The 72,089-nt window shown below is 36.6% G+C and overlaps 3 protein-coding genes across 3 annotated transcripts in view; all 3 read right to left on the bottom strand.

Moving 5' to 3' along the window:
• Positions 1 to 12,340: 12,340 nt before the first annotated feature.
• On the bottom strand, positions 12,341 to 19,763 carry LOC114669601 (extracellular calcium-sensing receptor-like). The gene is given in 5 exon segments (XM_028825783.2): positions 12,341 to 13,281; positions 16,775 to 16,898; positions 17,352 to 17,579; positions 17,659 to 18,474; positions 19,476 to 19,763. Coding segments are annotated over 5 exon segments (2,370 nt in total). The 5' UTR covers positions 19,737 to 19,763.
• A 17,719-nt stretch (positions 19,764 to 37,482) lies between these two features.
• LOC114669602 (extracellular calcium-sensing receptor-like) lies at positions 37,483 to 46,209 on the bottom strand. The gene is made up of 6 exons (XM_051923778.1): positions 45,992 to 46,209; positions 43,938 to 44,229; positions 42,218 to 43,033; positions 41,621 to 41,851; positions 39,625 to 39,748; positions 37,483 to 38,581 (listed from the first exon to the last, which is right to left on the bottom strand). Exons 1-6 carry the CDS (start codon positions 46,186 to 46,188, stop codon positions 37,680 to 37,682), a joined length of 2,562 nt encoding a protein of 853 aa, XP_051779738.1. The 5' UTR covers positions 46,189 to 46,209; the 3' UTR covers positions 37,483 to 37,679.
• Positions 46,210 to 66,558: 20,349 nt separating this feature from the next.
• LOC114669603 (extracellular calcium-sensing receptor-like) overlaps positions 66,559 to 72,089 on the bottom strand; it is a 22,069-nt gene continuing 16,538 nt past the window's right edge. Inside the window, 5 exon segments of the mRNA XM_028825785.2 lie at positions 66,559 to 67,531; positions 68,210 to 68,281; positions 68,284 to 68,332; positions 70,742 to 70,969; positions 71,220 to 72,026. Of these exon segments, the coding sequence (XP_028681618.2) occupies positions 66,624 to 67,531; positions 68,210 to 68,281; positions 68,284 to 68,332; positions 70,742 to 70,969; positions 71,220 to 72,026 (2,064 nt within the window). The 3' untranslated portion in view covers positions 66,559 to 66,623.

Raw genomic sequence — 72,089 nt, 5'->3', positions numbered from 1 at the left:
TCCCTAATTCTGTCTTTGTTTTAAGTGCTGTGCCTGTTTTTTTCCCTTATATATATAGACAGTATGCTGTGACAGGAAGCTTAATCAAATATCTTAAAAGCAATAATTCTCAAGGGCTTTAAAGTTGCTGCTCATAAATTTGTCTACCAAATTAGAATTACTTATATTCCCTCTAATATCAAGGACCCATTCACGTAATTCTGTTATTCCAGCTGCTTATTCTAATTATGTTGTGTTAAATTACCGCATCAGAGCAGTCTTCCTTTATCAAATCTCATGTGTCGCTCACTCATCCAAAAAATGCTATAGTGCTTAGATTGTAATAAACAGTATTATTCTAAATTAAAATCAGAAGACATTTCTTAAAATTAAAAACAAACCTGTTTTGGTTAGAGATAAAATTTAGAGAATGTCATGTCCATCAACAACTAGTTGTCTTTTAAACAATGATTTACAGCCACTATATGTTTTAAGTGTCTGAACAAGGATAAAGAAAAATAAAGCTGTAAAAATATACTGTATATGTATATGAAATGCAAAAATCCATTTATGATTTAAATATTACTGCAAGGTGGATTTCTAAATGGTATATTGCATTATAAAATTGGTAATGTATTTATTTTTGCCCACAACCATCGTAAAATAAAGTCATGCTTATCTGAGTTCACCAAAAATGAATCAGTCTTTATAATGTTGCAGTTAAATACAGTACATATTTTTGTTTTATGATCCTTAATTATTTTGTTTAGCTTGTTGTCCTGTATACTTTCCTGAATCACAATATTAAAAGAACACCATGTATTGTCAACAGTATTCCAAAAGCTTTATTTGAAATCAAACACAAGAGGAAAATTGATTTTGCATTCTTAAGCATAAATCATCTCTTAGTTCTCTTTGTCCACGAGTGATCATTCACACCAGACACATCTTTCTACTTGGCTATTGGATGTAATGTACTGTAATTTTGTCTTTTTATGTACTTCTTATAAGTCACAAAAGGGTGAATTTGAGTCACAAGCTTCCTTAAAAGACCACACTTAGACATTTTTCCAAAGGCCTCATCTATCAGACACATTCAGTAAAGTAACCAATAAACCATAAATGAGAAAAAGCTAACAGCTGTATCTTATGGCAAGTGTGATGGACGGCCGGCAGCTGAACCCGACCGACACATCCAGGATGCTAGATGGCGTCTTCCCTGCAGCTTAGAGGTGCCCCGGATTCCCGGAGGGTATCATGGGAGATGGAGTTCGGCTTCACAACCTTGCTGGGTACCGTGGGTGTCGCCGTGTGAAGCTGCAGGAAGACGCGGGGATTTTTGTTTCCCATATATACTCCCAAGTCATAGGGACGGAAGAACAGAAGTACTTCCAAGCTAAAGAAAAATATAATTCTCCATCTGACCCGGAAGTGCTGACAAGTCATGTGAACAGAAGAGGAGAAGCACTTCCGGGTCAAGGACTATATAAAGAACTGGTGGAGACCCAGCAAGCGAGCCAGAGTTGGGAGGTAGTGTGACAGAGATGCTGGGAGGAGAGGAGAAAAGGAATTGTATTATTGCTTATTGATTTATTGTGTATTGTGGTGGTGGTGCTTTGAAGGCACATTTATCATAGAAAAAAGAAATTCAAATATTTCCTGGTGCTTTAACCTGGTGTCTTGGATGTTTGTCTAGTGGGTTTGAGGAGCGACAGCGCTCTCTAGTGTCACACAAGCCAAATTAACATTTAGAGATATCTCAAAATGAATTTCAGATATCTTAAAATGTAATTTACTTTTTAAGATATCTGAAACTCACTTTGAGATATCTTAAAATAAGTTGCTTTACATTTTATGATATCTGCAATACATTTTGTTATATCTCAATTGCATTTCAAGATATCTCAGATGCATTTCAAGATATCTCAAATATATTTTCAGACATCTTAAATTTACCGTTCATGCATTTTAAGATATCTTAAATGCATTTCAAGATATCTCAAAATCATTTCCTGTAAAACTGCCTATTCTTTCAACAGGATCTTGAAATATACTGTATTTCAGATATCTGGAATTCAGTCTGAGATATCTAAAATGCATTTCCAGATATCTTAAAATGTATTTTGAGATATCTCCAAATGTTAATTTGGCTTGCTATAGTAATTGCATCTAGTTCTTAAAGGCAGCATGGTTTTTCACTTCAAAAGCTGTGCACTTTTCTGCTGTTTTCCACTTGTGTCTTCAAGAATATGTGTTTTTATTTTCCTTATTCAACTCACAAATTTAAAGCTAATGGTCCATGGTTTCATGCTGAAGGCCCCCCACCAGATAATGAAAGGTGAGTAAATACCAATACTTCTGGATAATGAAAGTAGAATGCAGTTTTTTATTGATCTAGTGAAGCAGACAGTAGACATCTCTAAGAAAGCTGTTATGGTTAGAATATGGAAACCAGAGAGAATGTGGTTTTTCACATCGGCAAAAGGTTTCAAAAACAGTAGTAATGAGTGAAGCAGCTAAGATTTGTTTCACAGGCAGTTTCACAAAATTGCCCCTAGAATTTGATTTTCATGCAGTTTTCACAATTGTAAAACACATAGCTCACTAAAATGAGAAAGCAGAGATATACTGTATTATTCTCTAAGGGTTATTCTTCTGCTGCTGCCTCTTTCCTCTGCCACTCATGAGGGCCACCACAATCTAGTCTTGCTCTCTCATCTGCCTCATGCACTGCCTGTCTACACATTCATTAGCGGTCAGAGGCAACATCATCTGCGCTTACTTTCCCAATGACGTAAGTCTATCGAATTGATTTTAACAGCAGAGAAGGAACCCCACAGGACTTGCTGGTTATTTCTGTCTAGCTGCACCCCCCTTTCAATGCTCTGAACCAGAATAAATTTTGGCATACTTTTACATATCAAAAAAATGACTGCAGAAGGGATGAAAATATATGGGCTAAGTTCTTTGCAAGTTTACGTTCACAGAAAGAATTTAATTTATCACTGTTTGTTCATTATTTAATATTATTCACCTTTCGTGGAGTTATCTATATAGCTACAGCTAAGCAGAATGAGTAAGGGATCCTGTAGTATCTTGCATGTACCACACTGCAGGCAATAACATTGTGTCAGCAATTTACAGTAATGTCACTGTACAAGATTGAAAATTCTTCAGGTGCAGCAGTGACAATTTTAAATGGTGTTCTACCAGAGAAAGACCTCCATTCAAACTCCAATCAAGGCTCAGTGATAATATTTTCTTAAATTATGGAATTTTAAATTGAGACCTTTAGTTACCTTTGAGCTGTTATTATTCTGAAGTGTGTGAACATGATGAACATGATTTTCAGACTTACATCCTCATAGAGAAAATCCAAAAGTAAATTTCTTTGGTAGACAATTCAAACAGTAAAGATAATGCATTTTATTAAATGATACCTTTCAACCCATTCAGCACTGTACACAAATGTTCTAAGAACAAGTCCACAACCAAATTCCGTTCTTTTCATAAATATTTTATGCATCAAAATGTTACACTCTTTTCAGCATTTTAATACATATATTACAGAAGTAAGAACATACCTTTTGGTTAATGATAAAGAAATGCAATGATGAATTGTACTTGCTTGTGCATCTAAGCAACTAAAATATATTGCAAGTAGTTGTTTTGGAAATGTTAACATTCTTTTTAATGTGGTAAAGGCTAATCTAATATTATTTTATACATTACCTTTTATTCTGTGTTGTGCATACTGGCAAATCAGTTGCACAGCAGATATGACACCAATTAGTGCTGCTGCATTTGAATCTCAAGCAGCAGTCATAGTGTCAAGCTTGCAAAGTGGGTTTTCCTACCACTTTCACAAAGATAGGCATACTGTATTAAACTAAAGGACTTTTGGCTCACATCGTCCGCCTAGTCTTACTGGGAATGCCTTTTTTTTATAGATTAACTTCTTTCCGTTCAAGACCTTTATTATGGTTTCAATGAAAGTTATGTAGTGCAGTTGAATATGGCTTTTATTTAACATGTGTGACGAAATAAGAAACAGGTGAAACAGATCAAATGTTGGGAGAATTCCCCATATAATGATGGTGATCCAGAGAGCTCTTGAAAGACAAAAACAATGGTCAAAATTAGTAAAAACAGACATGTGACATCTCTGCCGGGGGAAGTGTGACAGTGCAGGGCCAGCTTCATGCTCCCTCTTCCAAGTTTGGGAGTCCTCGAACCCAACACCGTCAGTAATGTAACCGGATGAACTGGCAGATGGGGACAAATCAAACTGAGTAAGGAGGTGTGCTTTTATTTGTACAAAATGAAATCCAAACAGTGTCCAAAGTGCAGACCTTCAAAATTATCCTTTGTAACAGCAGGGGGCGCTAGAGCTCCCTTGAACCCTCAGGTACCACGCCAAACACCAGGTAAAAGTATAACTTTTCTTATTTTTATTATAAATACGTGTACAAAGCACCCTCCACTCCACACTACTCATACAATTCTCTAATTAATCAACACAATAATCTCAATCCTCCTCTCCCAGACACTTAGCCACCCTTCCTCCCAGCTCAGCTCACTCGTCTGGGATTTCCCACAATCCTTTATAATCCCTGACCCAGAAGTGGTTCCAATCCTACAGTCCATGATTCATTATCACTTCCAGGTCAGATTAAAAAGTCCTTTTCTTCAACCCGGAAGCACGTCGTTCCTTCTGGTCATGTGATCATGATGTACTTCCAGGTTATAGGGCACGTATAAGTCCTTGAGCCTCCCTGTAACGTCCTCTGGTGGGCCCCACGGTGTCCAGCAGGGTTGGGAATGAAAACTCCATTGTCCATAATTCCCTGCTGGTCTTCGGGGCACTCCCATGCTACAGGGGAGGGCTCCATCTAGCTGCCTGGAGGTATTGGCCGGGATGAACAGCCGGCCATCTCCCACACCTTAAATGAATAATCCATTAAAACAGGGTGATAAAAGTGGAGGTTAAAAATTCAAGAAATAATTCCTTTAAAACGAGGTTAAAAATAACAGGCTAGAAGCAGTCTCTTTTAAAAACTCTATGCCTTCACTTTTTCATCTGGCAGCTCCTCTGCTTATCCCTCTCAGGTCTGGCAGAAGAGAAGTTGCCCCTTTGTCTTAAAAACTGTTCCGGTAGCCTTCCATCCCCTGGCTACGTACAGCCGTAATGCCAGACTGAGACTTAGGATTCCCAATGACCAGGGCACTCACATTGGGACTTGGGACTCTCCCTCCCAAGCCTCCACGACTCCCACTGCCTTTCACTGTGAGCTGTCCTCAATCCTGGTCACTCATGCTCCTCTGAATAACTCAGCAGGCGTGACGCAATCCATCCACCCCCGAGTGTCGGCCAAATACCCTGCCAGGGCTCTCTTCTCAGCTACCTCCCATTACTCCAGTGAGCCTGCTCTTTCTCTCTCTCTCTCTCTCTCTCTCGCTTGCTTGCTTGCTCCTGCACAGGCTCTCCAGTTCTCCAGTCTTCTTATCTCTCTTTTTTTCCTCCCTCCATACTCGCACTCCTTCTTTTTATAATTGGGACATGGCACAGGTGTGGTGATTAGAAGCTCCCGGCATCAATTACAGATACGGGCGACCACGCACCTGTGTACTTCAGTGTGGAAAAGCCCACACTAACCACGCCTCCTCCTTAGCTGCGAGTGCACCAATTATTTATTTAAAATGGCAAACAGCCATGGACCTCACTTTACCATAGGAAGCTGCAGAACCCTATAGCGGATTTCCATCACACTGAGAGTGATTCCAAGTTAGACTGATGAACCACCTGGAGCACTCCCAGGAGCTGAATAAAAGTCGGGAGGAGGTGGACAAAGCTTGCCAGGAGGATTGGAGTTGGAAGGAGGGATTGAGTGAGAGAGTAAAGAAGAGAAGAAAAGGACTGTGCTTTGTACTTTGGTGCTGTGTTTACATGGTGTTGCTGTTGAGGAAATGAGACAAAAGCATTTCCTTAGAGAAATAAAGTGTCTCTGCCTGTCTGTGTCGGGTTAGGTTGGCTGTATGAACCCTGGTGGTTCACTATATATATATTATATATATATATATTAATATATTAATATAATATATTAATATTATATTAATAAATATATTAATTATATATATATATATATATATATATATATATATATATATATATATATATATATATATATATATATATATATATATATATATATATATAGTGAGATTTTTGAGACCCTGACAACAACTGCGCTGTGTGCCGAAACTCTGTTAATGCAGGTAGGGATGGCTTGTCTGCTGCTTGTGCAACAGCAAGTTCACAGGCACGCCATGTAATGTGCCTGATGGTTTATGCAAGGAACATTTTAAAACCGGCAGATGGCATGGTTGTGTGTTATTCATTAGCAGAACACCATTGGCTTTCAAGGGACACTTATCCATGGCAGCTCTCTTGAGAGGGAGAGCACAGTCCCATTCATTTCCTTATGGAACAGTATGTCTTTTAGAGGTCAGGACGTGTTGCCACTTTTAGCAATTCCTTCTAAGCCTTACATCTTTCAGGAGAAATTCAGGGAGAACCAGGTGCACATCTCTATCATCAATACGATTGCCACTATCTATGCACTTCCAGGGCAAACAGCACCACTAAAACCCATAGCGCATCTTCTCATCTACTCTGGTATTTCAACGTATATTCTCAAAATCAGTGTCACTTTCCCACATCATTGTTTTTTGTCTGCAATGCATTATTTCATCATGATACACATTATGCTAGCTAATAATGAATTAATGCTTTCAGTTAATTTATAATACATTGTATTATAACTTTACTTTGACTGGGAACAGCTGAGTCTGTGGATCACGGGACGAGAACCTACAAGCATTTCTTTGTGCCTGGCAATCTAGGACCTTGGGATGATCTGTCTCCGTGATTATATTAAATTCACTTTGCTGATCTGCTCCCGTTTCATCCTACAATACTCTACGACTGGGAACTGATCTGATATTCATACTAATCTGGCTTTTGGCTCCGGGGCGATCACGCCTGAAATTACCAAGCGTTACAGTTTGTGGCTGTGTATTGGAACCTCCAACTCCTGCTACCTCCTCATGCTATGCTTTCTGCAGCTTTACTATCGCCGCTCACCTACTCTACCACACCCGCCTGTCCTACCGGTTCCGCTGTGCTGTGCTGCTTCTCCACTGCTATTCAGATAAGTATTGCCCAGTATCATGCTAAAATACTCTCATGACAAACTCCTTCTTATTAAACAGTTTGTCCAGAGCAAATGGTCTGACTGCAACATCCTAAAGGACGCCGGTATTTTGCAGCGCCCGAAATATATACATCGCGGGTCAGGTCGCCGCCACCGCCGGGCTGCGAATGAAAAGACCACCGGCAGCATTTGCTCAGGAATACGCCGTCCTTCTCATTACCCTGGAAATAGAATTGTCAGTGTGCCAAATTTACATTATGTGGGAATAAACCCTGATTGCGGCTCTGTGCAGAAAGAAGCCTCATTATGTAATGTTGCACTGTTTAACTCGAGGTCTCTTAATGGCAAAGCATTGGTGCTGTCAGAACTCATCACTGACACCAAACTTGATATTCTGTGTTTAACGGAGACTTGGCAAAAACCGAATGAATTTGCGTCTCTCACAGAGGCGACTCCAATTGGTTTCACTTTCCACTCAGAGCCTCGCAGCTCAAGACAAGGAGGCGGGCTGGCAGTAATTATCAGAGAAGACTTAAACATTAAAAGAATCCCAATTGACTGCCCATTGTCTTTTGAGTGCCTGGCTCTTAAACTAATAACGGAATCAGGTCCTGTCTCACTCATTGTTCTCTATCGTCCCCCAAAATACAATGCATCCTTCTTATCCGATCTGATTGAACTTTTGACCCACCTAAGCTCTTACTCTCAGAGAATTATGCTTCTTGGTGATTTCAACATCCATATTGACATTACTACATCTAAACTGAGAAATGAATTCCTGTCCGTACTGGACTGTTTTGACTTGACACAACATGTTGATTTTCCAACCCATTCTGGCGGTCATATATTGGACCTGATCTGCACTTCTGGACTATCTGTTGCCAACATTTACAGCACTGATTTGGGACTCTCTGACCATAAAGCAGTATTTTTCACTGTCTCATTACCTATCCCACCTCTTACCTGTAAACGACAAATTTCTTACAGAAACCTTAAAAATATCTGTCCCTCTATCCTTTCTGGATCCATTTCTGATCTTTTACTGTCTGCACCTATTCCACCAACACTAGATAGTTTTGTTGACCACTATAACTCAGCCCTTCACTCAGCATTAGATAAAACAGCTCCTTTAAAACATAAGGAGGTTTCCTTTAAACGCTCAGCTCCTTGGTATAACTCAGAATTGCGATCTATGAAAGCAGCTGGCCGACGCCTTGAGAGAATGTCACGTAAGACTGGCCTCACCGTGCACATCCAGGCTTTCTCTGACCACCAAAGAGCTTACAGAGAAGCACTAACTTCTGCCAAGAACACCCATTATGGCAGAATAATAGAAAGTGGCCATGATAACCCAAGGGTTTTGTTCTCTGTAGTTAATAAACTACTCGAACCCGCATCTGGTCCAACTACCTCTTCCACTGAAGTCTGTGAGGAATTCCTCCACTTTTTCCGTAACAAAATTAAAGATCTAAATAATTCAACTAACATAAATATATCATCTGTTTATATCTCTCCCTGTTTTCCCACTCCATCCAGCTCCTTCTCTAAGTTCTCACCAGTCACCTCTGCGTTTGTTAATAACCTGCTTTGTAAGATGAGGCCGACTACTTGTGTACTGGACCCCATCCCCACCACACTACTTAAATCCTGCCTTCATGCCATAATCCCGACTGTTACAACAATAATAAACTCATCCCTTGACACTGGCTCCGTGCCACTCACTTTTAAAATTGCTTCTGTAACCCCAATGTTAAAAAAGTCTGGCCTTGATGCTGACAATCTTAACAATTTCCGGCCTATTTCCCACTTACCTTTCCTGTCAAAAGTTCTTGAGCGTGTTGTAGCTTCCCAACTCACCAATTACCTAACCTCTAATAATTTGATGGAACCCTTTCAGTCTGGATTCAGGGCGCGGCACAGCTGTGAAACTGCTCTGCTACGGGTAACCAATGATTTGCTTATGGCAGCAGACTCTGGACAAACTAGCATATTAATTCTGTTAGACCTCAGTGCAGCATTTGACACAGTCAGACATGACATCCTACTGTCCAGAATGGAGAACATGCTGGGTATCTCTGGCACTGCCCTCCAGTGGTTCAAGTCCTATCTGAGTGATAGGCAAGAGTTTGTTAGTCTTGGCAACAGCAGATCCAACTCCGTGCCAGTCACACAAGGAGTCCCTCAGGGCTCTGTCCTTGGTCCTCTGCTTTTCTGTATTTATATGCTTCCCCTTGGCCATATTATCCGTAGTTATGGATTGGGTTATCATTTTTATGCAGATGATACCCAGCTCTACTTCAATGTTAAAAGTGGAACTTCATCAGAGCTTTCTCAGCTCACAACCTGCCTTAGTGAAATTAAAACCTGGATGGAGCAGAACTCTTTAAAATTAAATTGCAATAAAACTGAACTCCTGCAAATTGGGACTAAAATGCAACTTAATAAAATGAGCTCCTTCCCAGTCCATCTTGGCAGTGATCTCATCAGACCTGCCTCTACTGTAAAAAATCTTGGTGTCATTTTTGATTCCTCCCTCACTTATTCCACCCACATAAATCACATTAAGAAACTTTCTTACTTTCACCTCCGTAACATATCCCGTGTTCGCTCCTTCCTCTCCTTCTCTAATGCTGAGAAACTTGTCCATGCTTTTATCACATCCCGCATCGATTATTGTAATTCCCTACTGGCAGGTGCCCCTTCTAATCTTATATCACAGCTCCAGCTTATTCAAAACTCAGCTGCAAGAGTCCTTACTCGAACCAGCAGCAGCGAGCACATCACACCCATCCTGCTCCGTCTTCACTGGCTCCCTGTGTCCTACAGAATCGAATATAAAATCCTACTAATAACCTACAAAGCTTTAAATAACCTCGCACCAAACTACATCAGTGACCTCCTCCATCACTATGTGCCTGCCCGCCCACTAAGGTCCTCTGATTCTGGTAATCTTGTTGTGCCCCTCACTAATCTACACTCCATGGGTGACAGGGCCTTCAGCTGTATAGCGCCCAGACTCTGGAATGACCTACCAAAATTAATCAGGTCAGCTGACTCCATGAATTCCTTTAAAAAACAACTCAAAACTCATCTGTTCAGGAAGGCTTTTAGCTCTATTTGACTTTATTACCTTTCTCTCAGTTTACATCTCTGTCAAGATGCCAATGTAACCTGTATGTGTGTGCTAGACCATCAATTATGTTGTCTGTTTTTTTCAGAATTTACTGTCTTAATCTTCTTTATTTATTTATCTGGTTTGTACAATGCTATATACTGTATATTCTGCCGTTCTTTATTATATTCTGTAAGTGCCTTGAGCATGGGAAAGGCGCTATATAAATAAAATGTATTATTATTATTATTATTATTATATCCTTTGTTTGACTGAAATTCAACATGAATCTAATTTGTATCCCCTTTGTTGGGAACAGAAACAAACTCAATCAAATCTAAACAAAATACATTATAGGCACACAGGTTCAAGTTTTATTCACCATTTTTCACAAGAACGCTGGAATTTTTATTCACCTTTGTTCTCTTTAATATATTAAAAAGCAGCATTATACAAAAAAGTCAACATTTATTTTAAGTAGTGCCTTTCTATAATGATCATAATCCAAAGGCACATTACAAAAACACAACTCATCTTTAATATGTAGTTTCAGAACTGGAGGGTTCACAGGTAAAGTGTGTTAACTAATGGTCAGACAGTGAGGCACAGACAGGTATTAAACCAGAAGCCTTGATGTTTACAGTTATATGCCAGTCAGACACACTGCACAAAGCTTAAAAATATATACTGTACAGTGTATAAACTGTATATAATGAATGAGCTATACATAAAAGAGTACGTATAAACTGTATATAATGAATGAGCTATACATAAAAGAGTACAACAGTACACAACAATGTGTAGGACCCTATGTACACTATAAAATATGACTTTGAGCTTTCACAGTTAAAGTTTGGCTAGCAGTCAGTCAATAAGGACGGTTTTAGGTATTAAAGACATGCATCACTGAAGGGCAAAGTCTGTTTTTAACCTGATTGTGCGTTGGTGCTGCAATAGTGTATGACAGGCTGTAGATATGAATGAGTATGTGTATTTCTATATGATGTCACAGACGATATAATACTAGCATTTGGGGTACACCTCTGCAATTGAAGGTAGGGCAAATATTATAAATGTCACAATGCTACAAAATGTTTTTACATCATAACACACACTATTACAACTGATTTTTACACTCTCTAGAGTATATAGTCGCACATTTCCTTTGGTGCATCATAAATGTCATTCATACTTTTATCAGAATAATCTCACAGTATACTGATTATGGCAATGTGATAGCAATGGAATCATATATGGATGAATAGTATCATTATCAACACATAATGAATTTAACATAAGTCAAGAATCATTATTTATCTCTTTGTTAGGCTTTTAAAAGTATTGTAAAGCTACTTGCTAAAAACAAGGAGCACTAAAGTTTGGGAAAATAATCCAAAATTTCTAAATACCTTAAATGTAGAGAAAAATCAAGCAAAATGACATATTTTATTGGCTAACTAAAAAGATTACAATATGCTAAAAAAAGTTAAAAAAAAAAAAAAAGTTAGCCAATAAAAGGTGTTATTTTGCTTGGCTTTTCTCTACATTCATAATGGCTAACACGGTACAACACCCTAGTACTAAATACCTTAAACAATTATTTATTTCAATATCTTAATAAAAAGCCCAAAAAGTAAGCTTTTTATATATCCAGTCATGTTTGATCCAGTCATTCAAATGAGGAACAGTCTGTTCTAAAACTGGCATTATATAAAATGCAATAGTTTGTTCTCATTTATTATTTATTGGCTTTGTTTACTAACCATGGGGCTAGCATTTATGCAATGAATAATAGTTTTATTTTTACAGATGTGGGTTATGTTCCAATGTAAATGTCATTATATAAAGATAAGTTATTATCTATTGTACAGTTCAGTTGATTATAAATGTTATTACTGTCATGTGTAACCAATGCCCTATAGACTAGAATGCTTTGAAAAGTACTTTGCGATAGTGTTTACTGTTAAAGGCACAATGTAAAAATCAATGACTATAAACATAATTTAATGTTAGTCATTCTGTGTAAAGGAACATATCAACTATATGAAGAAGTGAAAGATACTTGTATTCAATTTCAAGTACCTTTGGACATTAAGTATTTTTTTGTGTTCCGTTCTGGTTTTAGAAGTATAATATAACATTTGGGAGCAAAAATACAAAAAAGCAAGCTGAAACTAGAAGCTAAAATAGCAAATATTTCTACAGCTACTGTATATTTTCCAGGGGAGCTAATATAAGCAGGAATAAAAGTGATCCAAACAGCACAGAATATTAGCATACTGAATGTGATGTATTTAGCCTCATTGAAATTGTCTGGAAGTTTGCGAGCCAAAAAGGCCAAGATAAAGCACATGGCTGACAGAAATCCAATATAACCTAAAACAGCATAAAAAGCTATTGTTGATCCAAGATCACATTCCAAAATAATTTTGTCTTTATAATGTTTTGTGTTTTTGTTTGGAAAGGGAGGTGTCAAAAGCAACCAGAGAATACAGATTAAGACCTGTATGAGTGTACACATAAATACACTAAGTCTCTGTTGCATCGGTCCAAACCATTTCATAATGTTGCTGCCTGGAAGTGTGGCCCTAAAAGCCATTAACACCACTATGGTTTTACCAAGAACACAAGAAATACATAAGACAAATGTGATGCCAAAAACTGTGTGGCGCAGCATACAAGACCAGTCTGAGGGTTCACCAATGAAAGTGATAGAGCACAAGAAACACAACATTAGTGAAAACAGTAGAAGGAAACTTAGTTCTGAATTGTTTGCTTTAACGACTGGAGTTTCTCTGTATTTGAAGAAAACTACAGCTACAGCAAAAGTTGAAATTGCTCCAAGCAATGCAATTGTCATCAGTAACTTTCCCATGAGCTCTTCAAAAGACAAATACTCAATTTCTTTTAAAATGCATTCTGTTCTTTGCTCATTCGACTTATACTCAAGTGGACAACGAACACAATCAATGGAATCTGTGAAACAAAAAATAATTTTAAGGAGATTAGAGCTGTACCTGTAAATAACATCAGCCATTTTAACAAAATGGGAATGTAGAAAGCATACCTAAACAATTTCTCTTCTAAACTGTTTCTGTTATTTGCAAACAAATTTATAAAATTCATTAATCTGTCCATTTTTATACCATTTTTTACCATGTCAGGCTTGTGGAGGGCTGCGCCAAGGACAATGTCCTGACTGAATCCTGAGCAGAGTGCCAATCCATTCCATGCTAAATTTACACACACACCCTTACATACACATATGCAAGATCAATTTAAATATCCAAGTAATTTAGAACACATGTCTTTGGAAGGTGAAATAACTTTTAACAAACCTTATACCATACAGTACATTAGTCTTTATGAATCTGGAGATCCTCAGAAGTCTTCTAACTTTTCCAAAGCTCCTCAGCACTACCTATTGAGTGTTCACTCATTTATATGGTTTCTCTGATTTTTTTTATGTCCAAAGCTGCATTCATCTTAGAACTTAGTTAAATCTGAAGGCATTCTTTTTCATGGTATCAAGCACTGTCATACTCACACTTTTGTCTATCACTGTCACTTTTATTCTTATTTCTTATCCTTTGGTAAAAGTGCATTCTGATCTCTCATTTGGCTTAACTGTTTTACCAGTATTCAAAAACTACAGTAACATTTAATAAGATCTCATAGTTAGGGTTAGCTCTGAAAGGAAATGGATGAAATTCATGTAAATCATGTTGAAAATGTCAACAATTTGGAAACATTTTATAAATATTTTGAATAGTTGGTTGTATTTATTCACAGCCAAATGAGAGCATTGCAATCAGGGTCAAATATATAGGCCATGTTACTGGCACCTAATGGATATAGTAATTTGTATTTGTACAGATCTTCTTGTTTCAATGTACATTTTAAGTTTAAATTTATTTCTTGTTTATTTCCATTGTCATTTACATTTGATTCACATAATTAATGATGTGACTCAGCATTTTGTTTCCAAAAGGGACATAGACAAAAGTATAAAGCTAATAATGAAATGAATAAGTAAATAAAACGATAGCTATTTGGAGATTTTTACAATATGATGTGTTAGTTCATAACCTGGTATTTGGTAATTTTGATTGTACTTACTTGATCAGTAAGTAAACAATGCCCTTTCGTTAAAGACAAACTTACACCAATCCATCCATTGATTTTCTTAACCTGCTGTTTCTATGAAAGTGTTGCAAGAAGCCTATGAACACTGAATGCAAACCAGGAACAACCTGGATGAGATGCAAAGCAAACTCAAACACTCACAGCCTAATTAAATTAATATGAATGTGTGATACATATATTACTAGCTGCATGCTTAATGTGGTCTTCAGGACAAAAAACAACCTGAAGACTCCCTAGCAATTTTACTATATTCGTGAACTTTTAAAGGCATCAGCTAAATCTTAGGAATTACCCAGTGCAGAGGATGTGGACCCACCTGTGCTTGTTGCCCCACTGGCATTCATAAGAAGACAGCTGTATCGCTGGCATATGAGTCCTATTAATCTTTGTCTCAAGAAAATACCTCCAGATAGACAATATTTTTAGTGAAAACGTCAAGCCTTGCCCTATGTTGCTGAGTGTTACATTTGCACAATGTTGAGTCGCAGCACTTGCTTCATTTCAACATTGTGTCTCTTCATCTATGTCGTTAGCATGATGTTGTTGTTGCGTGGCAGCAGTTGTTGCACAAAGGTATTTCACAGTGAGAAGTGAGGTGGATGCAAGTGCCGAAAAAATGTAAAATTGCATGTATGCGCCATCTAGTGGCTGTGATTGACCGTGAGCTTAGTGGACTGCTCCATACACACACAGGTTTTTTATATTTATATATACAGTAATCCCTCGCTATATCGCGCTTCGCCTTTCGCGGTTTCACTCCATCGCGGATTTTATATGTAAGCATATTTAAATATATATCGCGGATTTTTCGCTGCTTCGCGGGTTTCTGCGGACAATGGGTCTTTTAATTTCTGGTACATGCTTCCTCAGTTGGTTTGCCCAGTTGATTTCATACAAGGGACGCTATTGGCAGATGGCTGAGAAGCTACCCAGCTTACTTTTCTCTTTCTCTTGCGCTGACTTTCTCTGATCCTGACGTAGGGGGATTGAGCAGGGGGGCTGTTCGCACACCTAGACGATACGGACGCTCGTCTAAAAATGCTGAAAGATTATCTTCACGTTGCTATCTTTTGTGCAGCTGCTTCCTGAAACGACATGCTGCACGGTGCTTCGCATACTTAAAAGCTCGAAGGGCACGTATTGATTTTTGTTTGTCTCTCTCTCTCTCTCCCTGCTCCTGATGGAGGGGGTGTGAGCTGCCGCCTTCAACAGCTTTGTGCCGCGGTGCTTCGCATACTTAAAAGCCAAACAGCCCTATTGATTTGTTTGCTCTTTTCTCTATCTCTGTGACAGTCACTGCTCCTGACACGCACTCCTTTGAAGAGGAAGATATGTTTGCATTCTTTTAATTGTGAGACGGAACTGTCATCTCTGTCTTGTCATGGAGCACAGTTTAAACTTTTGAAAAAGAGACAAATGTTTGTTTGCAGTGTTTGAATAACGTTCCTGTCTCTCTACAACCTCCTGTGTTTCTGCGCAAATCTGTGACCCAAGCATGACAATATAAAAATAACCATATAAACATATGGTTTCTACTTCGCGGATTTTCTTATTTCACGGGTGGCTCTGGAACGCAACCCCCGCGATGGAGGAGGGATTACTGTATATATATATTGTGACGGGTGGCCAGGGCTCATTCCTGGCTGGGACGCCCCTTTACAACACATACCAGAGGGACAAGTGTGAGAAACCCAGTATCTCACCCTGGATGCTAGATGGCAGCCTCCCTGGGTTGCAGCAGTGCCTCGGACTCCCCCAGGGCTTCATGGGGGTTGGAGTTCTGTGCACCACTGCAGGGTTCTGCATTCAGCAACCAGGTGTTGCACTGGTTTCGCCTTACCCGGAAGAGCAGCCTGAAGTCGGCAATCAAGCACCTGGAGCACTTCCGGGGACCCAATAAAAGGAAGCCAGCAACCACCACTCAGTGGCCAGAGTCAGGAGGTGGAGGACAAAGCTTGCTGAGGAGGAGTGGTGGTGAGAGAAGAAGGTGCTTGATGTACTGTACTGTGCTTGGGACTGTGTTGTGGCTGAAGGGATTACGGGGAAGATGTGCCTTCCAGCTGAGGAAAATAAATAGTTTATTTGTTTTACCTGTGCCTCCCGTGTGAATCTGTGTTGGGTCGGGCACAATATAGCGCCTTAACTTACTATATACTGTATATATATATAAGATTATTGCTTCTAAGTAAAATTTTTGATTTAAAAACTTAAATTTTCATAACCCCAATTAGTGAGAGTTTTTAATTTACAAAGAATTATGAACAAATATATAGAAGACATTTAATATTAAACATGCAGGGAAAGTGTGGAAATCAGTGCTGACCTGTGTTATTGCTGATTTCTCCATCAGCACAAGGAATACAGTCAAAGCAACAAATTGGTCTCCCTTTCTGTCCTGCTTTACGAGTTCCTGGAGAACAACTGTCACTGCACACTGATTTTGGCACCTTAGAGTAACAAAATACTGTCAGTCTGTTAGTAAATGTCATATTTTGGTGTATACATTATCCATCCATCCATTATCCAACCCGCTATATCCTAACTACAGGGTCACGGAGGTCTGCTAGAGCCAATCCCAGCCAACACAGGGCGCAAGGCGGGAAACAAACCCCGGGCAGGGCGCTAGCCCACTGCAAGGCACACACACACACACACCCACACACCAAGCACACACTAGGGACAATTTAGAATCGCCAATGCACCTAACCTGCATGTCTGTGGACTGTGGGAGGAAAGCAGAGTACCCACATGAAACCCACACAGACACGGGGAGAACATGCAAACTCCACGCAGGGAGGACCCATGAAGCGAACCCGGGTCTCCTAACTGTGAGGCAGCAGCGCTATACCCACTGCACCACCGTGCTGCTGTATACTTTATAATATGTCTAAATTGCTCACCTTAAGCTGTCCTCCTGCCCAAAGAATACTTGCATTATTCATTATGAATTGCTGTCCTGCTGGCAGAGATCCATCATAAACACCGATTGTTACAAATTTAACAATGCCTTGCTTACTCATTTGCCAGTTCACCACTTCATATCTTGCAGATGGGTCCCCATTTTCATCAAAATAAACATTTTCCCCATTTGTTGTGGTGAAATGAATTTTCTTTAGGTAATGTAGAACCTACAAAAATTAAGACAAGACCTCAGTCTCTGTATATAAACATACAGTAGTAGCAGTAGTAGGTTAGAAAGCAGCTTACCTGCCAAGGTTCAATGTTACTTTTATTAGCACATGTTTTATTGGTGAAAGGTCCACTGCTTTCCTCACATTTAAGGAGATTGTGCAATGCATGGGCTACAGCATAGATTGCTTTATATACATTGTAAGATACCCTCAGTTCATCTACATCAGTGTACTCATTTGTTACTTCTGTCAGTTTTTCCTGCCCTGTGCACGGGTTCATTGTTTTACTTTGGTTTGAAGATGACATACTGCAACCAAAGGTTTCTTCCCAAAAGTCATGCAAAGCGTTGTTTTCAGGGTAATTTGATGGATTAACATTCAATAAAAACTCCTTCAGGCCAGGTATTACTGCATTATTGGCTGCAATTCCCACAGCACCACTTAGAATCCTGTAGTTAACTTCTGTTGCTATGGGTCTAATAAATATCCACCCATCACTACCCACCCACTGCAATCCAGTAATATTTTGATGCAACAATTCATTCACTAAAACTTCCATATCCAAAAAATACATAAAAACTACAATAACTTTAGTTGTAGCACTTTTTATAATTTCAATAAGTCTAAGTATTTTTTCTCTAGAATATGTTCTGTAAAAAGCCTCTGAAAATTCAATGCAAACTCCTTCTTGTTTAGCTGCTTCTGAAAATATAGCCATCCCATTAAGACCATAATCATTGTCACTTCTTATTGTGCCAACCCAGGTCCAACCAAAATGTTTCACCAGTTGTGCCAGGGCTCTGCACTGGTAGTAATCACTTGGAAATGTTCTGAAGAAAGTTGGGAACTCTCTTTTGTCACTGAGGCAGGCACAGCTAGCATAATGACTGATCTGTTATTAAAGAGTAAAGAAAAATACATTCATGTATATATAATAATAAAGAATCCATGAAAGATAATACTGATTTCAACAATTCTGTGTTTAACTCTAATCTGTATACAGTACATTATGCATATAGAAAAGATTTCACAGATTTCTTCTTTGTTGTAATAAACAGTACAGTGGTATAGCCGAGAAAATAGTTTAACTGAGGCTTAAGTTGTAAATATACAAGGGTGTGTATGGCCCTAAACTGAATCCAGCATTTTGATTATAGCTTTACTGTATATTGGCAGTGACAAATGTGCTTTGTCTCTATCCAGGCCACTATACAACACTTGTAATGCTATTCATGGCATAAGAAACACCGACATGTCTATGTCTAATTAGAGCAGATTATCATGTCTAATTAGAGTACAGTGAAACAAACATTTTTTTGGTGTGTTTTGCATTAGCAATATGAAGGAAGGATTGCTCATTATCTTAGAAAAATGAGTTAGAATCTCAATTTCTGAGACCATTTTCTCAGAATTACTCTGAGAAAATTCTGCTCCTGCTTATAACTAAAGCGTTTATGAGCTAGAGACATGTAGTATGTGTACAAAAGGCATCCTTTTTTGCATTGACATGTCTTGTTTTCTATTTCATAGTAGTTCCAGTAGCACAAGGACACAGAACTAAATGTAGAATGGAATCTAATAAGCTTAACAGCACATTATAAACTCAGGGTTACAATCTACTCACATATACAGTATGCTAATTATTAATCATTATTGCCTACTTATGTTCGCATACCATATATATTCTACCCAAACTCAGAATTAGCCCCCACCACCACTACCACATACCAATGAAACCCTCATGTTGAATTAATGAAACACTATATATTGATTACTATAAAGATTTTTTTTGGCACGCATGTTTTCTTTAGTCCGACTCTGAAGGCAAGAAATTTACCTTCAGCACTCAGCATTTTAAACTTCTGAAGTGACGTTTTGTTTAAAAAGTCTCACCACTGGTATATGAAAAGGTCTTGTGGTTGTTGCAACTCCTATAGTCAGGGAGGACTCAGATTCACCAACGATGGCGTGCACAGTTGCTAGTTTTGCACAGGATGTGTTTTTTGGCAGTCTCTTCTCTTGTCCATTTAACAACGCCATTGTTGACTTTATTACAGAATACATGGAACTGCAGCCATCGTGAATTTTATAACCTAAGGAAATACCTGGAAGCATTTCTGTATTGTTATTTATTTCTTCAATTGCAAAAATCATAGTTTGAGCAAACTGATACTCTTTAAAATTTAATCTGAAAAAGAATTAAGAGTTAAACTACATTCAGAAAGACTGTAGTATATAAGAAACAACTGATAGACAAGATTTTTTGCTTTGATTTGAGGAATGGATGTCAGAGGACTAGTGCTAATGATTTTTATATTTTATTTTTTCTTCCATTTGCCTTATTTCATGCCATTCTCTGATTCACCTTTGCTTGGTAAAAGAAAAATGGTGTTAATTGTTTTTGTCTTTCTACTCACACACACAAAATAATGTCCTGAACAAGGTTATTATAGTTAACAAAAACTAAAATCAAAACTGAAACCATTATTAAAAAAATATTTTCGTAAACTGAAATAAAATAATTAACAAAACCGAAATGAAAAACTAAAACTAAACGAAACTATTGAAGTAGCTGTAAAGACTAACTGAAATAAAATAACACTTTACAAAAAATAATTTTAGTTTTCATTTTTGAATATTCTTGCTGTTAGTTTTTAATCCTTATAATTTTTAACTCTAAAACTGAAAGACATCTACCACGAGCTGTCCACACATATTCATCCATTAAACAGCAGCTGGTGAAGGAGGACAGGTGTTCACATTGCATTTGCAGTGACAGAGCAAGCTGAATACGCACGTAAAGTGTGTGAAATAGAAAGCTACTTGCGTGCCGCCTTTCTTTGCACTTGTTGTATATTAAGATGTAATTCAAACGCCTGAAAATGGAATGTGCTGGTCAACAAAAACTTTACCATATGGACAGAAAAATCATGAGTGAGTAACGTTTCAGTTTATTTCTCAGGTGCCTGCTTGTTGTTTACAGTAATTCACCTGCCACTTCGCACATGAAGTATAGAAAAAGTTTAGTAATCATGAAAAAAATTCAACCTTGAGATTTTGATAAATCTTGGCATATTAGACCTCCCCAAGTCCGAAAATACCATTTTTTGGAATTATGTATGTGTGAGTGTGTTTAAACACGATAACTCAAAAACTCAGCTAGATAGATGAATGAAATTTGGCATGTGGTTGTTACACCAAAATTGTAGATATGTATTAACTTTTGGGCCAAATCCATAAACTGGAAGTTTCAGCTTTACTTCTATAATAATAGTTCAATATATTATTCATTTGATTTGATTTGTTGTTGATGGTTCTTTAATGTAAATAATATAATCATTGTCTTGCGGGACATTCCCAATTTTTGAAAATAAAATGGCCATGATCAAGAGACTGACAAAGTCATCATACAAGATCAGTATATTGTTGCTGACCAACCACTTTTGCTTTAAAAACATTTAACAACAAAGCGATACAAACCTTGTAAAATTCCTGAGTTGGCAATGTCTCTACTAAACTACAGGTAGGTGGGGGAAGAGAGTCTGCCAAGTGATATAAGCTAAACATACTATTGTTTTTTTGTATTTATGCTATATCTATTAATTTATCTTTTTTAGTTAATATCCCCTTAATACCACATATTGTGAAAATAATCCAATAGCAGAATTATGTTTTAATATATCTGTCCCCATTTTTTTCAAAGTTTCTCATTCTCTCTCCCAAAATAGATAGTTGAAATCATCACATTCTTTTTGTTCTTAACATCAGCCATATTATACATATTGCATACCAGGGATTTTTCCTGCCTTGCATCCAAACCTGCTTGGGTAGGCTCCAGTTTTCTGTGATCCTTCTCTGGATAAACAGATTTAGATTATTATATATATATATATATATATATATATATATATATATATATATATATATATATATATATATATACAGTATATATATATATATTGTTCTTAATCTCAGATGTTGCCTCTGTCATTTTGTGCCTGTCTATACTCTTATTACCTGCTCTTGCTCTGCTCATTATGGGTTTAGTGTTCTTATGCATGGGCTATTCAAGTCTCACTGCCCCTAACCTTCACAATACATGCTTGTTTTTCTTTGTTTCCCTCAATACAGCTAGCTGGAGTCTACACACTGATTCATGTCTAAGAGCCATGTTCTTCCTAAGCCCCTGTGATTTTCATGATCACACCTGTCAGAACATAGTAGACTCTGTTTCTAATTTTTGATATCTTTTCACGCCTGCATGTGGCAAAATTCTGTCTATAAATTGTTTGTGCCTGAGATAGAATCAGAGATTAATATGGCTGGTAGAAAAATAACAAAGCCCAGTATTTGAGATTTTTGAATGCAATATTGAAGGCATTCATTATAAGCACATTGTCGCTGGAGCAGGATTTGTTGTGTGCTGTAGACCAGGGGTCGCCAACTCCGGTCCTGGAGGACCACAGTGGCTGCAGGTTTTCATTCTAACCCTTTTTGTAGTGAGTGCCCTGTTTGTGCTGCTAATTAACTTCTTGTGAATTCATTTTAATTGAATTGCTTTTTAAAATTTGTTCCCTTGAATTTCTTCATCGTTCCTCTGAATTCCTTCATTTCTTTCCTTTATTGGCACCCAAATAGAAATGAAATGTGAAGTGAGGGAGCCAACAGAAGACCAACTAAGTCAGGGCCTGAAACTCCAATCAATTTCACACCAACCAACTGCTTAATGGGGTGCCAATTCTTGTTGTTAATGAAACCAGTTCTTTAATTCCATGGCTTGTTGCTGCTCTTCAAGAGCAAGTTAATCAAAATTAGTTCAAAAGAAGTTAATTAAAAAGGGGTTGGAATGAAAATGTGCAGCCACGTAAAAAAAAAAACCTCACACCTTAAAATTCAGCTAAATTTCATTACAAATGGACCCATTCTGATCAATAAAACGAAAAGAAAAAAGTGCCAACAGTCAGCGTATATTTTTTCAGCACAAATGACATAGAAAGTATTTTAAAAATTATAAAATTGTGTAAAATTGTTCATATTCAGTACCTGGTTTGATTATGCTTATTTTTTCAGACAGAAACAAAACCAAATAGTAAAGTGTGTTGTGTGGTATAGCAAGCTTCCACTAACATTAAACTCATATCCAAACCCATTGTGTACAGTTCTGTCACATTGTGACCAAAACCTAAACTCCATAGTAGCTCTTTAACCATACCATAATTACTAAAACTAAAACTGAAAGTAATATATATATATATATATATATACATATATATATATATATATATATATATATATATATATATATATATATATAAATAAAATAGAAATGTCTTTGTAAAATAAAAACTAAATTAAAACTAAAAATACACAATGAAGGAAAACTAAAACTAAACTGAATTTCCAAGTAAGGTCAGAAAAAATATAGAAATAAAGACTAATATAAAAAGGCAAAACTATAATAACCTTGGTCCTGATATTGATTATTTTAGCCTTTTTTTTTCAAAAAAACAAACATGCAACAATAATCTGATGATATTTTAGCAGTAATTTTAATTTTGATCAACAAACTTTGATTTTTTTTATATATACTGGAACTATGAGCATGTCTTTCATATCTGATAAAAAGTATATTTTTATAGCACAACTAATATAGAATGCAAATGTTCAACATGCAATCATTCCAGTTTTTATTTTTTTTTAAATCTGACTTACCCTTTGCAGTTGGGTGGTTCAGGCATAGTTTGGAATGTGTACTTTGTTTGAATAAGGCCATGGAATAAAAATATAGCACCAATTGTAATATCTCCATCCTTGTAAAACAAAGGCACTTGTTCTATATCTTGAAGCTTACAGTTCAGCTCTTCTGCCCCTGTTAACACAGAAAGTGTGAAAACAGCTATGAGAAGCATTTCAAAACTGCACAAACAGTCAGAGCAAAATTAAGATGCGCATATTTATACTGTATACTGTATATAGAATACCTTGTGGGTTTAATACATGAGTAATTTCATTTTAAAAGAACTTCCTCTCAGTTCTTTAGCAAAACAGCCTTAGGAGATAAAAAAGAATGAACAAATATTCCCCAAAAAGCAAAGCATGTTTTAATTCATAATGCATTTATTATTACACATAGATGTTTTTGACTGATTCTAATATAGTAATTGCCCTATTGGTGCTGCCTAGAATTAATATTAGTATAAAATAAATTGTACTGCAATTATCATGCATAGATTTATTTCCACTCAGAATGTCTCTTTTGCTGTATACATTAAGGACTCATTTTACAATGCAGTCAGTTGTACAGAAACACAACTGAAATAAGCAAGGATGATGTAAATATTGAATATATGTAGTGAATATTCTATGTAGAAAATATTTAATTATATTAAAACTAGACAAAGAGCCCGTTTTGACAACGTAAGATAAAATGGGCACGAGTTTGTGTCAGCAGTGTATGAAGAACAAATGATAAGTAACGAAGAAGTTGTTTTGTAATGATTGTAGTCTGCTTTACTCATTACTGTACAGGCTTGTACTGTTAGTTGATGAATTTTTCAGGCCTATAGTATAATATTGAATGATGAATGTTCCAGTACAATATGGAATAGTAATAAGTATAAGCACCACAAACCTGATATTGGTGTATTGAATGAATGCGTAATTGAATCAGAATACGTAATTAGGCCTCGAACTGTAGTCAAAATCGCCTTTCAGGCCTCTAGAGCTTTAATTGAAGTCGCCTTTCTCTTTGAATTTTTGCAGCCGTAAATCCGCCGCCTGCCACGATGTTGGGGTTGGATGTCGGTCTCGTAAGGTTTTTCGGGCAGCTGCGCAGAAGGCGACTGCGCATTTGGCTTCGGACATGCGCAGAAGGCGACTGCGCATTCGGCTTTGGACGGACGTGAGTGAGTGAGTGAGTGAGGAGGCAGGCGAATTATGTATTAAGATGATTTGTAACAATGAAATAATAGACTGGTGTCTGATGTAATATGCACTGACATGTAATTTCTACGAAATTTGACAAAATTCAACAAAATATCCTATCTATCTATCTATCTATCTATCTATCTATCTATCTATCTATCTATCTATCTATCTATCTATCTATCTATCTATCTATCTATCTATCTATCTATCTATCTATTGCTGGTAATTAATTATAGCATTGCTTGAAAATACTCATAATCTATCCAGATGTATTTTCTACATTCATCATTTTTCTTCATAAAGCATTTTAACTTCAACAACTTAGTACCCACAAGAACCAAAGGATAATGACATTTCATTGACTTTCCTTTGATTTCCATTTCAAACTGATATATCCATTTTTTAATACCCAGTGCCAGTCTGTACCAAAATGATTTAACTCTCAGATTCGTAGCAGGAAAACAAATTTGACATGTACATCTTTCTGCACAGTAATTAATGGGCATTTCAAATTACCACAGAATACGATGTAAACATTTCTTGTTAACTGTTTCAAAATTTTGGGCAATCATTTTATCTATCTAAAATAAATTATTACATACATCATAGGTTGTCAATTTTCAACTGCAGAAACATCAATAATAGTGTATCAGCCTTAGTGACATTTAAACACTTGAAAGAGACATGGCAATGAATCAATAGGGGCTTCATAATTCCCTGTAATGATATTCAAATCAAAATCTTTATTGTCATTGTAGCAATGAGACATTGTACAACGAAATTTTAGGTGCAATTTTCCAGTGCAAAAAAATAAATAAATAAACACAATTACTCAAGTTAAAACTAAAATAATAAGGGAATAAAATAAGTACCAAAATAGTCTATAACAGCAGAACAATGTTTTCCATTCATACATACATTATATTGCACTTGTCCCTTATCCAATATTGACTTAGAGCTGTATTGTAAACATGAGAGAGTATTGTATTGTAAACATGAAGGTGCACTAGGTCAGATTGACCACTTAGCAGCATTCAGCATGGTGATGGTTGAAGGATAAAAACTGTTTCTCAGTCTATTTGTCTTAGTCCTTATGGATCTGAAACGTCTGCCTGAAGGCAGGCGTTCAAACAATGCATGTCCTGGGTGTGATGGGTCCTGAAGAATTTTCTTGTCGTTCCTGAGGCAACAGGAACTATGTAGTTCTTCTAGTGAGGGGAGAGGACAGCCGACTATCTGCTGGGCGACCTTAATGACCCTGTGGAGCTCTTTCTTCTGTGCTACTGTGCAGCTGGAGAACCACGCACAGAGACAGTAGACCAGGATGCTCTCTATTGTGCAGTGGTAAAAGGTCACCAGCAGTTTCTCAGGGATGTTGTTCTTCCTGAGCACCCTCAGGAAGCAGAGTCTCTTTTGGACCTTCTTCACAACCTCAGCAGTGTGTGTTCCCCAGGTCAAGTCCTCCCTAATGGTGACTCCCAAGAACCGGAAGTCTGAGACCCTCTCCACACAATCCCCATTGATGATGAGTGGCTGGATGTTGTCTGCCTTCTTCCTGAAGTCCATGATGAGCTCCTTGGTCTTGGCCATATTTAGGAGAAAGTTGTTATCCCTACACCACATTTCCAACCGCTCCACCTCATCCCTGTAGGTGGATTCATCACCCCCCCCTCCCCCCAGAGATGAGCCCTACTATCGTGGTATCGTCAGCGAACTTAACAATGGTGTTACTGTAGTGGGCAGGAATGCAAGGGTGTAGAGGGTATAGAGCAGGGTCTCAGCACACAGCCCTGTGGGGAGCCAGTGCTGAGGCTGATGGGTGTGGAGAAGTAGGGGCCCACTCTAACCCTCTGAGTGCGATACTCAGGAAGTCCTTGATCTAAAGGCAAGTGGAGTGTGGAACTCGTATGTCTGACAGTTTGGTTACCAGTCTGTGGGGTAAGATGGTATTAAAGGCAGAGCTGAAGTCTATGAAAAGCAGTCGTGCGTAGCTCCCCTGCTGCTCCAGATGGGACAGAACAGCATGGAGAACAGTGGCCACAGCGTCCTCTGTAGACCTGTTTGCTCTGTAGGCAAACTGGTGTGGATCAAGCATGGGAGGAATTAATGACATGATGTGGTTTCTGATGAGTGTCTCAAAGCACTTCATAACCACAGGGGTCAGTGCAACTGGCCTGTAGTCATTAAGACTGGTGATGGTCTGTTTCTTGGCCAGAGGCACTATGACAGAGGATTTCAGGCAGGATGGCACAGTGGACTGAGACAGAGACTGGTTGAACATCCTGGTGAAGACCCCAGCCAGTTGATCTGTACAGTCTTTCAGCGTGTGTCCTGAGATGCCATCAGGTCCAGCTGCCTTCTGTGGGTTGACAGCCCGCAGCGTGCGTCTCACCTTGTGCTCCCTCACTGTGAAGATGGGGCTGTTGTTGGTATCTGGATGGGTTTGGCTGTCTCTGGTGGATCCACTTCAAACTGGGCAAAGTAGTGGTTCAGTTCCTCAGCCAGCGATAAATCACCTCCCACAGCTCCGGGACTGGTCCTGTAGTTGGTCATGTGCTGGACACCCATCCACACTTGCCTGCCATTGTATATTCCAAAACTGATTGATGTCCCTGGTCAAATGAGCCATTGTTGTGGCATTCCAGCATTCCATATATATTTAGTTAAATGTATACTGTTGTCATATTTTGAAAAACGTTTCTTGTTATAACAGCCATGTTTTGCTACTGATTATTATTGTTAAAATCATTTTCAAAGGTTCCCTGATAATGCTGAGGGGTCCTGGTGTGAAAGGGTTGACTGTATGTCGTGCTTGCACGATTCGTACCCTGACAAACTTACCTTTGTCTAATTCTATTAGAGTTGGGCAGAAAAGATGCTTAGAAACTGGAGAAACTCAACAGAAGACTTTTATAACTGGTGTGGACGTTAGAGTCCGCTGTTGCCCCGTGAAACCCAACAGACAGATGATCTGGGGCCTCATGTATAAACGGTGCATATGCACAAAAATGTTGCATAAGAACGTTTCCACATTCAAATCACGATGCATAAAACCTAAACTTGGCGTAAAGCCACGCACATTTCCACGGTAGCTCATACCCTGTCGTATGCAAGTTCTCCGCTCGGTTTTGCAGACTGGCGACACCCAGCGTCAAAGCAGTGCTACTGTTCCTGTGTGGTTACCCTTTCTTTTTTAGATCCACATCCCTGACATACACTGAAATTAACCACATATTGTTTATTAGTTTAATGCATCTGATTGTAATTAACCTGTAACAATATAATGATCCACAGAATGGTCAAACTATTCAAAATACCATAACTGCTTTAGCGTTGTTACTCTCACTGCACCTTCTTCTTCTTCTTTCAGCTGCTTCCGTTAGGGGTTGCCACAGCGGATCATCTTTTTCCATATTACTTTCACTGCACCACTCAGAGTATTTATATCACTGTGTCTGAGTGGGGAATCACAACTATACAGCAGCTGATCGAAAAGAGAATTATCGGTATACAGCATCAAGCACACGCTGCCTCAGCCATCCACTCACTAAAGGATCTGAGCAGCCTTAAGATTTCATGGCCTTACACGAAAATTTCCCCTTTAGATGTAACTTAACGTGTGTCTGATGCATCGATTAAAGCAATTGCTGCAGTCGCTTACCTCAAACTGACTGACACGGATGGAACCTGCCATGTTGGCTTTATCATGGGAAAAGCAAAGCTCACCCCAAGTCTTGAACATACAGTGCCCAGGCTAGAGTTATGTGCTGCAGTTCTAGCAGTGGAACTAGCCGAGCTCATCTCCTCAGAGATTGACATCCACCTAGACACTACTACTTTCTACACGGACAGCAAAGTAGTACTGGGATATATTTATAATGAAACTAGGTGCTTTTATGTCTATGTTAGTAATCGAGTCCTGTGAATACGAAGATACTCTCGTCCAGAACAATGGCAATACGTACCTACGGATCAAAACCCGGAAGATATTGCTACGAGGTTTGCCACTCCAGCCCACATTCTAGACACCAGCTGGCTACCTGGGCCAAAGTTCTTAAAGCACCCTTCTCAACGAACTTTCAAAGGTAAGATCTTTCACCTTGTAAATCCTTCATTGGATACAGAAATCCACCCTCAGGTTTTTACTCTGGATACGACTGTGATAAGTGGACAACTTGGGTCCCACTGTTTTTCCAAATTCTCTAGCTGGAGATCACTAACTCATGCCATTGCTCGACTTATTCATATTGCTTGGCTCTTTCACAAGAATCCTGAAGCCATGCCCAGCAGCTGCAGAGGCTTTCACTACTGTGATGCAGTATGCTCAGTTGAAGATCTCTCACAATCTAAGAGGATCATAATATGTTCAGTTCAAGAAAAAGTGTATGCTCAAGAGTATACCAGTTTACAAAGGAAGGAGAAGCTTCCCAGGGGCAGTCCTCTTAAAACTTTAGACCCTATCATTGCGGCAGAGCTTCCATATGATGAAGAAAGAGCCCTCATTATTCCAGGGAAGCACCATATAGCAAACCTTTTGATCAGGCATTACCATGAAAAAATTCAGCATCAAGGTCGGCTATTTACAGAAGGTGCTATACGTACTGCTGGATTTTGGATAGTTGGTGGTAAGAGGTGCGTGAGCAGCTTCATTCATGGATGTGTTACGTGCCGCAAGCTTCGTGGGTCACCTCAGATACAAAAGATGCCCAACCTTCCAGCAGATCGTCTTTCCATAGAACCTCCATTTACAAATGTCGGCCTGGATGTTTTTAGTCCATGGACCGTGTCTTTGCGTCGCACAAGAAGTGGACTTGCTCAAAGTAAACGATGGGCTGTGATATTTACCTGCTTAAGTGTGAGAGCTGTACATATTGAGGTTATTGAAACTTTTGACACTTCAAGTTTTATCAATGCTCTCAGATGTTTTCTTGCCGTCAGAGGTCCAGTGAAACTTATCCGTTCTGATTGCGGAACTAATTTCATCAGTGCTTGTAAAGAGTTGAAGATTTCTAGTAACATTGACAATCACATTATTGATAAGTTCCTTCAGGAAGAGGGCTGTGTTTGGAAATTTAATCCTCCCCATGCCTCTCACATGGGAGGCTTTTGGGAAAGGATGAGTTGGATAGCAAAAAAGATCTTAAATTCTATGTTCCACCAACTTGGTCCTTTGAAGTTGACTCATGAAGTACTTACCACCTTACTGTCAGAAGTAGCCGCTATTATCAACTCTAGACCTCTTGTTCTAGTATCTACTGATCCAACTGACCCTATGATTCTTACACCAGCAACTCTTCTCACCCAGAAAGTAAATCCTCTTTCTGTCCCTGCTGACGATTTTGGGTTCAAAGACCTGCACAGACATCAGTGGCGCCAAGTACAGCACCTGGCTCAAACTTTTTGGGACAGATGGAAAAAACAATACCTCTGTTTACTCCAACCATGTGGGAAGTGGCAGTCCTCTCAACCAGACATTGAGCCTGGAAGTGTCGTGCTCCTTAAAGATGATCATCTCAGAAGAAATGAATGGCCCCTGGGAATGGTCGCATAGGTTTTTACCAGCGAAGATGGTAAAATAAAGTCCGTAAGGTGGAGATTAAAGTCTTTAAGAAAGAGGGGACAAAGTTTTTTATCCGGCCTGTCACTAAGACTATCCTCCTCCTTGCTCCTTCTGAAAGACCATTATAAATATGGTATTATTACAGACTGTTCGGTAGTGGCGTTTAATCATGCCAGACGGGGAGTGTTCTGTTACAACTTTTTAAAACTGTTCATTGTATTAAGATTTGCAGTTTAGCTCCATCTAGTGGGTACAGCTGGTATTTTCCTTCCCTTCCCTTGCTTCCTGTCATGTGAGGCAATCAGGAAGTTAATTTAAGAATCAGGAAGTCTGCTGTCATGTGCATGGAAATGCACTAGTCACAATCCTCTGTCATCTGTACTCATCTTCATGCTTGTGATGGCATCGTCCTTTCACCCTTTTAATTCCAATAAACCTGTGGATAAAGAAACGACCATCTATAGAGTTTTGGATAAGGAGAGGTGTTTATCTGCCTGTCAAAACACGTAGTCTGTGTGGTGGGCAGGACAGTCTGGTTTTCCTAATGCAATTGGAGCATTTTACTGCACTCATATTACAATAAGGACATCTAGCAAGAATGAAGATGGTTTTGTTAACTGTAAGCAGAGACAGAAAATTGATAAAATTGATGCAAATGAGACCCCAAATTAGCTTTGATGCTTTGTGATCTGGAGAAAATTGTGTGGACTTCCAGAGAACTACCACTGACCCATTGACCTCTCTCTCTTAGTAGTTTATACTTTCGTGTGCAATTTGTCCATGTACATGTAATAAATATAAAAGTTTAGAATATGGCTCCTACTTCTTAACTCTACATTGTACATCAGCATTGCTCCATTTACATCTCTCACAGCAGATTCCAGGAAGTTGGGGGGGGGCCGGGGTGGGGGGGGGATATGGTGTGTGACGGGAGACCAACTGTCTGTTTCAAAGTCGTGTTGAGACTGAAGACGTGTATTTGGTTACAACTACCTTTGCCACCTTGTGACTCTCGGAAGTCATGATGTATAAAGTCATCACCACAGTGGCGTTTAAAATGGCAGTCACAGAATTGCTACCATTCGAGTTTTTGCATTTCAAAGAATAGTTTTTGGTGATTTTAAATATTCTAAAATTGATTAAGTGAGTCAGGACCATGCATGTTTTGTCGATTTTGAGATTTGGTTAACAGTTTGGTTTTGTTGATTTGGTTCTCACTGCATTTTGGCTTGGACCTTGGCTTGGAGTCATGATTTTTATTTTAATCTCCTCATTCTTTTTTCATTTTTTCAAACATTTTTGCTATTATGGTGAAACAATTATGAATAATAACAAGATATGGATTGTTTGATTGGCCTATAAAATCACATGATCTTGCTCATGCTTTCAGAGTACCAAATGTTTTATCGTAGGAAAGGCATTTGGGGACATATCTCCTTAAAACATAAATTCCCTTATATAAAATGCACAGATTTTTTTCCTGTTGATTCAACAGTTATACGCTACACCTCTGGTGCTACTCATGTTTGCCTATTCTTACACTTATCAAACTTTAGCAATATATTTTTCATGGTTGCAATGCACTTGCACCAGAATTACAATCCACTAAATTCTGTCAATAGTTTTCACTCAGACATCATGCAGGTATTACTGTCACTGCAGCTTATTTCCAAAGAGTGTTTTCTCTTTCCCTTCCTTAGCTTTTCCCAGCCGTCGGTGATAAAAAAAAATTCAGGAATCAAGTTACCTGAACTATTATATAACATTTTAGTAATTATTTACCGTTCTGATGCTGATAGCAATTGATGAGAAGAATTCATAATGCATGATTTGGCTCAAAAACTAATCAGCACATCATCATCTCATAGTAGGCATAAGTTTCAAGTTTGGTATTATTCTGTCCAGCCATTTTAGTTCTATACTGTCCTTAAGAAACTGTGACACACAGACACACACACAAACAGACAGACACACACCCATCATCAAGATATCAATGTTTTTAGTATCAGGGGACCCTAAAACATCGAGATCTGTCGAAAACTGGAGATCGAAAATTTTGACGAATCTAAAGCTATCGCTGTTCCCCCATAGACAATAGGTTAGGTTTAGAGGTTAGGGGGAAAAAAAGTTTTTGCCTTACGGCAACGCATTGGTACACTTCTCCTAGACAATAGGTTAGGTTGGGTGAGGGCACAAAGCAAAAACAGAACAAAATGTGCAAGCAGAAAAATTGGCTTGAATTAGTTTCATCTTTAAATATTATCATCATAAAGCTAGTGCCATAAACAAAAGAAAAACATAAAAGTGGCCAACATACCAATACAACCTGTATCATCCTGCAGTTCTGAACACAGAAGAGGATCAAGAAAACATTCATTCAATATGTGCTTTGATTTCAGATGGTAATAATCTTATTGTTATTTGAAGTTTTGGGTTGACTCCCCCCTTTCTTCTGATCTTATATTTCCTCTCGTTTACCCAGATAATCATTTGAATTTATATAGTCCTCTTATCACTGAGGATCCTTGAATCTACCTTCTCTTCTTCCAGGGAAGGGCTAATGGGTCTAGTGTTATTTTTCTGTCCCCTGGATGGGCTTGTTTCATGCATCTTTTGTTAATTTTTGAGTTTTAAGTATTTATGTGAATGTTACTTATTTGTTAATTATTTGCATTGTCCTCTGTTTTTTTCTCTTAGCTTTTGTTATGTGCCTTGTGTATTGTGGGTGGTTCCCAAAGAAGCAGGATCATCTGCTCATCACTGGCAGGAACTCCCCTCAGCTCTGTAAAGGTGAGGATTTCCAACAGCTCCTGGCAGTTCATCTCAAATGACCTAGAGAGTCTGTGAATTTACTTGTGTTTTTGTGATTTTCTGGATTTTTTGATTTTCTGCTCTGTTTATTGACCATTTCTGCAGTGGGATTCTGTTGCTTTTGGAAATGCCTTTTACAGGCATTGTAAGCTTTTTGTCTCTTCAGAGCTTCACAGTGTTACATAGCCTTTTGTGAAGTAAATCTTTTATCTAATAAAGATTCTGTGTTAGCCCTCGTTTCTAGCCAGGGTTTGATGGTAAATCCTCCACTATGGATATTTTTGAAGTGCTTTTGGAATTCTTTAGTGTTTCGGGACTCTTGGTTCATATCATCTATTCTCCTTAAAAGTCATTCTAGAGCACATACGTTCTTGTCTCCAAATAAGGAGCTCATATATCTAAAACATACTTCTGACACCAGAGATAGGACATCAAAATGTGCTTCATAATCAAGTGTTGCCAGAAGGTGTGATTTTGCACGAATTGAGGGCAGAGGATATAATGAAGCGCTCTTGTGTACATCAGGTAAATACATATAAACCTTATTTCATTATTCCAAAAAATTTTAAATACTTTTGAAAACAGACAAGATATGACCATTAAACATGAAGATTGCAAATTTTACTTGAACACAAGCTAGTTGTCCTGTGACCTCAGGGGGCCAAAGGTCAGGGAAGGCCCTCATGAAAATTAATCTACAATAATTTAAGATCAATTCATTTACACTGCTAAGGTTTTTGGTCTCCCTATCTTAGTTTTTTCAGTGAGATAGTAACTTCAGCATGAAGGACAATTTATTTATTAACTATTATTCTATATTTTTTGTACTTTTGTTTTCTGATGAATTTTCCTGGTGATTGGTATTGGCATATATCAGTTGGTTCAGTCAGAATATAAAAAAGAGACAATATTGATGGCTATATCAGTGGGAGCATTTATGGATTTGAAATTTACCCAAAATAACTAATACATTTATAATAAATATTTATTTTTCCCATTTTTTCTCTTACACCATACTATACAATGTCAAATCTATAAGCTTTAAATATATATTTAATTCTTCACAAACAAAACTTCAAAATCCTGTCCAAAATAGTTTTTAAACCCATTAATAAACAGATGAACCCATTTCAACAGTTAAAATGTCCTGCTCACGTTCCAAACTAGAAAGTATTAATTTAACTAGATAAAGATTATAAACAATTAAAAATAATGCCTTGTTAACTTATTTGCAATTAAGTACTTTTCAGGAATTGGTCAAAGTAATTTCCATTTTATATTTTGAAACATTGCATTCCAAATTCAAGGAGGATTGAAATGGGGTTTACAAATACTTATATTCTCTCAATATTATTAAATTTCTTATCTCTGAATTCTGTACCATGTAAAAGGTTACTGATTGTCGCTCAGGTACACTTCACCACCACCACCATCACTTCACCACTGACACAGCACTGAATGTTTAGAGCACAGATTGAGAGTGTGTGACAATAGTAGCACAGTCCAAACCCAGTGCCACACTGTCTCTTCAGCTTTAGTGAGGACAGCCTATGTTTGAGCGAACATGTTGCTCTGATTTTTTGTGATCACTTGTGCAGAAGGAAAGCAGCTCAGTTCTTATTATTGAATGGTGTGTTATGATAGGGTTTTACTGTATGTGTTTTATTATTGAATAGAATATAGGCTATTGTATTTTCCTACAGTTGCCTTTGTTTCATGTAAAGTATGTTAAATTCAACCTATGTTATTGTGCAAATTGTGGAGTATTTGTTGTCTACTCAGCTAGCATAATAAAGTTATTATATTGTATTTTATGTCCTATAAAAACAAATAAGCACCATCATTTGGATGAATAAGATGGTTGGTTCTGGCAAAGGGATCTGTCCCTGTCAGAAGTTAGAATAAAGTCACTGCCCCTCTTGCGTTTCATAAAGTTTGACCAGAACGGCATCCAGTACTCCCATGTTAATGAGCCACAATGATGAGAGTTTCAAAGCATGGGCAGGGTATAGCTTGTGAAACAAAAAGCAGAGGATGATTGTGTGAAAAGGTGCATCAACATGGAAGTGAAGAGGACGAGGCCACAAAGGAGGCCAAAGATGTGGTTGGAAGTGGTTTGAGATGATATGAGAAAAATGTGTCTCATCCTAAAGAAAAAGATCTGTGGTGCAACTGGCTAACTTGAGTAAACTCTGAAAATGACAGCCAGCAATGATGATGATAAGAATAGGCTGGCCATTACAGTGGATCAAGCTTGGGTATTTGTTGTATTCAAACTATTTAAAGAAACTGACTTGCTGAACTTTCAGACACCTTAGAAAGAGGTCACTCCATACAGTACAAGTATGCACTCCTGTTTCAGTAAAGTGATTTAATTACCATATACGTCTTGATGCATGTTCTAAGCCTTAGTAAAGGTTTTATTTACTACATGCAACTTTTAATGTACTGCTCATGAAGTGTCACCAGAGGCTGACACTCAGTATGTTTACATGTGCTTTAATAACCCGGTTATTCACAGTAAGCTTTTTTCTAAAATGCCATGTAAACCTGTATTCTACTTAAAGAAACCAAATGTTTGGTCTCTAAGAAACAGATGTGGATTTCAGAGTGAGTAACTCAATTATTTGGCCATGCAAACCCTTAACTGGGTTACAGTTAAGAATTTTGTAGTCTGCACATGTCATTGTACTTTAGCCTGTGCTACATGCCTTAGCTTCATACCCGCTTTCAACAGCCACAAGTGGAAGTATTCAAAAGATAAATTTCCTTAGACAAATGCTCAGGTGATCACATTATTTATTCTCCTGATTGAAATAATCTGTCTCAATATTTCAGAAATTCAAATCTTGAGAGCAGTAGAGTAATGCGTAAAAAGAAATGTGTGTTAACGGTCTGATTTCTGTTTAAAGTAATAAGTAACCTAATGCAATACTTATTTTATTGAAGTAAAAATGCCTGCATTATTACATAGCAACAGCACTGAGTGTAAGGCAATAAGCAGAAATACCGGTATGCCACTCTTTTGCAGAGCTCAATCACACAGCCAAACAGAGAAGTGTGCTACGTGGAATACAGTAACAGACACCAAATTATAAAGTGGCAGTTTAGTTTTAATCCAGCTATTTTCAATAGATATGCTAAAAATATGTGATTGAGTGGTGCAGCAGCCAGTGTTCATGCCATGGATAATTGGTGGCTCAGGTCGAGGATGTAAAAAGGGGATGAATGTTATTTACTTCAGAGCACATGAAAAACTAACATATTTACATATTTATAAAAGACAACAAAATTGTTACAGGCTTCTTGCTTCTTTTTGGATTCACAGTGGCCAATGAGGATGTTTAACTCTTTTTTTGCACAGTTTAATGACGTTGACACATTTTGCCAAAGGAGAACTCTAGAAATTTACTTGCACATTAAACTTGGATTTTTAAGAAGCCAGGTTTTTGACTTTCACTTTAATGATGTGTGTGTGGATGTAAAAACACTCACTGTTCTTTTCACACTCTGTAGTTAATTGCTGTTTTTCCTGATCCTGTAGCAGATGACAATGATGTTTTTCTAAAAGCTCTTTGTACATCTTATTTATCACAGATGCAGTGAAATGCTGTTTGACCGATAATTTTCCAAGTCTATTTGCATGGTCTCAGATGTCATCTTTGTGATGCAGTATACAAAGTTTATTTCTCAAAATTAGAGCATATGTATTCAATAACATGCATTGACTGAATTTTACTTAGTTTGTAGTACTTTACTTAATTAGTTAATTGTAAAACCAAGATTTCTGACACATTTGTTCTGTTAAGTATTTAAACTACACCATAGAAATAAAAAAGCTTGATCTTTTAAGTCAGGTAAAGACCTTCAACTTCAAATGTTAAGTAAATACATAATTAAATAAAGAAATAAACAGAATTATTTACTTTCAGTTTTACTTTTTAGTACCCTCTCACATATTTGTCTAGGCAATGTATTACAGTAGGCTCTGTTTAAGAATTCAATGAGTGGGTTTATCACTTATTGTATGATATTACTCTTTATTGTTTTGTAAGAAGGTGATGCAGTGCTACAGTGGTTATAGATCCCGGATTCTGGGATTCTATCCTGCGCCTCGCCATTGTCAGTGTAGCTATACATTTTCTCCATGTCTGCGTTAGTTATCTTCTGAGTTCTTTTGTTTTCCTCATGCGTCCTTGATATGTGATTGATTAATGATTCTGGTTCAGTATGAGCGTGTGTGTGTGTTTGTGTGTTAGCGTTCCCTCTGATGAACTAGTGCTAAGTACAAGGTTAATTTCTTCTGGCTCTCCATCACCCTGAATTGTTATGTTATGTTTTGAATGGTCTACTTCAATAATGTTAACAAGGAAAGGATATTGGGTATATTTACAATATAGTTTGGTGACTGTTTAATTTGATTTATTTCTTTAAGAGGCTGGCATTGAGGCATAGGATTAATATTCTGGATTTTAAAACACTGACTTACTGATCATTTTAAGGTAAGTTGCTTGATCTTCCAGTGACCCAGATCGTATAATACTGTATATAAACTAAATTTTGTGATTGAAGCACTCTATATAATTCAGATTTGTTGTTTCATGTATATTTTTATATTTATTTATAGTTAATGTCCATTGTTCTTAGTATATCACTATACTGCCATGCAAGCATACAGTATGATGTGAAAACAGATACAGTATCCTTTTCCCTTACTTTTATTTTTGCATGCTTTCTGGTTTGGTACCTTGTATGCCAGTAATATACAAACTAGTACAGTAAATTGACAAATGCAACATTTAGATCCGTTTATCCATCAAATATCTTTTAGAATTTCTTTCTGGTCTCAATAATATATTAAAACATTTAGGTGTAAAAATGCAGAATAACAAACCAAAGCTAGAAGCTAAAATAGCAAATATTTCTACTGCCACTTCATATTTTCCAGGTGAGCTGATATAGGCAGGTATAAATGTAATCCAGACAGCGCAGAATATTAGCATGCTGAAAGTAATAAATTTGGCCTCATTAAAATTATCAGGTAGCTTACGGGCCAAAAAAGAAAGCACAAAGCACAACACAGAAAGAAACCCAATATAACCCAAAACAGAGTAGAAAGTAGCCTCTGATCCAACATTGCATTCAAAAATTATTTTGTCTTTGAAAGTTAAAAAATCTTTATTTGGGAAAGGTGGTGATTTTACTAGCCAGAGTGTACAGATCACAATCTGTACAAAAGTCATACTTAAGACACTTAGTCTTTGTTGTGTCGGGCCAAACCATTTCATAATATTATTACCAGGTAAGGTGGCTCTAAATGCCATTAACACCACAATGGTTTTTGCTAACACACAAGAGACACACAAGACAAATGCAATTCCAAATGCAGTGTGACGCAGCCTACAAGACCATTCAGAGGGCTGTCCTATAAAAATAAGAGAACTTAGGAAACATAATACCAAGGAAAACAGAAGCAGAAAACTTAATTCTGAGTTATTAGCTTTAACTATTGGTGTGTGGCGGTAAAAAAAGAACACAACTGCAATGGTCATTGCCAGAGTGGCTCCTACTAATGAAAATAGCACCAGAAATATTCCTAGAATTTCCCCAAATGATAGAAATTCCACTTCTTTTAAGATACAGACATTTTTTCCTTTGCTAGGCTTATATTCCACTGGGCACAGTATACAAAGAGTAGAATCTGTATGAAGAAAACAACAACAACAACAACATTTATTTATATAGCACATTTTCATACAAAAAGTAGCTCAAAGTGCTTTACATAATGAAGAAAAGAAAAATAACAGACAAAATAAGAAATTAAAATAAGACAACATTAGTTAACATAGAAAAGGAGTAAGGTCCGATGGCCAGGGTGGACAGAAAAAAAAAAAAAAAAAAACTCCAGAAAAAGGGAAATAAAGAATGGAGATGGATGATTTGTCAGTGGAATTCATTCATTAATCCATCGGCCTATTCTGATATACTTCTAGGTTCACTTTTAAAGCAAACAAAAAAGGACTAAAAGGGTCACAGTGACTTACTATGTGAACTATGAGAATTTTGAATGCTTTTTTCTATTATTAAGTTATTATAGTTTGAAATACTGTAGTCTTAGTATTGGTTTGTTGGCACCAATAACTTTCTAACAGCTTTTAAACTTAAAGGATATACTAGATAAATAATGGTGATCCAAATTTTCTGAACAACTACTGAATAAGAACAAGGTGCCTAGAGACACTACGACATACACAAAATTGTATTTTCTGTCAACAGAACAGTGCAAATATACATTATGAGGATATTAAGGAGAGTATTATTAGACAAAAACATGCACAAAAACCTCCATATTCAATTCAGGACTGTTTATTAATTAATTAATTAATTGCTAGTTATCTGTCAACCACTGGAGAGGGCAGTGGGCCTGTTTGCCATTCTGAACAGCTATTCACAAGCATGTCATCAGATCTCTCGATTGCTCAGTTTATCGCAGACAAATTTACAAGAAAGTTAATATGTCTCATCTGCAACAATTCCTAACATGTCTATGTTGGTGAATATTAGCTATTGATTTGATCTAAATAATGTAATTTATTGCAATTGTTTTATTAACAAAAATGTATGCACTTCTGTATTCATATGCAATTTTTGCTAAGTGTAAATACTTTTGTATTTATCTGTCCATTTAAAGTAACTATAAATACTGTACTTAGCGCTGTCAAACAAAAATTGATGCAGTTTTACCTGTTATAGTGCTGATTTCGCCATCAGCACAAGGTATGCAGTCAAAGCAACAGACAGGTCTGCCTTTCTGGACAGCTTTGCGAGTTCCTGGTGGGCAGCTCTCACTACACACTGAGGTTGGAACCTGAAATGTAAAGTGTAGCTCTGTCATTTTATATTTTCAGTGAAAATTACAAATTTTGTGCAATCTGATAAATGTTCCTCTATAATAAAATGCTTAATGGATATGAAGTTAATGAAGGGCTGTGACAGGAAAGGAAAGGAAAAAAAAAGTGGTTAAAGGTTATTTCCGTGCTGAAAAGAAAAGAAGGTAAAAGACATGAAGTTTCAGCTGCATAACCTTCATCAGGTGTGGAAGAAGCAGGTAACATTTATAGGATAATAAAGAAAGGAACAAAGCCAGGGCAAATAAAAGGAAAAGAAGTGATAGTAGGTTTGAAAAAGATGCCATTAGAGAAAATGAAAGGAGAGGTTAGAAAGTCAGTTTTTCATTAAAACCGGGAAAATATGTGATCCCAGGCTGCCTGATTTTCTTTGAAAAATATATTTGAAGCCTTATGAAAGGACACAAACAGAGATCACTATGGCTATGATTAACGGATATTAAGTGATCCACCGTAGGTTTTGCGAGGACTTTTAGCGGTTCCCTAAAATGGTTGGCTAGAGGTGTCCTTGTTTCACCTACGTACATGGTTGGACATGTCCTGCTTAATGGATTCACTGATTGCAGCCCTTCATTAATAAAGTGTCTTTGAGAAGCCAATCTGTATGTTCTTAGATAATAAATATTATATGTTGCCAAATTCTGTACAAATAAGACCATTAAGTTTACAAGAAACTTTATGTGGCTTATTATTAGAAACATAATGATGTAATACTCATTTAGATTATTTCAAGTTAGTATTTCTGAAATATAAATAATGTTGTAGAAACCCTAATCAAGATTTAAACCTTACCCAACCACTTTGGAAAAATCAGTATTTTTTTAAGCAAAGGTTATTTCTGGGAAACAAAAAGCTGAATTTTACTGGTTAACTAGTTTAGCAGGCAGTGGACTTTAATTACAAATATATTGATTCAGTTTCTTCTTGCCTGTTTGAAGTATGAGCTTAAAACTCATGTCCTAAACTTGAAAAAATGCATATGAACAATTTATGGATTTGTCCTTATAAAACAACTTAGGAGTTTGCTTACTATTGAAAATATACACCACAAGTGTTACATATTTTAAAGGGGTCACGGCGGGTGGGTCTGCTGGAGCCAACCCCAGCCAACACAGGGCACAAGGCAGGAACCAATCCCAGGCACACACAAACACACCAAGCACATACTAGGGCCAATTTAGAATCGCCAATCCACCTAACCTGCATGTCTTTGGACTGTGGGAGGAAACCGGAGCGCCCAGAGGAATCCCACGCAGACACAGGGAAAAAAACATGTAAACTCCATGTAGGGAGGACCCGGGAAGCAAACTGCAAGGCAGCAGCACTACCACTGCGCCACTATTCTGCCCTATTTTAAAGGTGGTTTATCTTATTTGCAGAAAGTATAGATGACAGGAAACCATACTTATGGGAAAATTGATTTTATGTAACTCATTTACAAACAATTTCTGACATAACATTCATTCAAACTTTTCAGAGTTTCAGCATATGCAAATTAAGGCAAACAAAGCCAATGTTAATGCATGTGTGTATTGTTATCCTAGATGAATCTCTGATAACAAACCTCTTTTAAATCTTCTCATTTACATGACACTGATAACATCTGTTCAATGGAAAGGTGATGGAATGATTGAGTGACATTTATTATAAAATATGTAATGGAACAGTTGGAGTACAGTGGCGTTTGACTTTACAGCCTTCTTACAGGTACTGTTTCTTTAGTTATTAGTTTGCACTTAATAATTACTTCATTATTGTACAAACAGTGTGTTAGTAACATTTACCATTACTATTTCCAACTTAAAAATAGTTAAAATGCACAACCACTATACCTTCATGTGAGCTCCTGCCCACACAATGCTAACATTATCCATGACAAACTGCTGCCCTTCCGGTAATGAGGCATCATATACACCAACTTTTACAAATTGTGTCGTGTTGCCATCTTTACTCAGCTGAAAGTTCACTAATTCATATCTTGCAATAGGATCTCCATTTTGGTCAAAGTAAATATTTTCTCCATTCTTAGTAGTAAAATTGACTGTTTTCAAATAATTAAGGACCTGATGGAAAGAGATACTGTGCTGAACTATGCAGATTGTGGCAAAAAAAAAAATATGTAACAGAATTCCAGTTTTGTTATGTTACCAAAGATTATGTTCATCCTTTTCACCCTTAGAACATTTTAACATAATTCCATTTTGGAAAATTATCTGTAAAGCTAATACTGTATAAAACTGCAATTCTGTATGGTGTTAGCACTAATGCTGCTGGGAAGTTGGTGCCTGTCTCATCGAATATTGGCCACATCGCAGAAACAAAACTTAGGATGCAAACCCTGGTCTCCTTATTGTGATAGAGTAGCACTACCACTGCGCCATTATGCCACCCCAGAATTGATATTTATTGCTTATTTTCTAGTAACTTACCTGCAAAGGTTCAATTTTCATTTTCATTGTACAGGTCTTATTAACAAATGACCCTTTTCCTTGTTGACACATTAACAGATTATGGAGTGAATGAACTACAGCATACACAGCTTTATAAATATTATTCGTAATTCTTAACTCAGATACATCAGTGTACTCATTAACAACTTTGCTTAAATCTTCATTGCCTGTACAATGATTAATATCCATGGATTTCTTTTGAGTATTTAAAGTGCAATTAAAAACTCCTTCCCAAAGCAAATTGTAGCCAGAATTCCCAAAGTTTTCAGTTGGGCGAACACTTAGTAGAAAGTCTTTTAAACCTGGGATAACAGCATTACTCATGGTAAATCCAATTGCTCCTCCTAAAACATAGTAACTTTCTTTAGTTGCCACTTTTACATTAGAAATCCAGCTCTCACTGCATAGCCACTGAATGCCCGTTATATTTTGTAGAAACAGTTCTTTTATAAGCAGTTCTAAATCTACAAATGTTGTGAATGCCACTACTACTTTGGAAGATGAGTGTTTTATTATGTCTACTGTTCTAAAAATTCTTTCTCTTGGATAGGTAAAATAAATGACTTCAGAATATTCAAGGCAAATGCCTTCCTGTTCAATTGCATCTATGAATGTAGCCATTCCAAAGTTGCCATAATCATTGTCGCTTCTTATTGCACCAATCCAGGTCCATCCAAAATGCTTCACTAGCTGTGCCAGTGCCCTGCTTTGATAGTAATCACTTGGTATTGTTCTGAAGAAAGTTGGAAAGTCATACTTGTTGCTTAGACATGCACAGGTAGCAAAATGGCTTATCTGTTTGAAATGAAACAGAATAAATTAGGTATACATCTATAAACATACAATATTTTAAAATACTTACTTGATAATATTTTATGGTATTGTTAATACATTTAAGTAGAAATAAGCTAATACTGCTAATGTGAAATTATATCTTACATGTTTCTTAGTTACTAAGTGATCCGTCTAAAACAAACTGAAGTAAAATCAGTAAAGGGATTAAGCAAAGAAAATGGTAAAAATAAATCACTAAATAACCTCTCTTTTATATATATATATATATTTTTTTTTTAAATCTAATTACTTTTTTGTGAAAATATTAAACTATTTAAAGGCTATTAAATAATGTCAGATTTTATATGCTTTGAAAATTATGTTTCATCAAACATTAAAGTCCCTGCAAAAAACTTTTTTCTCTCTATTACATCAAAAGAAAAAAAAGTTAATAGTTCTACTGAACTATTTTTAATTAACATATTTCTGTCTAATACAAATACATTATTTTTGCCTCCTGAAAGTATTGGCTCAAGACAGGAACTAACCCTGAATGGGGCACTTGTCTGTCACTCATGTATGCAGCCATTTTCTTAGTACCACAACATCCCAGGGCTCACTCATGAACACTAACATGCAAACAGATCCAGTTTAGAATCACCAACAATCATAACCCTGTTGGTCTGTGGACTGAGGAAGTACAACTGGAGTATCTGAAGAAACACACACATATATAACTTCATTCAAACTCCATACGGGCAAAGGTCTGCTGTCCAGGAGCTGTGAAACAGCAATGCCTACCATTATGCCTCCTTCTCCAACTAACTGCAAATTTTAACTCCAATTAATAACTACATCATCAAATTATTCTTGTCAAATTGAATAAAATAAGAATAAGATGTAAATACGGTACATCACATCTTACCATTGGTATGTGAAATGGCCTTGTTGCTGTTACAACTCCAATACTCAAAGATGATTCAGATTCCCCGATGATTGCATGAACAGTGGATGATTTAGTGCATGTCTCATTTGAGATAAAATCTCCCATTCCACTTAGTAAAGCCATTGCTGCCCTTGTAGACAAAAATATAGAGCTGCAATCATCATATATTTTATAGCCCAAAGAAATTCCAGGAAGTAGTTCTATATTACTGTTAATTTCTTCAATTGCAAAAATCATTGTCACAGCAAATTGGAATTCTCTTATATTTAGACTAAACAAAATAAACAAAATAAAGTGTTATTTTCTCCTTAACATGTTACATTTATTTATTTTTTATTCTAATGGATATGATCATATCCCTTTTCACATATACATGTATTTTCATGTATATTTCATGCCTGCTCAATGCTCTACAAAACCACAGTGATATAGAGTTTATCATAGCTGTTAAAAACATAAAGCACAAATTTAGTGAAGAGTCATGCATGACAACAAGTCACAGAATTTCACGTGATTACTAAAGGATAAATAAAAACCTTTCTTAAATCAAGCAATACGTCTATAAGGGAATTGCAAGATTTTAATGATTGGACAGTCAATTCAAAAAGCAAGGTTTTTTTTTTTGTTTTTTTTGTTTTTTTTACTTTTTTGGTGCAATTGATGTGCACAATAAACTGAGTTGTAAAACCCATATTAAGATAGGTATAAATTATGCATCAGCATAGTTCAGCATACTATATGGGTCAGCAAATGTGCATCTATATTGGACACACACTCAAGCACACACATGCTTATTTATATTCAAATGCATAAAAAATTGGAACAAAAACAGACTAGGCAAGGTCAGCTAATATCATTGTTATTGACTATAATATTTTTTTCAATAAAATGTTTTATAGTATTTCTATGAAGAGTAATCTTTAATTAATTAATTGCTAACTCAATGCACCACATTAATCGTAGCCTACACAGGCAAAAAGTCACACTGACGTCCTGTAAAATATTGCTGTTCACCAGCACATGGATAGGTAATGTAGGGCAGTGTAAAATGAAAATAATAAAAAATTCATTTATACCAGTAAATAATGTATTTCATTGTCTCGTGTTATCTAGAAAATGTACTTTTCGCACAGTTTCACTGTTTTACAGTTTTCTTTTTGTTAAATGTATTATTATTATTATTATTATTATTATTAAATTTCTACTTGATTATTTATTGGGAAAGGTACCAGGGTGATGCGGTGGTAAGGACTGCTGCTTTGCAGCTCCTGATATTTTGCAGTTTCTCTCCATGTTTGCACTGGCATTTCTCCTTCAGTTTTCATCCTACATCTTTAATATGTATATGTTATGTTAACTGGATATGTATATTAATATTTCTGTATATATTGTCCAATATTTATTTATGTCAAAATATTATGCATTACTTTGTGTTACATTACATTTTTTCATAGTATATTTGTAACTATTTTATACTATTCCCACAACAACACAATTTTCACAGTAAAAAACAATTTTGTGTGTTTAATAAAAATAAACTGAATTAATAGAAATGAACTTTATATTTTTGGGATCTTACTGTGATAAGGATCTGCATGGGCAATATGTCACAGTAAACTTTTCAAATATACTGTAGTCTTGCCAACATTGTCTAAAATTGTTTGTAGGTTGAACTAAGGAGTGCTGTAATATAGTATAAACAGTACATAAAACACCTTAAAGAGAACTTACACAACATGTTACTTTAAAAGGCAGAATTAATCAAAAAGTATGTCAATATTTGAAAGTCGTCAACAGGAAATTACCATAATACTCGAGGTGATATTTGACCAATGATTTTTTAACCAAACTTAGTGATTATATTTAAAGGGAAATTAAATACACCTCCATCCATTAAAAAAAAAAAGTCAAATAAACAGTGTTAACATATACTGTATGTACATGCATACTGTCTAAACTAAAAACCAAAGTTTTGATTGCAAAATAAGCTAAAAAGAGAACAATATCCTATTTATAAGTACTTTTTAACTTACCCTTCACATACAATTGATTCAGATAAGTTTTCATATGTTGGTGTCTTAGTTACAAAGTCTTGGAATGAAAAAATTCCACCAATAACAATATCTCCATGTTTTGAAAAAAGAGGTGGTTCTATTTGTGTAAGTAGCTTGCAGGCTGGCTCCTCAGCAATTGTTACAACAAGAAATAAAACTACACATAACACAATCATTTCGGATTTAACCTGAACAGCCTAAACTACTGAAACACTTTGTAGTAATCTGAAATCACATGTATATAAAGTACTTCAACCAGTACTTAATAATTCTCTGAGGAATGTGCCTTGGGATAAGCAGAGTTTTCTGGAGTTGCAAGTTAACAAGATGTTAATGTATTGGTTCATTTGTTTAATTAATAAATTAAAAATTAAAATATTCTCAGTGTAAACTTACAGTGTTCAAGCATGTCATGTTAAAAATCTGACTGAATATCCACAGTGTAGCCACCACCTGTAAGCTACATAAGTATCCAAAACATGAAGATATGAAGATAAAAATTGAAGCAGTAGTCAGTGTAATAAAAATAAATATTAACAAAAAGTTAGCTAGACACTGATCAGTAGTGATAGTAAAAATTATAATGTACAATTGGTAATTAATATTTACCATATTGAAAAAAAAAATCTCAAAGTGTCACTGTGAAAAATCTTATCAAATGGAATATATTACATTATTATGTGATTCACCATGCAGCATTCGTAAGCTTTAAATTGTGAGCTTAGTCCAATGGAGTAGCAAGGCTGCAAGCAAGTAATCATTGGAAGAAGGAATGTAGCAGCAATTTCAGACCATTTTCACAATTAGGCCATTTATGGAGCAACATTTCTTTGCCATTGTTTCTAATCTTCACATCTGAAATTTGACAAATCTGTGCCTTATCTTATTACAGTTTCAATTTTTGGGACATGCAAGAAAGAACACCGCATGCTCCACAGTTATTATCAGTACCTGTTAGTTCATTAGCTGTCTGATTCTGGAAGATGTCATGGTTCTCCGTTTTCAAACTTGATCACTGATAAAATGTGCAACATCTAGTTTTTATTTCAGCTACTTTCCTAGAAACAAGTTCTTGGTATATACCAAGTGATACATTTAATTGTATAAATTAGTTTTATCTATGTCATCAGAAATGTTTCAAAGGTGGCCAATAAAAATGTGTGTTTTCTTGATTGTAGTAAAGTAGTAACCCTCAAAGTTTATTTTGTACTTTCTATACAAAGTGAATAGATATTCATTCACCTGCTTTTTTAAATTAAGCATTTTAAAAATTAATGCACACACATTCAGATACCAATGAAACAATACTTCCATGGTTGTAACTTCATTTGCATATAGAGAAAAACAATTATATAAACTGCAGATTGTATTATCCTACTTTTTATTTCAAGCTGTCCATTGTTAATGCTTTTTTGGGTCAATACCAAGATGTCTCCTGTTTCTTGCTGAGGAACTTGGGAAATTTGAATAATACCTGGGGAACACTGGTAACTTATGGTCTGAACATAATATTGAAGGACTTGCCAACAAAACAGGAGGTACAGTATATGCAACTGTCTAGTCTGTGTTACCTTCCTACTGGCCTATGGCATAGGGAGCTGGTAAAATTCCAGACATTGTGACAGGGAAGATCATTAGATGGAGCTATATGTTGTTTTTTTAGCTATCAAATACCAAATGCTACTTGTGGTCAAAGTGAGTAGCTGGAAAGGTAATGGAATAGACTGAGGCAAAGAACTTGGTATCATCTTGGTATTGGGAAATATTATAAAAAAGAGAAATATTTTTAATAATAAAAATAATAATTTATTTTATTTATAGGCGCCTTTCAAGGCACACAAGGACACCTTACAGAGCACATTAATAACAACAGTTACAACATAAACTTAATAAAACATTATAGTACAATAAAACCAGAATAAATACAATAATAAAATTAAATTTAAATTTATCAGCTAAAATTATCAGACAGAATAATAAAACGTGTTTTAAGATGAGATTTAAAGGAAGGAAGAGAGTCGATATTATGAATGTCTTGTGGGAGAGAGTTCCAGAGGCGAGGGGCCACTCGACTGAAAGCTCTAAACCCCATGGTAGACAAGTGAGCAGGAGGTACAATAAGATTGATAGAGGAAGAAGATCTAAGGATACGAGAAGGAATGGAGATGTGAAGAAGATAAGAAAGATAAGGAGGTGCCAGATTATGAAGGGTCTTGTAAGTAATAAGCAGAATCTTAAAATCAATACGATATTTAATAGGGAGCCAGTGAAGCTGTTGTAGGACAGGAGAAATGTGTTCTATGGAAGGGGTTCTGGAAATAATATGAGCTGCAGGATTCTGAACCAATTGGAGTTTGTTAAGGAGTTTGTGAGGAAGACCAGAAAAGATAGAATTGCAATAATCAATATAAGATGTAACCAGAGCATGAATAAAAATAGCAGTGCTGGTAGCTGAAAGAGATGTACATAAACAGCTGATATTACGTAGAGAGAAATATGCAGACTGAGTGACATTATTAATATGTGCCACACATTTTAAGGTACTATCGAAACACCTAAGCTCTTAACCTGGGAGGAAGAAGAGATTAGAGAATTATCAACAGTCAATGAAATATTATCACATTTATCTAAAACAGATTTAGTTTCAACCAGAAGAACCTCTGCTTTATCACTATTTAATTTAAGAAAATTAGCAGACAGCCATGATTTAACTTCCTGCAGACAGTCAGAGAGGGAAGAAGGTGGAAGAGTGGAATCAGGCTTAGTAGACAGATAGAGCTGGGTGTCATCAGCATAACAATGAAAATGAATATTAAATTTCCTAAAGATATGACCAAGAGGCAGAAGATAAATAATAAATAGAAGGGGACACAAGACAAAGCACTGGGGAACACCACTAACAACTGGGCAAGCTTGTGATCTGAAATTTTTTTAACTGTACAAACTGTGTATGATCAGATAGAATTTATTTAAACCAGGCATGTGCAGTGCCAATAATACCAATCAATTTTAATTTCTCAAGAAGAATATCATGAGAGATTGTATTGAAGGCAGAGCTCAGATCAAGGAGCAGAAGTATGGTTAACAGCCCAAAGTCAGCTGGCATCAGCAAGTCATTGGTGATTTTAACCAGGGCTGTCTCTGTACTGTGAAATGGACGAAAGCCAGACTGAAATCGTTCAAACAAATGATTGTCAGTAAGGTAAGAGTGAACCTGCTCAGCAACAGTTTTTTTCAAACGTTTTTGAAAGGAAAGGTAAATTTGCGATTAGATAATAATTATTTAGGTTGTAGGGATCCGCACCATTGGAATTGGAGTTATTACAGCTGTTTTAAAAGATAAAGGAACAAGTCCAGAGATAAGGGAAGAATGTATGAAGTTAGTTATTAGAGACGAAGGAGAAGACAAACAGAATTTAACCAAGTAAGTAGGAAATGGATCCAGCTGACAGGTAGAGGACTTGGATTTTCTAATAATACCAAGTATTTCCTCCACAGTTGGGAGTTTAAAACCTGGTAAGAAAAGAAGAAGGGGATTATAACATACTCCATGTACAGAATTTCCAAAACTAGTCAGCTGCTGGTGGATATTTCCAATTTTCATATTAAAAATGGTCATAAAAGAGTTACATTGGTCAGTACAGTAAAACTGTGATGGAAGACTGTCAGGTGGCCAGAGGATTTTGTTTACAGTTGAGAATAAAGCCCTAGTATTCTCTTCAGCTGACCCAATTAGTGTTGCATTGTATGTAGTTTTTGCTGCAGACAAGGCATCCTTATAGGCACGCATGTGTTCATCATACATATTCTTATGAACATCAAAGCCCGTCTTTTTATAAAGGCGTTCCAAGTGTTGGCCCTTAGCTTTAAGTTGGCGATGTTCTGTGGTGAACCAGGGGGCAGAGTGAATAAGATAGTCCGGGTTTTCAGAGGAGCAAGACTGTCTAAAAGGCAGCATAGTCCATCGTTATAGCGGGAAACCAGTTGGTTAAATAAATTGTCACATCTGGGAAGTCTGTCGACTCCATTGGAGAAGGCAATTAAATCAATATTCTTAATATTGTGAAATGAAATGAAATAAAACATTTGATTTGGATAATATTAGGTCGATTTTTATTAGAAAAAGAACTGTAGCACTATTACTATTATTACTGTTATTAATATTAGTAATAATACTGATAATACTAATAATAATACATTTCAACGGGAGGCACTCTATTCTGCATTGGTTCAAGCTTTGTGACCACTGGTACTCTTCATTTTTTATGTGAGTTTGACTTACAGGTTAGTTATTATCTTTTTGGAATGTTCAACTTCTCCCCCAGATTTTTTTTTCTGGCTATTCCTTCTAAACTCCCTTTATGTCCTGTTATGGATCAGTGTCAGTGTGTATGTATTTGTAGCTGCCTGTCTTTACCCTATGAAAGACTGATCAATGGATGTTTGCGGACAATGGTGTGAGGACAGGTTGCAGCCTTCTAAAACTCTGAATTGATTAAATTATTTTAAACATAGGTGGCTGGACAGCTATTTACATATGATTTTAGTAGATAATTTTGTACAACAGAAATCTACAAACTAACACATTAAAATAAGCACCACAATAAATAGAGTTTCAAAAATGTTTATTAATGAATCATCCATCCATCAATCCATTATCCAACCCGCTATATCCTAACTACAGGGTCACGGGGGTCTGCTGGAGCCAATCCCAGCCAACACAGGGCACAAGGCAGGAAACAAACCCCGGGCAGGGCGCCAGCCCACCACAGTAATTAGTACTATAACATGAAAAAAGTTTTTTTTAGGTATATGTTCAACATTGTTCAACATTTCTTGTCTTGCATTTCCTGTCATCCTACATTTAGTAGATCGTTGTAGACTCAGAACACACATGAAATGCATGTGTTCCAAATAACGATATATTATTTACCCTACACAACTCCAGGCACCTCACACCCAGATAAACAAGACTTGAGCTGAGAGAGCTTTTTGTCTGAGTTGAGTTGCGGTCATAGGGGGATGGGATAGCAGGCTGCTTGCTGCTTGTGCTGATCGACACATTTACAAAACAAAAGACGCTAATGTAGAGGTGCGAAGGAGTTTAAGGTGGCCTGGGAGTACAAGTTTTTTTGTAGGCTTCAGGCTTAAGTAGCAACCTCCAGCCCCTCTTTACATTCTACTCTAATTCAATTTTTTTTAAATAAAAGATAGCTTAAAATGTATCAGTTTAAGAAGACATTTAACATTCACTAATCTTACCCCCCTCTCTCAGATCACTTTTTCTTTCAGGTAATTATGATGAAACTATCTACAGTATATTGAACATCAGTCTTTTGGCACTGTGTTACATTATCTTTTTATATTCATGAAGTGCTTTGTGCATGGAAGACGAGCTATGTAAAAAAAAATATTATTACTTGGACAGCCCCAGATTTATAAGTGTCCCAACTTTTTCTGAAAACACTCCCTTCAGTATCTTGTGGTTGGCAAGATGACCGTAACAAGACTATTAAAATAACACTGCTAATACACTGGTGCCTCAATATTTAGTGTTATGAAGGATTGTTAGTCAGTCTGTCATTTTCTTATCCGCTTAGTCCTGAACAGAGTCACAATTCAGGAACAAACCCTGGACAGGACACCAGTCCATTGCAGGTGAAGGAATGTTTCAAATAAATTTACAACCACTATGGGCATCCGGTAAGAGATGACTTAAAATGTCTATTAAAATAACACTGCTAATACACTGGTGCCTCAATATTTAGTGTTATGAAGGATTGTTAGTCAGTCTGTCATTTTCTAACCCGCTTAGTCCTGAACAGAGTCACAATTCAGGAACAAACCCTTAACAGGACACCAGCCCATCGCAGGTGAAGGAATGTTTCAAATAAATTTACAACCACTATGGGCATCCGGTAAGAGATAACTTAAAATGTCCAAAATATTTAGTAGGTCTTTTCCTGGTGTGTTCTTCAATGTAGTCTTACTAGTACTGTTGTAAAATGGAGTCTCATACATGGTGAAATGTGTGTGTTACACCTCCAAATGACCCAATGTCAATGTCAACTTTATTTATATAGCACATTTAAAACAACATTGGAATGCTGTGGCCAAAGTGCTTAACAATAATAGAATTAAAGAAAAACATACAATTAAAGAAAAACATACAATTAATATGAATAACATAAATAGAAATAAAATAAATGAACATAAATAAAATAAATAATAAATAGAAGTAATGTTACATAATCACAATGAGGAAACCATCAGTATTACTGAAGGTTACAGAATGCAAGTGAATAGAAATGAGTCTTTAATCTTGTTTCAAACAGTTCAATTGTAGACGACTCCTTTATGTGATGAGGTAAAGAGTTCCACAGGCGAGGAGCAGCAGCTGCAAAAGCCCTGTCCCCCTTAGTTTTACACTTGGTATGAGGGACAACAAGAGACAACTGACCAAAAGATCTAAGCACTCGGATGGCTGGTGTAAAACACATAATTCGGATAAGTAGGCGGGAGCAAGCCCATGTAAAGATTTAAAAACTAGCAACAAGATTTAAAAAAAAATTCGAAAACTGACAGGCAGCCAGTGTAAAGAAGCTAATATTGGAGAGACAGAGTCATACTTTCTTGCCCCAACTAGAAAGCGAGCGGCAGCATTCTGGACCAACTGTAACCTGTGTATCATGAATTTGCTAATCCCAGAATACAGTGAGTTGCAGTAATCAAGGCGAGAAAAGATAAAAGCATAAGTAGATTTCTCAAGATCCTTAGAAGATAAAAAAAGGCTTGATCTTACCTAATAGACGAAGATGGAAAAAGCAACACTTGACTACAGAATTAACTTGTTTCTCAAAAGAGAGGTTACTGTCAAAGATAACACCTAGATTGCGGACTTGAGGTCTGCAAAAGACAGAGAAAGAGCCAAGAAGTCCAAGACCAAATTGGGCTTTAGCTGATGGACCCTCTATAAGCACCTCCATTTTGTTTTGCTTCAGATCAAGAAAATTATTAGCCATCCAGGATCTTAGTTTAGAAAGAGAGTTGTGTAGTTGATTTATTGCAGAGTTGCAGATGGGAATACAAACCTGTGTATCATCAGCATAGCAGTGAAAAGAAATGTTAAATTTCCTTAAAATAACTCCAATAGGGTGAAGGTATATAGAGAATAAGATAGGACCCAAAATGGATCCCTGAGGAACACCACATTTAAGAGGAGCAGTAGACGAAAAAGAGTAATTTAAAGTCACTGAAAAGTGTCTACCAGTTAGATATGACCTGAACCAGTTAAGCGCAGCCCCTTTAAGCCCAACAAGATGTTCAAGCCACAACAGCAATATCCCGTGGTCAATAGTGTCAAAGGCAGCAGTCAAGTCCAGGAGGACAAGGACCGCAGCTCCACCTGAGTCAGTTATAATAGAGATGTCATTGAATACTTTAAGGAGGGCCGTCTCAACACCATGATAACGCCTAAAGCCAGATTGGTAGATCTCAAAAAAATTATTGGAGTTAAGGTGATCAACCAATTGATTACAAATAATTCTTTCTAATGTTTTAGCCAGAAATGGCAATTGGAAAATCGGGCGAAAATTGGCTAAAACTCCAGGATCTAATTCTGCCTTTTTTAGACAGGGACACACTGCAGCATGTTTAAAAAATGATGGCACAACCCCCGCACTAATAAAATCATTGATAACGGCTAGTAAAGATGGGCCCAAAACATCAAAGGCTTCCACTAAGAGGTGTGGTGGTACAATATCCAGAGGACTAGAAGTAGAAGAGCTTGCTGCGGGATGAGCACGGGTGAGCGTGTGACGATTAGCAGCGTTTACTCCCCAAGAGCACACCGAGGAAAAGTGATGCCACCTTGAAATGGAGAAATTAAATCCGGTGTCCAGCGCCCATGAACCAGGGATGGATTCCTGTGCAGGAGAAGATGGGCCGTAGGCAACTCGCAGGCATCGGGAAACCAAGCTCTGGGACTCCGGCTCTTCTTCCACGTCAGTGGCGGGTGCGTTTGCGTCTCCGAGAGGCATTCAGCTCACTGATACAGGTAAACACCGGCGTCCAGGTGAAGAAGTCAGCAGATGAATGAAACAAAGGTGGAGGATCACATAATATCCCAACAGCAGATGAAAATTGAGAGGAAAGCAAGCAAGAAAATATGTTAAGTAAAGAATCACGATCGTAGGACAGTGGTCGTTGGGATAACTAATACGAAAAAACAAAGATAAAACAAAGATTAGCGAGACGATCAGACGGCCAGCCACACCATTTGGCGCCATCTTCATCACTGCGATAAAACATGTCAGAACCTTCACTTGTCTACTTGAAAGAGGCTCACCCAAAATCAGGTAGCCCACCAACTATAACCTGCAGGCTTCAACCTAAGCAAACCCAACAATGGAAATCTGGCTTTTAAAAATAGGCACTAAAGTACCAAACTTAACAAAAATAATTTACAAGGGACAAACACTGTGAAATCTCTGCCTTGTGAAGACTATCACAGAACATAATCTTTATAAAATAAGGATTTAATAACAAAAATAGAAATACTGGAAAGGGGAGAAAATAAGACAAAATGTTCAAAAGAACAAAAAAAAGGTTTGTCTAAAAGAACCACAAATTCTAAAATAACTCAAATTCACAATTCAGTAAGCAGTCAAGAATATTCAGAAATCAGCAAAACATGAAATAACAATACTAATTTTCTAAGCTCCAATGTAAACTCAGTGCCCTACAATTGGATTTTCTTTCTTGTTATTGTATAAAGCCAGAAGGAAGACCCAACAGCAGTGACGTCATTGGACCCTCCTCTTGGGGTTTCACCCAGAATGAAGTTTCTAGTATTCCCTTAGGTATGCATTTTTGGCAATATTTACATTTTTATGCAATTATTTTTTTTGGTCTTGTACTTTTAATAACATATTTCTTAATTAATTTAGCCATTTCTGTAGTCCAAGCGTCCCCAGCTCCGGTCTTGGAGGGCCCCAGTGGCTGCAGGATTCTAATTCTAACCCTTTTCTTAATTAGTGACGTGTTTTTGCTGCTAATTAACTTCTTTTGAATTCATTTTATTTGACTTGGGGGGTATTTTTCGTACGTTGCTTAAATCATCCGAGATCAGGTGCCTCATCTTGGATAAGTTAATGCCGGTGAAACTCATCCAGATAAGTCGGTTTTTCAAACGCAGCCGTGTATTAGATTAGTCGAGCTGGATCTAATCATCTGAGATGAAAGCACGCGCCCGTGCTGATTGAAAAGCCCATATATATTGAGTCTAGCAAACATGATCGGCAAATCTTTGATAGGCTGTAACAAAATGACGAAAGAACGGGCGCATTTTCTTTTTTCACACACGCGGCGCAAGACCTTTTATTCGAAGGACACGAAGAATTTCAAGATTTAATATGCACAAGGGGTAACACTGCAAAAGCAGCCCAGACCAGAAAAGATGGCTGGCAAAAAGCGGCCGACAAATTAAACGCTAAGTAGTGTGCATTGTACTTACTGAATGCAGCGTTTCATTTCCTATGTATCAGATTAATTATTATTTAATATGTCATAATTCCAGATCAAACGTGAGCACAAGGAGAACATGGGAACAGGTTGAAGTGAAGTACAAGAATATACTTCAAACTGGTAAATATTGGTATATAACTATTTAAAGAATTGTTGACATACTGTAAATAATCATATATAATATAAAAAACATTAATTTTAAAGCTAATAAGAAGGCAGACAAGCAAAAAACAACTGGAGGTGCACGTGGTCCAGACCTAACCCCTGCAGAAGAGTTGGCTCTCCAGCAAAATGCCCATCAACCTGTTTCTGAGGGCATTCCAGGGGGAAGCTCCTCCTCAGAACCAGTGGCAGGATGCAGTGGTCACTTCATTTCAGGTAAAGGAAACTGTGGGTGTTTTAGCCTGTGTATTACCTACCTGCAATGGCATGGAACGCCTCTTTTATTATCTGCACAAGCAGGTGTCCAGGAAACACTATGAAAACCCGAAGGAAATATTTCAGAGAAAAACAGACTTTACGAATTGCCTGGCAGACTGCACTTTTAGTTAGATTTTCCACATCACCTACAATGTATTAAAAAAGTGCCGCTTGTAAAAAACCTCAAAGCTGTGTGGTTGTGAGAGCCCGACTTCGCCTAGTTTGACTTCAAATATAAGGTGCTAATAAATCTTTGAGGTACAATATTCCCCCTCGGCTAAAGCGGTATCTTTTGAAAAGAATTTCCTCCAGGAGCAATAAAGGATCTTGCCGATCGCGCAAACCCCTCTCCATATGAAATTCTTGTCTTATAATTTGCGCACCAATATCAATTGGTCGCTAATTCATGAACGGCAAAGCCATGACTGAATGAATTCCACGCATGGACACTGATTACGTGTGTGAGCTAATCCTTGTTTACGTAGAACAAACCTGCTCCGAGCAGGTTTGCAGATTAGGATGTGTTGCTATGACAACACTTCCAGCAAGAGTTTCGAAAAACCGACAGATCCAGGATCAGGCCAAATCGTCAACAATTACATCCAGCTAAACAACTAATCCACGTACGAAAAATACCCCCTTGGTCTTGAAGACTTAGACCCCTTAATTGTTTCTTTTTCCTTAATTAGCAGCCAAACAATAATGATAGAAAAAATGAACTGAAACATTTCCTGCAAACTTTGTCAATCATGCAATACCTGAAAATAAAGAAAGGTGAAGGTCTCAGGAATGTTGATCTGCTCAGGTCCCCAAAACATTTTAACAGTGCTCTTAGAAATGAGAAAATCAACAATTATGGAAATGTATGCTATTGCACAATGAGAGCAGCAACAAGCCATGAAATTAAAGAACAAGTTTAATTAACGACATGACTTGGTGCCTAATTAAGCAACTGGTTAGACTGAAATTGGTTAGAATTTGAGACCATGACCTAGATGGTATTCTGTTGGCTCACTCACTTCACGTTTTTTTCTATTTGGGAGCCATTTAAGGAAAGAAATGAAGCAATTCAGAGGAAAAATGAAGAAATTCAGGGAACATTTCTTAAAAACTAGTCAATTAAAATTAATGTAAAAGATTTAATTAGCAGCAAAAACAGTGCACTAATTAAGTTAGAATGAAAAACTGCAGGCTACTGGGGCCAGGACCGGAGTTGGGTACCCCTGCTTTATTTAGTCTTTTCACATTATTAAAATATCTCAAAAGTAATACTATGTTATTTATATATGCATTATTTTTATTTTTCCTTTTTAGTATTACCTAGTTGTTTCCTCATCCTCAAAAATCTGCTTTCTCTAAATTATAAATCTTTATTTTAGTGTACATTTGTTTAATTTTAAAGATAATTTGAAATTCATCCATTCTGTGATTGATGTTGCTGATAGAATCAATTTTTAAGTTTCTCTTACTCTGCCTTTATCAGTGGAAGCCAAGTTAAACGTTTCATTGAGATTCTGAAGAATGCAGTGGCAGATTTTGGGAGGTGACTAGCAGGAAAACTAGCAAAGGGGAGGAGAGAGAAGGAGATTGATGACCTGGTGGCAATGTGAAAACAGTTCTGCAAGTTTTGGAGGTAACCAGGGTAGCCTGAAATGGGATGAGTTAAGAGGAAGGATGGCAAATCTAAGGAGAGCTGAGCACATTCAGTGATCGAGGAAAAGGAAAGATAAAGAGAGCATATTTTTTCAGGATCCCATTCAGATATGTGTGTGGGCTCCACAAGGAGAAAGCTACTGGAACACTTGAAGTCACCGAAGAAGCAGCTGCATAATATGATCCATGGTAAATTCAGTGACCCTGCAAGGAAAAATCCACTGGAGCCACCAGGATACTTGCCCAAGCCTGCAGAGCCATCAACTCTGCTTAACATGTTTCTCCCCAAACTTAGTAATTTAGCAAGATCATCTGCTACAGGGCCAAATGGAACTCCATACAAGCTGTACAAAACTACTCCTGAAATCTATCACCCTCAAGTACAGGCAAAAGAATGTAAGGCTAGTGATGAAGCTGAGGGACTCCTCTGATACGGCAATGAAGAACATGAATGCCTGAGTAGGGAGCTGCAGAGGAGACAGGGCAGTGTCCAGGTTTTAGAACCAGGAGATAATGAGCAGGGTTAATACAGGGCAGGCAGGATGGGGTGGGGTGGATGGGGTGATCCATTCAGTCTATTATCAAAGGCCAGAAAGAAAAGGAAGAAGAACTTCATCATCACAGAGGTGACCAGGGAAGAGCATGAGGATTGAAGTGTGAAACCAGTAGCACAAGTTCAAGAGGAAAATTGGGCGACGTAGGATTGAATTGTGAGCCAAGAGTAAACTGAGCAGTACTTATGGAAGCTGCCACAGGCTCGGCTCAGTTTCCTTATCAGAGCTACTTTCTTAATACTACAACAGTGATTTGGCATAGAGCAAGCCTGTGACCTATGCAAGACCAGCAATGCCACCTTCTAGTATATACTGTCTGGCTGTAAAATCTCACTGGCACAAAGTCGTTTCAGATAGCAGCATGTCCAGGTGCTCAAGAAGCTGGCAAATGTGGTGAAGAAAGGACAGCCTGAAAGCAGCCATGAGATATCAGTAGCAAACCAGCAAATCTCTTTTCAGAGGGAGTGAGAGTCCATGGATAGCTGCAGCAGAAAGCCACCACCAAAACATCTGGCTACAGCAGTGGAGTGGAAGATGGAAGTGGACATGGGCAGGCAGTTCCATTACCCATTGGAAACCTGTAGCACCACACTGCAGCTACACATGATACTGTGGGCTACAACTGTAAAATATGTGCTTCTTGTTGGGCTCACAGTGAAATGGGTATAAGGGACAGAGGAGGCACATAAGAGGAAGAGAATAGAATACTCAGACCTGGTCACAGAGTGCAGGAAAGCTAGATGGTGTGTGAAGCTCTGCCTGGTTGAGGTGGAAACCAAAGGATCTGTGGGCCTATCAACAACATACCTGTTCAAGGCCTTGTGTTTACGGGGAGGCAGCCTGCAGAACGCAACCATGTTGGAAGAAGCAGAGAAGGCAAGTTTTTGTTTGTGGCTGAGGAGGAGTGACAAAGATTTCCTGAGGAAAGCTGTAGGGGCTGTCAAGGAGACATCCTTTTTCACTGCCCCACCATCAGGATATGTTCTGGGAAAAGGGGCATAACATCAGGGAATGGAGGTCCCCAACTGGTTACACTACAGCTAACCAAGCAGACACGGGTGTAGCAGGAAAACATCTTCCTGTGTGTGTATGATCATTACAAAAGATAAGGTTTACTATATACAGACATTATTCTTTGTTCCACTGTAACAGTAAATTCAGTCAAGCATTAATTTAATTTTCCCTTCTGTATTTTCAAAAGTGGTTTGTAATCTGTGTTTCCAAATGTAAAAAATATCATGGTCACCACATCCTTTTAATAGCACATAAGCCTTATTTGGTTAAATAATATGCTGATGTATAAGCTATAATAATCAGCTGCCGTACGAAGTCCAAAATCTGCCTGAGAAGTAAAAATGGCGTGTTGGGGAACACTGTTATTAAAATAAGTTGCATTGTTTAGCCATTAGAAACAATATTTTGTAAAAGCTATAAAGAGCTGCGTGTTATTAAGATTTGATGCAGGCAGGCATGCACTTACCTTGTCGTTTGACGAGTCAGTCACACATCCAGCAGGTCTGGAAGTCAGTTACTTACAGATGAACAGTGTAAATGCTGATAAAATCCATAACAGCTTGATCGCGCTCACTAAAATAAATTGTAGAAATCTTTAATGGCATAATAGCAATCCAATGTACATGCTTCGTCCGCCTGTTAAAACACAATAGGTGAGCTGTGCAGCTGTCCCTATCACTCTGCCTAAAAGATTAAAGGTTAAAGGTTTTGGCAACCCCCCACCTATGTTGTACTGTTAAAGTATTGCCGTGTGCTAAAACACACAGAATTATTGAAATCGTCTTATAAATATAGCTTAAATTACGAACCTACGTTATAAGCTAGTGTTTAAAAAAAAAACTGTAATGCAAAAGAGCTCTAATTTAAAATTGAAAACAGAATAAAATACATTAGGTTTTTAAACTTTCTAATGAGAAACAGGCCTCTGTGACCTTCCTGTAAGTACTGGCCAAACTTTTAGGTAGGTATTTATTGGATAAGTGGATTTAAAAATGAGACAGTTTCTCACATGACAAAGAAAGATAATTATCGATATGTGTAATTGGGTTAACGCAAATAGAATGTCTCCACCTTTGTTTAAAGCTTGTAAACGTGCAAAACATTTTTCCTTTCAAACCCTGATCAAGTTTAAAGGAAAAATGCTCTTTTAATAATACTAAATGAGAAGGGAGACAAGTTCTTGCGATAAGTAGAATGTGCCTAATGTGCGTGAATGGAGGTTGTGTATTTTAGGAACTATAAAGTTGAAGAGTATGGTGGCGCAGTGGTTAGCACACGTGCCTGGTGATATGAAATTAAGGTTAAAGCATGTATGTTTTCCTTGTTGAATCAAGATATTCTTTGTGACCATGTAACTTTTTCTTGGATTACTTTCTTGTTGTGGAATTGTGCTGCGTGATTTCCCGATGCGGTGGATTTTCCTTGATTGTCGCTGAACTAGAATCGCCACGGAAATATTTTCCTTCATTGTCGCTGAATCAAGTTCGCCATAGAATTTTCATGATCTGGAAACTAGCGATTCTGAAACTAAAGTAAGATGTACTCCTAATTTAATGAAAGTGATACCAGCTTGCGGCCTGAGCAGTTGTTTGATTGTAATAATAAGCATGAAGTAAAAGACACGTTTAAGTGCGTTGCAGGGTGAAACCTTATAAATAAACAAAAGCACAACCTCGAGTGAGTTTATAGCACGTATAATAGAGATCTCTGTGAAATACAATTGTAAGAGAACTTTATTATGTGAATGAAGTGCAATTGTAAAAGAGAACGTGAGCATGAGAATATGTGAAGATATTTGAAAGAATGAAGCAATTGCCAAATACTGTATGTTGAAATGACTGAAACGAGTGAAGGCTGTTTGTTTGTGAACAGTTGCTTTCTCCAGTGTGCTGAATGTTGTTTAAAGAACTTCTGCCTTAGCCAAGTAATCTGCTTGGGCATGAAGTGGAATAGAATCTAGCAAAGAAAAATAAAAGAAGATTAGTTATTCTTATTCAGAGTCTGGGGTGGCAGATGCTCCTTTATATGTCATTTGTAAGTCTGTGTTTCTGTGCTTGTCAGCTGACTAATAAAGAATGTTAAGTAAAACCCTAAACGATGGGAGATGTCTCATATAATAATATAATAACATAATTGTTATAGTAATAGGGGATCATATTCAAATTTAATTGTACTAGTAATACATGTGAATATCTGCAAATAAAAAAAGTGATCATAAGAATATTTGTAATGCAGACTGTGCTTAAGTAGTGAAGCCTGGAATGTTTTTAAAGCCTACAAGCAGATGCAGTGATAAATAAAGATGACCTATTGAACTTGTAAGTTTATCTGAGTACAGGATTTACAGCCTGTAGCATGGTCAGTTAAAGAGTTAAGAATTTTAAAATCTGAATTTCAAGAAAATATTATAAGAAATAAAGAATATGTAACTTCACAACTATAGATGTTCTTTTTCTCCAGATTCAGCAAAACCTGTGACCAACAGATGAAAAATACAAGCTATTTTTCTATACAAGCTGCAAGAAATGGCTTAACAGCAAGGTTGGGCAGAGAAATTAGAAATAATCTAATCAAAGGGTGGTGAATGTTTGATTATCAGTCATAAATTAATGAACAGCAGTTATTGGAATTATTTCCTTGCATGCTGATTAGTGCAAGTGTAACATCCTGTATAATAAAAATGTTTAAATGAAAAATACAAAAAGTTAAATGTTGCCATATTAAACTAGACTGATTTCTTTCTCTAGTCTTCATATCAAATACAGTGAAGAAGGTTACATATTTTGATGTATATCAAATGATTATTATTATCACTTCAGTAATTACAAAATGTATTAGAACTGAATACATGTATTGATTTGTCTCTATAAGTGATTAATTTTATGAAGATTTGTTATTACATCAATGTAGTAAGGTTAATGCTCAGTGATGATGCACATAGCTAAATAGAATGTTCAGTTATACATTAGAACAATTAGTCTATATAAACTGTGCTGTTGTAATATCTTAAAGACATTTAAAAGATTTGTCTTTTGATCAGATAAGCTACAATTTGTTATATGGTATAGATGTTATAAGATTTTTGTTCTATGAAAACACTCAACTTCAAATATGTCACATCTTGTTATAATTTAAGACATCTGTGATGTGTAACTGACGCAATGTGTTAATTTTGTTTAGTGTATTATCCTTCTGAAGAAACATTTTCATTAGCCTAGTTTAAATGTAATAATTTGCTGTATTTAACTAATCTCTGTTATTTATGATATGAGACTGAGAACTGCGGGTCTAGAATTGTCATTAATAGTGCTGCATTGTATTATACATATGATTTATAAAGAATTGTTTTATGTTATGTATTTGCTCTACCTTTCACCCTTCTTTATTTAGCCTAGCAAGTATTTTAGTTTTGGCCATTCAATTTAGTGGTTGCCAAGGCCTCTCCAATTCAGTGATAGTTTTATCAATGAAGAAAAAGTGGCGTACTACGAATGAAGATTTAAAGAGACTATACTGCACAAATGATTCTTGATCTGCTGCACATACCTGATAATAGCTGGTGAAGAAATGACTTGCTGTTCCAGAATGGAAGAAGTGCAGAATCAAAGAAAGATTGTAAGTCCAGCTGAGTAAATCTGATGCCATAATATGTGCAGACATTTTTTGCTGAAGAAACAAAGTTTTTATGGACTGTAACAAACAGATTATGAACATGCCACTGAAGTGAGATGACAACTGTTGAAGGCTCGCATGAATGACTGCTGTATCCAGTGCAAGCCTAGAGGGAATATGCCTCTGCTAAAAATGGACAGTCACCATGTGTGCATCTCATGAACTCTATAATGGCAATAGGACTGTTTAGTTTTATGTTCCAGTAAATGGCAAAGACTTTAGTTTCCTGAAGCAGTCACACGTTTGTTCAGAAGAATCTGCAAAGCCACCAAGCAAAAGACTTTGTCTACAAACCAGTGGGTTGGACAAGACATGTATATAGAAAGCTTAGGAATATACTTGAAAATGTTATAAGAGGGGCTCAAAGGTACGAGGATATGCATAATTTACCACTAATAATGTTAAATTGTAAACTGAAATGGAATAGAACATCCGATAGTGAAGTTGGGGAGGATACAAATAATGTACAATTATGCAATAATATTAGTTAAGGACAATTAATAATCATAGCAATAGATCTAGAATAGCATCTGAGTTATGTTACAACTATTATAACTCACAAAAGGGATTAGACACCAAAGAGTGGGGCACATATAGCAACATACTGAAGTTAGAAATGTTATGAGTGACAAAGAATAGTGCAATCCATCAAGATGATATATAGAATTATAATATAATCTGATGCTATGATAACAACTGCATGGGTTCAGTGGTATTTAGATGCAACACTGATTATGTAAGACATAACAGGAGATTTCCATCTACACCACTGGTCAGATACAAAGATCACTACTTAGTAACACCATGTTAAATGTAACTGTTTGTCCAAATGTACTATAACTTGTCATTGTTAATATTTACGCTGGTATTAAGTGAATGGTACAGGAGCTATAGTGGCACTACACCTCACATTTCCACAAATCTTGAAATGTCTACACTGTGAAGGGGGATCGAGTACCTTTTGCTTTGTGGATATGACTTTCAAGTATTGTTTTTGTCACAGATCCAGTGAAAAAGGGTGGTTTGTTATAATAAGTTGGTTATAATATTAAGTTTAATGTCACTGTCTGTGCAAATTGTTTTATAGATTCATTCACACATGCAGACCAAGTATGGCACACAGGGGCTAGGCTGCATTTAGAATCCACTAGTCTAGCAGTTTGAAGAATGAGACAACTGCAAGTAGGCATTGTGCTATTCCTGTATTTTTGGAGGTGGGATTGAGTCCTTTCCTGTCCTTGTTTGGAAACCAGAGAGAGGGCCTGCACGTGGAGAAACCAGTATATAAGGCTTGGACTGCTGCCAAGACACTTTGAAGCCTGTGGACGGAAGAATGGGTGATTGCGTCATTCGTCCCGAAAAAACCTTTCAGCGCAGCGACGGAAAATGGCAGACTATATACATCAAGTTCCTACCTTGATATTGTCATGCTATGGCTTCCTCTGTCTGTAATGCCGCGTAAAGTCGTCAGTAAAGGAAGCTAAGTTATATCTTTTCTCTTATGTGATTATTCACCGCCGTAGCACTATGGGAGGGATATCACCTTTTAATATCATATCTCTATATTTTTCGGTTACTTAAAACTCTGCAATTTCAAAAGAACATATTTCCGGAGAGCTACTGCCTCCTAAGGAAACAGGCCCTATTCTTGATGATGCCTGCACAGGCTGACTCTCTCCTTTATTCATTTTGCATCTTATATTTATTATAAAATGCCCAGTGGGACCTGGGTTGGCTTTTGTTCACAAAACCCCAGAAATGTATTTTTTGAACTGGAGATTTTTTTTCCCTTTCCCCACCTACCATCTAACCCATAGTATAATTGTTTATTTGATTATGTCTTTTTTTTTGTTTTGACTTGCTACCATTTGTAAAGCACCTTGAATTATTCTATGTATTGAAAGGTGCTATATAAATACATGTAATGGCGGTTGTTTAGACCTTTGATATGAAAATCCTCATTATCATTTTGAGGTGTTACTGGTATTACTTCCTATTATATTGACACCTTACATAGAGCTACTTTATAAAAAAAAATCAATTGTTCTGACAATTTCTCTAAATAATATGAATACAGAATAATCATTCTTAATCAATATCAGTTTATTTAGCATGCTGTCCTTTTCCTAATTAAAAAGCTATAGAGATGCCAGTTTACATGCCTGGTTACTTCCTATGTTTAACTTATAGCTTTCCACCAGATTTTAATGAAGTTCCATTGTAGTTAATTCTTACATCCCTATATGATTAAAATATCAATTGTATATTTCCTTGTTCTCATGACAATTATTCTGATTGTCCCTTTCATTCATTTCCTTCATCATTCAAATAGAGCACTTATATATTATCATAATATCAGATTTCATTTGGGTGCTGTAATGGCAGCAAGGTGAATCATTTTAACAAGTGCTATATGTAATATAGAATTTTGACAAAATTAAACCTTATGTTCATGTTTTATTTATTTCATATTTAGCTATCTGAAATGTATGGCAGTTATTAAAACAAGAGTTATCACAAACATAAAGAAAAGTAACACATTCTTTCTATTAATAATGACTTTAAAACTAAATTAATACAAATTGTTTTGTTTGTATTATTTAATTTTAAATATATTTACATATATTTTGCTTCTAAAACATACTGTATGCAATATTAGTACAGTACATAATATATAAATAACTCCTCATGATCAATACAGCAGATCAGATTCCACATCTACATGCATTACTAAACAGTGGAGTTGATGTTTATTTTATAATTTTATATCATTCAAATGGTATTATTCTGCCATTGTTACTATGTGTGAGCTGTTTTTACAAGTTAAACATTTATTAAACCAAATCCATTTATATTCTTTCAATGCCCTGTGATCTATATAAAACAAGCAAAACATATTTTTCAAATGCATATTCTCAATAAACTGTACTATATAGTAGTGACCTATGCAGATTCAGCTCCTATCTTGTGCCCAAAGCTGCCAAAAACTCCTTGCTCCAGCAGGCTAAATGGAATGAGCAAGATGAGAAAATGAATGGTTAGACAGATGAATGTATGGATTCTCTAATACATGAGTTTTTCAAACTCATGGTGATGTGTCTGCTCTAATGATGTGCCTGCACTGGCAGGCAGGGAATTTATCCTCTTAAATCTTGAATAGAGAAGGCTATATAAGTACCAATCCCAGATCTACAAAAATATTAGTTAATCCAAAAAATTCTATACACTAAGTAGTGGAATGTGCAGAGTCAAAGACAAAAAAAAATTAAACTCACGTTATGGATAGACACCAGGAAGCATTTATTTACATTTTACAGGATTTAAATTCCAGACTTGGTCATTGTTGGTGTAAGTTTGCTTATTCTCATCATGTCTCTATGGGCTTTCCTCCAGGTATTCTGGTTTTCTCCCATACCCACAGAGATGTGTAGGTTTGGTTAATTAGTGATTTTAAAATGGCTTGTGTGTGTGTGTGTCTAGTGATGGAGGGCCTATTGCCCTTCACAACTCTAAATTTGTGTAAACAGCTTCATAAATATTAACAGATGAACTAATGGTAAACCTTAGCAATAATTACTAATAGAATAGATTCTTCTTGTTTATAACATTTATCATGTGTATTTCTTATATATTATGTTATGTTATTCATACATTCAAGAGGAAGGTGCAGCAGCAAGTTTTGAAAAAGATAAATTTTATTCTTTTAGTGAGATGGCCTAAGTTACAGTAATGGTGCATTTTCTGCCAGACATGGGGATTTACCATATTTCACACTAATTTGTCAATGCCTTACCCATTAAGTGTTTCTTTGTGTTTTCTTCTGGTTTTAAAAGGATTATATAGCATTTTGGAGCAAAAATACAGAGTAGCAAACCAAAGCTTGAAGTTAAAATAGCAAAGATTTCTACTGCCACAATATACTTTCCTGGGGAACTGATGTACGCTGGGATAAAAGAGATCCAGACAGCACAAAACAAAAGCATACTAAATGTGATGAATTTTGCTTCATTAAAGTTGTCAGGTAATTTCCGAGCCAAAAATGCCAAAATAAAACACATGGCAGAGAGAAAACCAATATATCCTAAAACTGCATAAAAGGCTGTAGGTGAGCCCAAATCACATTCAAAGATAATTTTCTCTTTGTATAACACCATATTTTTGTGTGGAAATGGTGGTGAAATTATCAGCCATAATGCACAGATCAAAACCTGGATGAGGGTAAAAGCTAAAACACTTAACCGCTGTTGAGTTGGCCCAAACCATTTCATAATGTTATTTCCTGGAAGTGTTGCCCTAAAAGCCATTAGTACCACAATGGTTTTTGCCAGAATACAAGAAATACAAAGAACAAAAGTGATGCCAAAGGTTGTGTGACGAATGGTGCAGGACCATTGAGAGGGCTCACCAATGAAAGTAAGGGAGCAACTGAAGCACAGCATTAATGAAAGCAGAAGAAGAAAACTTAGTTCAGAGTTGTTAGCTTTAACAACAGGGGTTTCCTTGTAATAGAAAAAAATAGAGGCTACAAGGGCAGTGAGTGTGACACCAAATAGGGAGCATGTGACCAGAATTATACCCATGATTTCACCAAATGACAAAAATTCTATTACTTTTAATACACAATGATCTTTCTGTTCATTTGAATTGTAATCCAATGGACAGCTCAAACAATCAATGGCATCTGTAGGAGAACAAAAAATGAAAAGAAAATACATATTATGGAATAAGCAAAACCCTCCAATACTAAAAGAAAAAGAAATATTCCTACTGGTTTTGAATATTTAAAGGGCGATTCATTAGGTAAGGATACTTGTGATCAGTTTATTTTTCACTATTTTAACCCACTGCTTTTCCCATATGTTTCTATTTTATCATTTCTGGGGGAATGGGCAGGTTAGCATTTTCAACAAGGCTTTCTCCATCAATCAAAATTGGTATTGCCAAACATGTCCAGAAACGCAAGATGACCAAAGGTAATGAGGAATCAGAGTTTGATTCACGAGGAGACAGCCAGAAGGCACACAAATTACAATGCCCAGTGTCAAGGAGATATTTGAGATTTTTTAAGGCCTTGAAAGTAGAAAGAGTGTAGTTCATGTTCTTGCACAAGAGTCCTTTGGAGGACATGTTACAGGTTTATAACAGTCTCTCTGTGTATAAATCATTCAACCAATACAAATCCTTTTGTTATTCAATTCAATACAACTGCTATTTATATTTGCTTACTTTTCTTAGTGTATATACTTATAGTGAACATTATTTTTCTTGTATTTTTTTCGGTAATTTAAGTTAAGTAAATCTTAAAATCTAAACTGTTAAACCATTAGACAACTTCTAACTTTTACTTAACAAAACCTACTTGTTGCATTGCTAAATTCTCCTTCAGCACATGGAACACAGTCAAAACAGCAAATGGGTTTTCCCTTTGAACAGCTTTTCGTGTGCCTGGCAGGCAGTCATCACTGCAGACTGATCTGGGAATCTTAAAAATTAATTATTTAGTGTTAGAAAACAAATTAAACACTCACTAGTATGTAGTATTTACTAGACAGTCTGAAATAGTTTCTAATGACCTTCTTACCAGCTGCCAAATTTACATTTAATGACTTCAATTATTTAATTATATTTTACTTCAGGGATTAATTCAGGGATTAATCCACTGCATCCACTAAACAGTGTCATCTCTAGACAGAGGAGCAGTTTCAGCGACAGACTGCTGTCACTGTCCTGCTCCACTGACAGACTGAGGAGATCGTTCCTCCCCCAAACTATGCGACTCTTCAATTCCACCCGGGGGGATAAACGTTAACATTATATAAAGTTATTGTCTGTTTCTACCTGCATTATTATCAATCTTTAATTTAATATTGTTTTTTGTATCAGTAAGGTCCTGCTGGAGTATGCGAATTTCCCCTTGGGATTAATAAAGTATCTATCTATCTATCTATCTATCTATCTATCTATCTATCTATCTATCTATCTATCTATCTATCTATCTATCTATCTATCTATCTATCTATCTATCTATCTATCTATCTATCTATCTATCTAACTAACTATAGTACACAATGTAAAATGTGAGCTCAGTAGTTAATGAATGTATATTTATTGTGGTAGTATATAATTGGATTTTGCTCTCATAATCTCTTTGCAGTGCAGTTTTACTGTTGACGGTTGTTTCCTGTCTAGGTGCAGAAGCAGATATGATGTATTTATGGGTCGCTTATCAAAACTCTAAAATTGCACATAACAATAAGTTAAAAGACAGTAGGATAATCTAATATTTGCATGTGTCCTATTGAATGTGTCCATTTAAAAATTTATTTGACATATATAGTAAATCCTCTTTGTACAAGATATGGCATTTTTTCATAGCTAAAATGCAAAACATACATGAAAAATGTAGAATTTTTTTTATTATGCCAAAATGTTAATAAAAAGCAGTGCCGTGAATATAACAAGTCAGGAAATGTAGACATGGAGTAACAATCAGGTTCATTCTGGGACTTAATTAACTGATTTGAAAATTGGAGCATTTAACATGTTATTAGTTACTTCATCAAACAGTCAGTTATCACATTTTTGCAGTGGCATGCAACAGTAAATACATGCTTTTAAACAGGACTTTCGATGTAGCTCAAATAGACTTGTGGTGGCTCAATAACTTTCACAGACAGCAAATTCCAATTCAAGTGATGAAAAAATGAATCAATTGATGAGCGATTGTTAGTTGTTGGTGGTGGAGGGTCTGTGATCAATTGTTGTTCATATTTCCTAAACAAAACAGCTTTGAAAAAAGTACCAGTAGAGATTTAAAATTTCTGTTAAAGTCTCAAGGTAAAATTGTTGGCTGCTTTGGGCTGTGATGGAGAACAGGTCAGAAGTTTTACAGATAAATATTGCATTATTACAATGTGCAGATAATGCAGCCAGGAGGTTTTTAGTGTAACGTAAATACTGAGTACATATTTGTTCACTCTATGTTTATGGAGCAATGCTTAATATAATTTCTTTTCTACTACATAGATGACTTTTTTTAAAAACTATTACAGTTAACTGACGTCAAGCGACAGGAGAAGCAAGCTGGTATACCAGCAGTGCTGTTTGCACATGGCGAGTGTTTCTCCTGGTATTTGGCTAACTTGCATTTCAGATCCTTTTAGCCGTTAGTAGCAGTTATTGGTCAAATAAAACAGAAAAATATAAAAAATATATAAGATGACCTGTCTTTTGGTAAGTATGAAACAGTAGTCACACAGAATGTTTCTCTTTTTTAAAATATATGAGTCTGCTAATTCACCACTGCTTTTGAATGTGATATTTAAAAATTTTAAAAATTTAAACAGCACATTGTTTTCAAGATATCTCTGTAAACAAAATATACTATCTTTATGTCTCTTTAGAGTGTGAAATTGAGTGTAGAAATTAATAAAGAATTAAAAACATTATACACTGTATCTTTAGAAGACTACCAAGCTTCCATATTCTATATACCATATACAGTATTCCTTGATTGGTTTATTGTTAATTTATTAGTCAATCCATTAATTAAGTAACTGAATTATTTTTCTTCAGAACTCATTTGCTGAGTGCTCTCTGGTTAGTGCAACTTCAGTACTGATATGTGATCCTGATAATGATAAATGTATATTCAAATATAGTCTATTTTTGATATAATCTACTGTATGTAATATTTAGACTTCTAATGGAGTTTTAGAAACTTGTCTTTAAGTGATACACTCAGAATTACACTACAGTATATACGCTAATAAGGCTATTGATTCATATTTTACTTTTACTTATGGTTTTCATCTCCACCACAAAACAAAAACAGAATTTGATAAGTGAACAGTCATGCAGCACTTGTAAAAAGAGTACTAAGTATTCTTACCCATGTCCTGTTTCCTGCCCACACAATGCTAATATTATTCATTATAAACTGGTGCCCATCAGGTAAAGATGCATCATAAATACCAATTTTAACAAATTTTACAGTCCCCAGATTATTCATTTGCCAGTTCACTAATTCATATTTTGCTGCTGGATCACCATTTCTATCAAAATAAATATTTTCTCCATAGATGGTTGTGAAATTAACATTCTTTAACTGCTGAACCACCTAAAACCAAATACAAGCAATGTAAGATATACGTTTTATATATGAAAATACATCTTTTATATTTAACAATAATATAACAATGGAGATAATTAGGATATAAATATAAGGGGTTAGATATACAGTATATATTATATTTACACACACTCACTCACAGAGGAGCGGATGCCTATGCTGATAGCACCAGTTATAAGCCAGAAAACAGTGCAGGACACATCTTTTAGAGTTTAGTGCAAAAATCAAAATGTCATACCTGCCATGGCTCTACTGGTAATTCATTTTCACAGGTTTTGTTGCCTACACCTACTTGTTCCTGTTTGCATTTCAAAAGACTATGCAATGAATATGCTACAGCATATACAGCCTTATAAACATTACTAGGAATTCTTAGTTCAGTCACATCAGTATACTCATTTTTCATTTCTCTTAAATTTTCCAAACCCGTACATTTTGATGCATTGGTATTTGAATTCATTGAGCAGCTGAAAATAGTTTCCCAAAACTCATTCATCAAAGCATTGCCAGGAGTGTCAGATGGGTGTACATTTAGCATATAGTCTTTTAATCCAGGTATCAAGGAGTCTGTAATGGCAAACCCAATTGCACCACCAAGAATCTGATAGACCTCTTCAGTTGCAAAGATTCTTGCTGAAATCCACCCTTCACTTCCAATCCATTGTAAACCTGTAACATTCTGCAAAGTCAGTTCTTTCAATAGTATGTCCATATCCAATAAAGAAAGAAAAGCTACAATCACCTTAGAAGATGATTCTTTTATAACACGTGCAGTTTTTATAATTTTTTCTCTTGGGTAACTAATGTACACAGCCTCTGTATATTCAATACATATCCCTTCCTGCTGAACAGCTTGTATAAAGGTAGCCATTCCTAGGTTACCATAATCGTTGTCACTTCTCACTGTCCCAATCCAAGTCCACCCAAAGTGCTTCACAATCTGTGCTAGGGCTCGGCTTTGGTAATAGTCACTTGGTATTGTCCTGAAGAAAGTTGGGTACTCCTGTTTGTTACTAAGACAAGCACAGGTCGCAACATAGCTTATCTACAGACATGAAAACATGTTGGAAAATAATAAGATGTTATGTTATTTTCTTTCTGTGCTTTT

Source organism: Erpetoichthys calabaricus, chromosome 2, assembly GCF_900747795.2.
Source record: "Erpetoichthys calabaricus chromosome 2, fErpCal1.3, whole genome shotgun sequence".
In the NCBI taxonomy this organism is placed as follows: domain Eukaryota; kingdom Metazoa; phylum Chordata; class Cladistia; order Polypteriformes; family Polypteridae; genus Erpetoichthys; species Erpetoichthys calabaricus.
This window is presented reverse-complemented; position numbering and strand designations above follow the sequence as displayed.

Excerpts from the sequence above, each read along its gene's own strand:
- LOC114669602 (XM_051923778.1), bottom strand. The coding sequence starts at position 46,188 with ATGATTGTGTTATGTGTAGTTTTATTTCTTGTTGTAACAATTGCTGAG. Across the intron at positions 44,230-45,991 it reads GAATCAATTGTATGTGAAGG|TCTAAATATAAGAGAATTCC; the intron begins GTAAGTTAAAAA and ends TATTTTGTTTAG. Across the intron at positions 38,582-39,624 it reads CGAAATCAGCACTATAACAG|ATTCTACTCTTTGTATACTG; the intron begins GTAAAACTGCAT and ends TTCTTCATACAG.